Below are 72,089 nucleotides of genomic sequence, written 5' to 3'. Positions count from 1 at the left end.
TTGGGCATATGGTGGTATTAGAGGGGGCCTATAGTTCTAGTGGACCAGATGTTTCATTGGGATCCATGAAATTCCTAATTAATGGGGATGATGATCAATCAGCTGCTTCCCCTGAAGACAACAGGTGATAGAGGCTCCATAATTGAGGCGTATTTTATTTAAGTTTAGTTGGCAATATCGAACACCCCTATTAAAGTAAATGTCCCCCTTTCTTAATCTTGTACTGAACCTCAGTTTTAGGCTGGGGTCACACTTGCGAGAAACTCTCATAATACCCGACACTCGGGACCGGAGTGTGCGGCTGCATGTATTTCTATGCAGCTGCACACTCCGGTCCCGAGTGCCGGCGGCAGTGCTGGTTATTGATGCAAGCTTCTCACAATGTGACCCCAGCCATATCCTGACCCTCCAAATTTGCACTCACTATTTTGTAGACTTTAGAGCTGAAGCTGCTAACAGCCCTTCTTGTAATTTGTGTGCAGAAAACTTACACCGGCTATTTGGCCTCAACCAGTTTTTGGCTAAGTGACCATTACTGATGTGTAAATGACAAGGGCAGGAGGAACAGGCCAGTGTGTACTGAGTGAAAGCCAGAACAGGATCTGTGGAAATTGGTGAGAGTTGAGTATTGATTCTCATTAGTAACGAGCTGAAATAAGGTGTTTACTGAGCATGCTCTGGTATTGAGTGACTTTGGGTGCTCAAAAATATGTTTGCGTCCCCACGCCTCCATGTCTCGCGGCTGTACAGCAGCTGCAATACGTGCAGGTATTGCCTAACAAACAGGCAACTGTCGGACAGCCGCGGGGACTCGAACATATTTTTCGAGCACGACGAAGTCACTCATCAACCAAGCATACTTGGATAACACCTTATCCGAGCACATTTGCTCGTCTCTAATTCTTATACATCAATGAAATAAGTATTGAACATGTCACCAATTTCCTAAGTAAATATATTTCTAAAGATGCTACTGACATTCCCACCAGAACAATAATAGTAACAATAACCCATCCAATCCACACAGGCAAAGAAATCAAACCATAGATGTTCATTAATTAAATTATGTGTAAGAATGAGAAATGACACAGGGAAAAAGTTTTGGAATACTTGAAGACAGAGATGCAAAAAGCCATGGAAAGTCATGACACCAGCTGAAATTGATAATTAGAAAGCAATCCTGCCATTTAGTGAAAAATATCAGCTGGTTCAACTGATGGCCTATAAAAAGGTGTCCCATTACCAAAGTGCCACACAAGAAACATCTGATGATGGGAAAATCCAGTGAGCAGTCTCAAGACTTTTGCATCCTTATTGTTGCAAAACATACTGATGGCATTGGTTACAGAAGATTTTCTAAACTACTGAAGGTTCCAGTGAGCACTGTTGGGGTCATAGTCCAGAAGTGTAACAGGCATCATTTTACTATAAACCGGCTAAGACCAGGTGCCCCCTGCAAGATTTCAGACAGATGAGTGAATATAATTATCAGAAGAGTTTTCCAAGAGCCAAGGACCATCTATGGAGAGCTTCAGAAAAATGTGGAATAAGCAAGCAGGTACAATTGTTTGAAAGAAAATAAGTAATGCAGTCAACCTCCATGGCTTGCATGCACGCTAACCACACAACACTGCATTGCTGAACAAAAAGCATGTTCAAGTGTGTTTACAGTTTACGCAGCAACATTTAGACAAGCCTGTGAAACACTGGGAGAAGATAGGTCTGGTCAGATGAGACCAAAATTGAACTCTTTGAATGCCGTAATACGATGTTTGGAGGAAAAAAAGGCACTGCATATGACCCCGAACACCATACCAACAGTGAGGTTTGGAGGTGGGAACATCATGGAGTGGGGCTGTTTTTCGGTATACGACACTGGCAGGGGCGGATACTGACAGCCTGGACCCCTGAGTCCCCCTCCTTTTATGGCAACCAAGCTATAAATATATATACAGGTGCTTCTCACAAAATTAGAACACCATCAAAAAGTTAATTTCAGTTCTTCAATACAAAAAGTGAAACTCATATATAGAGTCATTACAGACAGAGTGATCTATTTCACGTGTTTATTTCTGTTAATGTTGATGATTATGGCTTACAGCCAATGAAAACCCAAAAGTCATTATCTCAGTAAATTAGAATACTTTATAACACCAGCTTGAAAAATGATTTTAAAATCTGAAATGTCCTACTGAAATGTATGTTCAGTAAATGCACTCAATACTTGGTCGGGGCCCCTTTTGCTTCAATTACTGCATCAATGTGGTGTGGCATGGAGGCGATCAGCCTGAGGCACTGCTGAGGTGTTATGGAAGCCCAGGTTGCTTTGATAGCAGCCTTCAGCTTGTCTGCATTGTTGGGTCTGGTGTCTCTCATCTTCCTCTTGACAATACCCCATAGATTCTCTAAGGCAGTGGTCCCCAACCTTTTTTGCACCAGGGACCGGTTTCAAGCAAGACCATCCTTCCATGGCCCGGCAGGGCGGGGATGGAGGTGTGGCAGGGGCGGGGCTTTGGTCATAAGGGGGCGGGGCTATGGACGCGGTTGTAGTGTAGCAGTGCATACTTATAATTAAATAACATTTATAATGTGACTCAACTCACCATAGGTTTTGAATGAGTGCTCCATCACCCCATTCTTGCCTGCTCCATCACCCCATCACTCCCTTCACCCCATCACTCCCTTCTCCCCATCACTGCCATCTCTCCATCATTGCCTTCACCCCATCACTCCCTTCTCCCCATCACTGCCATCTCTCCATCATTGCCTTCACCCCATCACTCCCTTCTCCCCATCACTGCCATCTCTCCATCATTGCCTTCACCCCATCACTCCCTTCTCCCCATCATTGCCTTCACCCCATCACTGCCGTCTCTCCATCATTGCCTTCACCCCATCACTGCCGTCTCTCCATCATTGCCTTCACCCCATCACTCCCTTCTCCCCATCATTGCCTTCACCCCATCACTGACATTTCTCCATCACCCCCATCATGGCCTTCTCCCATTACCCCCTCATGGCCTTCTCCCATCACCCCAGGCATCATGGTCTTCTCCCATTACCCCCATCATGGCCTCCCATCACCCCAGGCATCATGGCCTTCTTCCATTACCCCCTCATGGCCTTCTCTCCCCATCACGGTCTTCTCCTCATGTCCCCATCTCCTCCAGGGCCAGGCTCCACCTACACAAACACAGACACACACACAGACATACATGTACACACACAGACAGACATACATACACACACATTATACATACACACAGACACCACCTCTCTCCTCTCACCTGCCCGCCGCCCGCGCTTCCTCGCTCTCACACAGCAGCGGCGCGCTCCTCTCTGTCAGTCAGAGACAGGAAGCGCGGGCGGCGGGCAGGAAGCTGGACGGGTCCTTGCAGCTCCGCTCCTGCTATTCCCTCTTGCAGGCAGCGGAGCTGCTTGATCGCTCCCTGCCCGCCGCTACACGCAGTTTAAGAATTGCTGCGCGCCGCCCCAGCCCCCGCTACGCCACTGACCGCCCCTGGCTCCCCTTGTGTCCGCGGACCGGCAAGGGCACTGCAGCGGCCCGGTGCTGGGCCGCGGACCAGCAGTTGGGGACCCCTGCTCTAAGGGGTTAAGGTCAGGTGAGTTTGCTGGCCAATCAAGCACAGTGATACTGTTGTTTGTAAACCAGGTATTGGTACTTTTGGCAGTGTGGACAGGTGCCAAGTCCTGCTAGAGAATGAAATTTCCATCTCCAAAAAGCTTTGTCGGCAGAGGGAAGCATGAAGTGCTCTAAAATTTCCTGGTAGGCTACTTTCAGACATCTGGTGTGTGGGGTCCGGCGGCGTGCGGCGAAAAGCCGAGCCGTCGGATCCGGCCTGCAGCGGTGACACCGGATGTGTATGCGGCGTCTGATACGGCTCGGACAGGATTTAAAGGAGCTGCAGGTGGAAGATACATCGGGGACGAGAGAGACAGCCGCCGAAGGGTATGGCGTTTAGAGAGAGACACGTGGGGTTAACACTCAGTGTCCGGGCGACAGAGAGAGAGATCTCTCTCTCCCCCGGACACTGTGAGTGTTAACCCACAAGTGCCCGGCGAGAGAGATCTCTCAAGTGTCCGGGTGAGAGAGAGATCTCTCTCTTGCCGGGCACTTGTGGGGTTAACACTCACAGTGTCCGGGCGTGCGCTGTGTAAAAAGCCGTTCCGGCGCTGCAAAAAAAGTTGCAGGGAACATTTTTTGCTGACGCCGGACAGGCATTTTTTGCCGCATCCGGCAAAAGCCGGACACGCCATATGGCCATCAGGCGCAATGCGGCGATAGAATCATAGAGTTGGAAGGGACCTCCTGGGCCATCTGGTCCAACCCCCTTCTCAAAGCAGGATTCGCTAAATCATCCCAGTCAGATGTCTGTCCAGCCTCTGTTTGAAGACTTCCATTGAAGGAGAACTCACCACTTCTCATGACAGCCTGTTCCACTCATCGATCACTCTAACTGTCAAAAAGTTTTTTCTAATATCTAATCTGTGTCTCCTCCCATTCAGTTTCATCCCATTGCTTCTAGTCTTTCCTTGTGCAAATGAGAATAAAGATGATCCTTCTACAATGTGACAGCCCTTTAGATATTTGTAGACAGCTATTAAGTCTCCTCTCAGTCTTCCCTTTTGCAAACTAAACATTCCTAAATCCTGCAACCTTTCCTCATAAGGCAGGGTTTGCAGACCGGTCACCATTCTGGTCGCTGTTTTCTGAACTTGCTCCAGTTTGTTGATGTCTTTTTTAAAATGTGGTGCCCAAAACTGGACACAGTATTCCAGATGAGGTCTGACCAAACAGGAGTAGAGGGCAATAATGATTTCACGTGATCTAGACTGTATGCTTCTGTTAATACATCCTAGAATTGCATTTGCCTTTTTTGCTGCTGCAACACACTGTTGACTCATATTCAGTCTGTGATCTATTAGTATACCCAAGTCTTTTTCACATGTGCTGTTGCTTAGCCCTATTCCTCCCATTCTGTATATGCTTTTTTCATTTTTATTGTCCAGATGTAGTACTTTGTATTTTTCCCTGTTAAAAACCATTCTGTTAGTTGCTGCCCACTGCTCCAGTTTATTTATATCTTTTTGAATCCTCTCTCTCTCTCTCTTCTCTAGTATTAGCTATCCCTCCTAGCTTTGTGTCATCAGCAAATTTAATCAGTTTACCCTCAATTCCTTCATCTAAATCGTTGATAAAGATGTTGAACAATACAGGGCCCAGGGCAGAGCCCTGTGGTACCCGACTTGAGACATTCTTCCAACTGGATGTGCAGCCATTTACGACAACTCTTTGGGTCCGATCACTAAGCCAGTTATGAATCCACCTAACAATTGCCTTGTCCATTCCATACTTAGTCATTTTTTCAATAAGGATTGTATGAGATACTGTGCTGAAGTCAAGATATACTATATCTACAGCATTTCCTTGATGCACCCAATCAGTGATTCCGTCATAGAAGGAAATTAAGTTAGTCTGACATGACTTATTAGTTACAAACCCATGCTGACTCTGTTTAATCACTTCATTTTTATCCAGGTACTGACATACATGTTTAATAATTTGTTCAAAGATCTTTCCTGGTATAGAAGTCAGACCCACCGGCCTATAGTTGCATGGGTCCACCTTCTTCCCCTTTTTGAAGATAGGTACAACATTTGCTCTTCTCCAGTCTTCTGGGACTTCTCCTGTTCTCCAAGAATTTTCAAAGATTATGGAGAGGGGTTCAAAAATAATAATGCTAGTCTATGGGATAAAAGCTGGATCCGGTGGCAACCGGCACCGGATCCGGCTTTTACATTTTTCGGCACATCGCGCCTGATGCTAAAAAACTGATGTCTGAAAGTAGCCGTAGACGGCTGTGCTGACTTAGGTCTTGATAAAACACAGTGGACCTACACCAGCAGTCCTCATTGGTCGTCTCCCATGAAGTCCTCTTCGGCTCATACAATGACGGATGGTGCGATCTGACACTCATGTTCCTTGAGCTTGAAGTTCACCTTCAATCTGTTTAGAAGTTTTTCTGTGCTCTTTTGTTACCATTCGTATTATCCGTCTCTTTGATTTGTCCAGGGAGGTTGGCTACAGTCCCATGGAGCTTAAAGGGAATCTGTCACCCCTTTTTTCGAATATGAGCTGTCGGCACTGCCATCAGGGGCTTATCTACAGCGTTCTGTAATGCTGTAGATAAGTCCCTGATGTAACCTGAAAGATAAGAAAAAAAAGTTATATTGAACTCACCCAGGGACCGTCCGACACCTCCCATCTCCATACAATGCCGTCCTCTTCTTTCCTTCCTGTCGTGGCTCCTGAGCAGGTGCACTGCTTTGCCCTGTTGAGGGTAGAGCAAAGTCTGCAGTGTGCAGGCGCCAGGAGAGGAAGGAAAGCTGGCCTCTGATTGGCTGGCAGCATGTATTGCAGCCCAGGGAGCCGCCGGGTTCCCTGCTCCAAAATACAATTCAGCTCAATGTAAATCCTTGGACGCACATCTAGTTGAAATACTCACATAATCACTAGTGCAGGAGTGCCCCACCTTCACCACCTCCGTGCCCCAGTTCATCTGCAATATACTCACCCCTGGGCACTGTAAACATCATATAATAGAAGGGTGAATGGACAAATATACCGAGACATTCTTGATAATAATCTGCCATCTACACGGATGATGAAGATGAAATGAGGGGGGGCATTTCAGGAAGAAAATGAACCCAACCACACAGCCAAGGAAACTCTTAATTGGTTTTAGAGAAAGAAAATAAAGCTGCTAAAATGGCTAAGCCAATCACCTGACCTGAATCCAATAGAAAATGTATGGAAGCAACTAAAGCTTAGAGTTCATAAAATGAGCCCATGGAACCTTCAGGATAAGAAGAGTGTTTGTGTGGAATAATGGACCAAAATCACACCTGAGCAATGCATGCGACTAGTTTCTCCCATGCAGGAGGCTCTAAACGGTCATCACCAACAATGAAATAAATTTCAGCAAGCGTGATCAATACTTTTTACCTGTGTGATTTATCATTATTACACATAACTTAATTCATGAAAATGTATGGTTTGATTTTCTTTGCCAACATCTAGTGAGAATTTCATGTCAAGAGAAATATTGGTTACATTGTCAATGCTTATTTCACCTGCTGCATTCTCTTATTTTTTTGCAGACTGGGACGTTTCAGCATTTATATTCCTTGGAAAGCCCTTTTAAATCCTGTCATTTGATAAAGTGTTAATGCAACGTATGTACACAGTGACTCCACCAGCAGAATAGTGAGTGCAGCTCTGGAGTGTAATACAGGATGTAACTCAGGATCAGTACAGGATAAGTAATGTAATTTATATACATAGTGACTCCACCAGCAGAATAGTGAGTGCAGCTCTGGGGTATAATACAGGATGTAACTCAGGATCAGTACAGGATAAGTAATGTAATGTATGTACACAGTGTCTGCACCAGCAGAATAGTGAGTGCAGCTCTGGAGTATAATACAGGATGTAACTCAGGATCAGTACAGGATAAGTAATGTAATGTATGCACACAGTGACTCCACCAGCAGAATAGTGAGTGCAGCTCTGGAGTATAGTACAGGATGTAACTCCGGATCAGTACAGGATAAGTAATGTATGTACACAGTGACTGCACCAGCAGAATAGTGAGTGCAGCTCTGGGGTACAATACAGGAGGTAACTCAAGACAAGCAGACACAGGTTTGTTGCAGTTTATCAGTAGCTTTGGGGCTACAAGTATGGAATAGAAATAGACCCCGATAGGACTGTCAAAGACAAAAGACACATGCACACCTGATCATGTGGATTGCTGACAGAGTTTATTTGCAGACTGTTGGTGAACTAGTACATGGACAAACTGTGGTTAGCTGTTTACAGAGGGTTTGTGGTGGTTCGTATATGGTCTTATTTTTTCCAGTCGTTCTTTTCGTAGTCCCATTTGGAGGAAAAGCCTTCAATGGGCCCCACACGCATGTCCAGCATTCTGCGAATCTGCATTGCTATCCAGTCTTCATGCAGGGTGTGTGGGAGAGGGGGGAACACTACAGGGACAGAAAACATGGTGTCAGTGCCACTATAAACAGGTCCCACAAAGCCCTGCCTCCCATATTATCCTTACCGTGTACTCTCTGCCACCACACTATGAGTCCTGTTATCCCAAAGAAGAAAAAAATTGCACCAAATACTGTTTTCCACTCGTTGGACGGTTTGTTCAACTCCGCGTATGTCAGGTTAAACTTGATGCGGTAAACTAAGGGGAAATGAGAAAGAAAAGAGTTAAAGCAGCACCAAATATGGACCTCCTTTACCCTAATGGGGAACGTACCATAACCAGGGTCAAAACAGATCTTGGGGAGTTTACCATAATAAAAAGACTTATCAAACCAAGCACAGGCACTCGATGCACCTTTGGCGCAGCCAGAAAAAAAAAAAAAGTTCAGTGCATTGTCCCACCTACATGTTTCCCCATCCTTCTCTGATTCCTGTAAAGACAGAGCTATCAATCAAGGAAGAAATAAATGTAAAACAAGTAGGTGCGACAATGCACTGAGCTTCTCTGCCACCCCGAGGGTGCACCGAGCGCCTGTGCTTGGTTTGAACAGTCATTTTGTGTTCATAGATTCCCTTTAAATTCAACACTCTTGTGCCATTTCTGGCTTTAGTAATATAGATTGATTGATTTTTTCAACTGGAGCACCCTAATGGTGACCGTCAGGTATATTAAGGCAAGAGCATAAAGGGCAAATTCAACCAGTTCTCGCCTATATCAGAACAGTGTTTTTTGAGCTTGTACCTGTGCTTATTTTGAAAGCTACAGCTCATGTAAACCAAATCAACGACACCCACAGACTTCCATCACTGGACCAATACCAGTCAAATCAAGAGTCCCCGTAATGGAAACCAGTAGACAACTGATCACACTGTACATTACGTGATATCTTGTCTTCTGGACTCAGCTGCTTCCAAGGTCCTTTCTCCTTTTCCTTAAGAGCCTTCTCTTGTGAGCTGAGACTATCAATGAAGGGAATATCAGGTAACGGTAGAGTTCGGTGGTCAAAATATGCCGGCTTTGTGTAATATGGTACCGCATCTATTGATCGAAAAAAATAATGTCATTAGTCCAAGTACTGACACCATTGCATTCATATTTTTCTATTTATGGGGTCAGTATTATAATAGTTTTATTATTATACAAAGTGGGCAGCATGCCACAATATTGTAGTAATGATTTTACATAGGAGCAGTATTATAGCAATTATAATCTTTTACATACAAGGCAGTATTATAGTAGTTACATTCTTGTTCCTAGGGGCAGTGTTATAGTAGCTATATTCTTGTACATAGGAGCAGTATTATAGTAGCTATACTCTTGTACATAGGGGGCAGTATTATAGTAGTTATATTCTTGTACATAGGGGGCAGTATTATAGTAGTTATATTCTTGTACATGGGGCAGTATTATAGTAGTTACATTCTAGTACATAGGGGCAGTATTATAGTAGTTATATTCTTGTACATAGGAGCAGTATTACAGTAGTTACATTCTTGTACATGGGGCAGTATTATAGTAGCTGTATTCTTGTACATAGGGGCAGGATTATAGTAGTTATATTCTTGTATATAGGAGGCCGTGTTATAGTAGTTATATTCTTGTACATAAGATCAGTATTACAGTAGTTATATTCTTGTACATTGGGGCAGTATTATAGTAGTTATATTCTTGTACATAGGGGGCAGTATTATAGTAGTTATATTCTTGTACATAGGGAGCAGTATTACAGTAGTTATATTCTTGTACATTGGGGCAGTATTATAGTAGTCATCTTCTTGTATATAGGAGGCCGTGTTATAGTAGTTATATTCTTGTACATAGGAGCAGTATTATAGTAGATATATTCTTGTACATAGGGAGCAGTATTATAGTAGTTATATTCTTGTACATAAGATCAGTATTACATTAGTTATATTCTTGTACATTGGGGCAGTATTATAGTAGTTATATTCTTGTACGTGGGGGCAGTGTTATAGTAGTTATATTCTTGTACATAGGGAGCAGTATTATAGTAGTTATATTCTTGTACATAAGATCAGTATTACAGTAGTTATATTCTTGTACATTGGGGCAGTATTATAGTAGTTATATTCTTGTACGTGGGGGCAGTGTTATAGTAGTTATATTCTTGTACATAGGGAGCAGTATTATAGTAGTTATATTCTTGTACATAAGATCAGTATTACAGTAGTTATATTCTTGTACATAGGGAGCAGTATTATAGTAGTTATATTCTTGTACATAGGGGGTGGTATTATAGTAGCTATATTCGTGTGCATAGTGAGAGCAGTATTATAGTAGTTATACTCTTATATAGCGTGCAGTTTCATAGTGTAGTTTTGTTCTTGTAAATGTCTTGCCATTTCTGCTTACTATCTGGGAGGCTGTGGCCTTGTTTTGCTTTACCGATAAAGACATGATTGTGAGTTTTTTTTTTATAAAGGATTTCCCCAGGCATAGTCAACACATGATGCTTTGTGTCCGGTGTTTTTAGGGGGTTTTGATGGAGGAACTGTTGTCACTGATAGTAACCTATAACTACAGAAGCTCCTGACAAACCTTTACGCTCCTTAAGCTCTTGGTTTGGGAACTGAGGTTCACACACTCCTACATGTCGTTCTTTAGTGACTCTTCGTGCAGGAGCCTCGTTCTATGCTCTCACTTCTCTCATGGCTCGTTTTGGGCCCTTCACAATTTTTCTCTTCAGACAGACTACGATTCATGCCTTATGCTGGATGTACCTCATTGCTCATTCTGTATGAGAAGCTGTTCCTTATTACAGCCGCCTCATGTTTGTGTCCTTGTTATTTACAGCTGTCTCATTGACAGAATTTATTAAAGGTGCCGGATTCTATGGGATAACCACAGGAGCCTCCCGCCATTATTTCTGGTACCTCATGCATCATTCCAGAGCGGTTCTGGACTTCTATGTGGTTCATTCTGTTAATTGTCTGTCAGGTCTCCCTCACCCAGTGTGGTATGTTGTTATGACCAGCACTTACCGCTGTCCCCATGGCCGTGAGCCGCCCTTACACCGACAGCTCCTAGTACCCTCATTTTAGCCAAAAGCGGTGACCTCTGTGCCAGAAGCGACAACATCTGTAATGGAAATGATCATATGTCAAGATCTGCACCAACCCACGACGCTCCCCTGTATTGGGAATGAGGGTCATGTCCTATGAAGTACAGCCGTAGAGTGGCGTGGTGTGGATCGCCCTGGCACTACCACTTGTCACCTGTGTTGAGCATGCTTCTGACCTCTGGGAACTGGGAAAGGTCGAAACATCTCATCCAGTGTCCGTCTATGTGGATGCAATAAGATTGTCAGCTTTTTGGTACAAGCTACGACTTTGCAAGCTATGAGCGGGATTTGGGATCCTGCACAGAAGACGATATGAGGTTACTACATGCACTGGCATAGCCGGTAGATTACCAGGGCCTTCTTGTCCTCGCTGCCCTGGTATCAGCAGCCGGTCTTTAATCCATGGCACAGAAATCGCTTTATCCCCCACCCCCTATGTACCGAGCAGCACCCACATTTTGGGAGATGGCAGCACAGGCCTTTTGCAGTACTCACAGTGACGGGGAAGGGAGCCGAGCTGCAGACTCTGTAAAATGGAGAGAGACTGAGGGACAAGGTCTGGGATCACAGCCAAACAAAGATTTTGAGAAAAAGCCAGGAGCAATGCATTCTGGGACAGAGAGACAGCAAGGGACGCCTTAATCCACCCCCCTCCCCAGCATAATGTGGCAAGAAATCAGAAAAGGAGGGGTACACACTAGGTCACCACCTTGTTCCCATCTCCTCCTCTCAATTTGAGTCCTTCCTCCTTCCATTGTGCCACCAGCCATGAAAGACCCTAATGTTTACCACCTTCCCCCGTCTGTTTCCTCCTCCGGCCTTTAACGCTTCTTTTTAAAGGGGCCCAGTCACCAATTTATGCATCAACAAGATCGCCATAGAAGCTGACCCTATTATATATATATGGAAGGGGGACAGATCACATTCTCTCCCCTTAGCATCGCTTCTCTACAAAACCACCTTGATGTTAGTAGTAACCAAAACTGGACCACGAGACCAATAAAAAATAAAAAAAAAATTCTACTTCCAAGTTCAGAACACTAAAAGGAGTACGGAACACCCAGAATTCTACAATATCCCACAAATTACTGTTGGGCCAAAACAATTTAAACAAACTTTCAGTGTTTCAAACGACTAAGTTTGAAGGTTTATTAAATATAAAATATTCCACAAACAAGGTACAAAAATGTAAAAAAAAAAAAAAAAAAAATACAACCAGATAAAAATCCAATAAGGCAGTGTGGTCACATTATCACATTAGAGTATGTGCACACTGAGGGCCCAATTCATTCTTGCATTTCTGCCAGGTTTTCAGTGTAAATACCTCTCAAATACTGACTTTTTTTGTTTGCAAAAAATCACCTATTCAGTGGCATACATGGAAATCACAGGGCCCCATAGCATAACTAATGGTATTGCCCCATTTCCCCCTACCCCAGCTAAAAAAAAAAAATCAGTATGTGTATACAAAATTATACTATATATAGCAATATCATATCTCCCAGCTTTTATCAAATAAACCAGGAGAAAAACACGTATTGCGGCATGTACACACTGATTATGCCCCTAATGAAACCCCTTAGTGTTGTCACCAGCGATAAAAGGGGTATGGGCATTATAAGTTTGATATTAATGGCTGAGAACATGGTAACAAACTGCAAGCTTCCAAGATTACTCCGGTCTCTTCTTGAAAGCTTGTAATATATTACGGTCTTTTCAGTTAGCCATGAACAGGTATCATCAACCACTGAGGACTCTCAAATCTTAATATTTTTCTATCTACTGGCTAACACAGTACTAAGATATACATCTTTCCTGTAAGAAATACACAAAAATTAATCATAACCTTCACATCAGGGTTACAGAAAATTGCTATGCCCCTTCAGTGTAGACCCCGAGTCATCGAGACATTCGTACTCCAGTTTTTTTTTTAATCCCTTTATTAGGGATCATGTATGTAGTTACATACTCACCGTAGCCACCTTCACCTGTTTTCAGCCCCGCTCTGACACCACGTGACTGCAGTAGTGACCGGCCAAATCACACAGGTGAGTGAGGCGGCTGAGGTCCCTTTTTGAAAACTTCTCAATACAAGTCTATGGGAATCAAGAATGAGGTTCCGCAGCCTCGTTCTGAGCCCCATTGACTTGTATTGAAAAAAAAAAAGTGACTTCCACTATACACAGTGGTGATACGGCGGCTTACAAAAGCCGTTACTTCCTGCCGGAGCAGCACAAACACTCTGAGGGTCTGTGCGCACAGCATCTTTATCAGGCGGATTCCGCCTGTAATTCTTCGTAGTGTTTTCTTAGGGCTTTTTCAGGTGGGTAACTGTAACCCCCCTGAAAAAGCACTAAGAAAACACTACAAAGAATGAGCCTAATGCGCAGCAATGTAGAAGTGTTAGAAGAATTAACATGTTCATTCTTTGGGTGTTTTTTTCATGGAGGTCACTCGCTAGTTAACTTGCAAATTACAAAAAAATAATCTAGAAGCAGAGCTGACGCAAAAATGACAGAAAAACCGCCATGGAAGACGCTTCATGAATAACACCGTCATTTCTGCACTCATTATGTAAAATAGGTTACTTCCATTTTTTTAAAGAAAAGTACGCAGCAAAAAACTCACAAAAACTTATCATGGGAATGTAGCCTTAAAGTGGCTTCCCCAAAAAATGAAAGTGCTATTCCTTTTAACTAGATCAAGGTTTTCGAAAACTGAAGCAGTTAAAAGTAGCAAAAGCCTGAACGTGTGACCAGTAAGGCTATGTGCACACGCTGCGGATTTGTATCTGTGGATCCGCAGGTAAAATGGCCAGATTGGCCAGAGGTTTTCCCCTGCGGTTTGACACCTGGAAAATGGAATAGGTGGCAAACCGCAGCGGAATCCGCAGTGTAAAAACTGCAGCATGTGCACTGCGGATTGTAAATCCCATAGACTTACATGGTATTGTACACTGTCTGCAGAACTGCTGCAGATCCGCAGCGTGTGCACATAGCCTAATGTTGTTTTTACATCGCGGCACACCATGTTCACTTTTTGCTGCTGTTTTTTTTTTTAAGGCAGGTTGCAGACCAAATCCATCTGAGAAAGATGTCGTGAGCACATACCCTTAGGACATGCGCACTGTTTTTCTAAGGCACTTTAAAACGACAACTTTCTAGTTGAAACCATGTCTAGAAATGAATAAATGATCCTTCTTTAGGGAGGTTTTTTTTTTTTAGGACTTTATCATTTACTGAAGATGTTTTGAAGATTTTTTTTTTTCCCGAAGCGTGTTTTTTTTGTAGCCTTCTGATTGGACAGTATCTAGTTTGGACTTGATTCCATCAATAGCTCATTTTTATATAAGTGACAAGCACGTTCATTTTTCCCACCGGTTTTCACTACCTGAAGTAGAAAAACGACTTTTGTTAAACAGCTGCGTTTTTGCAAAATGTAGCACGTCACTTCTTTGAGTGTTTTCAGTGTTTTTGCGGTGTTTTTTCACCTGGGGCAAAAAAAAAAAATGCTGCAAAAATTGCAGGTATCAAGTTTTGGTGCTTTTTTGGTGCCATAACCTGATGAAGCTGAATCACGTTACTTTTTTATGCACTAAACTTTATCGGCGTGCACAAGAGACAAATGTGCCCTGACAAAAACGCAGCAAAACATGCAGCAAAACCTGCTTTTTTTTACATTGCTCTTTTACTGCCAAGAGAGCAGGTTTTGCCTGCTGGGAAAAAAAAAACTGCAGGAAAAAAAAAAACTGCAGCAAAAAGCAACGTGTGAACATAGCCTTAATCATCCTCATGTTCCTAAATTGTTATCAGCTGATTTCAAGAGAAATCCAGGTCCTGATTTAATACACTGCTCAAATTGAAATTACAACACCAAGAGGGAAAGAAGCGCACCGCTCCCCCTGGCTCACGTGCCCGTAGTGACGGCGTGCTCTGTCACTATAGGTGGGATGCCTCTGGCTCTAATTTCACGCTTATCCTAAAGGGTCACATACTTTTGCCACTCACAGACGTGATATTGGATATTTTTTTCCTCTTTTAAAAAAAAAAGTCTACATTTTTGTCTTGTTGGATTTGGTTCTTTTTCAGCTTTTAAACCTTGTGTGAAAATCTGATCAATTTAGATCAAATTTATGTTGAAATATGAAAAATTCTGGAGGGTTCACTAACTTTCTCTGGTAACAGGAGTGCAGGTGAGCGTGGCTATAGATGATATGAAGGGCGGCAGCAGATCCTACCCGGGCGAGGCTGCGGTTTATTGATGGTCACACACTGATAATCCTCACATGATTATGAGAAGTAAACAGAACATAAAAGAGGCGATTAGATCTGGTAATTTCCAGGCGGCTTTATTACAGCGAACGGTTTATCAATCAGGATTGTGGATTGTTTTTGGACTCTTCTCAACTTCCTGCTTCAGCTTTGATAAATTGCATTCTATTCCCATAAAACTTACTTGGGACTACAGGAACCGTGTTATAAATCTGGATGAAGAAATAAAAGAAGTTTCCAAAATTGTGCGGGATTCCTAAATCACTGATCCTGTCTGAGGATGAGACCTGTCATGTAGGTATATTTTGCTATCCAATGGGACATCAGAACGCGCTGATTATACATTCACAGACAAGTCAAAGGACAATAATTTCCACTTAATAGATTTATTACAGTGTTCAAAAATCTACATATCTACATTGATACAGGAAAGATGTATATCTTTGTACCGTGTTAGCCAGTAGATAGAAAAATATTCAGGATTGAGAGTCCTCAGTAGTTGATACCTTTTAATGGCTAACTGAAAAGATGGTAATACATTGCAAGCTTTCGAGACTACTCAGGTCTCTTCATCAGGCTAGACTAATACAAAATCTGAAGTCACATATTTATGCACAATACAGCCTAGAAAAAATGCAATAGATAAGACAAGTGACGTGAAGCAGAACTATCAATATGGGAGAGGGAGAAACATAAATATAAACATTGGACCAGTTCATAGATAAGGAGTCTGGATGTTTTATGGTCCTCTGATTGGGGTCTAGTTCTGTGTTGCCCTGCAAGGCTTTAAAAGGAAATTCCTTAATTGATGTAAAAAGACATAAATCCATGCGACACATTCATTCCAGCACTGAGAGTGTCAAAGTTCGTCATAAATTTGTACTCCCAAACTCGTCTCTCTATCTGAGATGTGAAGTTACCTTTCAATACCAGTAATTTCATATCCATGCTGCTGTGATCAGGGATACAGAAATGTTTTGCCACAGGTAGATCCATTCTTTTTTCTCTTATTGTGTGACGATGAGCATTCATCCTTGTTCTAAGCTTTTGCCCTGTCTCCCCCACATACAGACCCCCAGTTGGACATTTAGTACAAATAATTAAGTACACCACATTAGATGTAATGCAGGTGAAAGTACCTGGGATCTTGTACAAGATCCCAGGTACTTTCACCTGCATTACATCTAATGTGGTGTACTTAATTATTTGTACTAAATGTCCAACTGGGGGTCTGTATGTGGGGGAGACAGGGCAAAAGCTTAGAACAAGGATGAATGCTCATCGTCACACAATAAGAGAAAAAAGAATGGATCTACCTGTGGCAAAACATTTCTGTATCCCTGATCACAGCAGCATGGATATGAAATTACTGGTATTGAAAGGTAACTTCACATCTCAGATAGAGAGACGAGTTTGGGAGTACAAATTTATGACGAACTTTGACACTCTCAGTGCTGGAATGAATGTGTCGCATGGATTTATGTCTTTTTACATCAATTAAGGAATTTCCTTTTAAAACCTTGCAGGGCAACACAGAACTAGACCCCAATCAGAGGACCATAAAACATCCAGACTCCTTATCTATGAACTGGTCCAATGTTTATATTTATGTTTCTCCCTCTCCCATATTGATAGTTCTGCTTCACGTCACTTGTCTTATCTATTGCATTTTTTCTAGGCTGTATTGTGCATAAATATGTGACTTCAGATTTTGTATTAGTCTAGCCTGATGAAGAGACCTGAGTAGTCTCGAAAGCTTGCAATGTATTACCATCTTTTCAGTTAGCCATTAAAAGGTATCAACTACTGAGGACTCCCATATCTACATTGGGCATCATTGTTCTGTCACCACCTGGTGGCCATTTGGAGTACTGCATTTATGAGCTGCATTTCACTTTAAATACCACCACCAATAGATCTTCACCAGTTCATAAAGATTTTGAGATGGAATGGCTGTCTGGCCACAGAGACTAACATACTAGGGCTCACTAAAAAGTTTCATAGTTCTAGGTAGGTTGTGAATAATTGCTTGAGGTCCCAGCTTGACTGCCACAATTATGAGAACTCAGATCCAGTTTTCCCTGATCAAATGGTGGTCAAGCATGCGCGATGCTGATTCATCATTAATGGTCCATGGGGCTGATGGAGTTCTGTACTTGGCTATCTCCATCACTCCCGTAGTCTTTGAACGGAGTGGCATTTCGTATGGCGTGCTAGTCACACATGAGACAAGACCCCTGTTCATGTGATGGAGGGCAATTGTGTCAGTAGGACCCTGTGCAATCAGTCATCACCCATCCTAAATAAAGGATTATTTTTGTGGAAAATCCCTATAAAACTTGGGTCACTGACAGTAACTTGGTCGACTCTACGCCCAGAAATGGAGATCACCGGAGGTCTCCCGGCCTATGTCTGCTTCATCACAGACGATATGATGTGAGCATAGGCCCAGATTTTTTTTTGCACTGCAGTTTTGATGAAGGGTGCACTGGAGTAAGATGGGCCAAAAAGAAATTAAGGACAAATGCACCTCTTAGGGTGTGTGCACATGCTGCGGATTCTGCTGCGTATCCGCAGCGGTTTTGGCCCTGCGGATCTGCAGCAGTTTCTGCTGCGGTGTACAGTACCATTATATCCTATGGGAAATGGAAACCGCTGTGCAGACGGTGCAGATTTTTCCGCGCAGATTTGCTGCAGTTTCTAATCTGCAGAAAGAATTGACATGTCACTTCTTTTCTGCGGATTCCGCTGCGGTTTACCATCTCCTCCATTGTAGAGGTGATAAACCGCAGGGCAAAACCACAGGCTAATCCGCAGATACTGCGGATTTTGCAAAATCCGCGCGGATCAATCCGCAGCAGAATCCGCAGCGTGTGCACACAGCCTTAGTGAGGTTGGCGCATCTTTCAACCGTCGTGCGCCATTGCATAAAATGTCGCCAGTAAGCGACCAGCATCTATTTTTGTTGCAATTTACGCTACTTTTGTGCCATAAATTATGATGAATTGGTCAGGTGCGCTTGGCTAAGCCTCATTCGCGAGCTCCAGCCACATAGGAAAAGTTGGAGGGACAGAAATTAAAAATGGCAAAGCTCACAAACTTTTCGCAAAACTTCGAGTTGCACAAAAAAAATAATTACGACGTTTCAAACTGTTTTATGCCATAATGTTGGCAAAAACTGCCCTATAGTCTAGAAAGGCTTTATAGACCTAATGGTGCAGCACACTGCTAAACTGGCTGTATCAACAAAGGGGTTAATGCATTTCTGCCATCTAGTGGCAAAATGTGAAACTACATCACATTGCAGTTCTAACAGCAACACATTTTGGAAAACTAGGAAACTTTCTTTCCGACCCCTGTATGAAGAACCTATGTAATCCACACAGCTGAATGTTTTTTTGTCAATAGGTCAAGGAGCCATTACAGTGATGTGCCATTTTTCTAATCAATTGTTAGAAAAAAAAAAAACGAACCCAAAAACAAAAAATAATGGAGTAAATTCTCACTCTGGTCTGTATCCTGGATCAAACTCGTCAATGTAAATCAATGGCCCCATGAGAAGAGAAAAATGGATAGCGCACGGATGTCATCCGTATTTTATTATTTGACATTTTTTAATTTTATATGAGATTACTGGATTCAGCATAGATTGTAAAAGGACAGACACGCGGATCAAAAATGGATCCAGCATTTGGGAAAAAAAAGAACGGACCTTAGTTACACTGGATCTGTGACTGGCGATTCCTCGCTGTGTTACCGTCCAGGTAGGCGGCTGCGGAGCCGCGATATTCATCATTGTGGTTCTGGGTCATCAGTCATCTGCACCATTAGGCCGCTCGCCTTCTTGGCCTCACATTATAAAAAATGATTAACACTTCTTCCTTGCCCTAACTAGTGGAGCCCGTAGCCAAGGAGTCGGGTGTGGGACTGGACCGGAAGGACATTTGTTTTTATAAGGCCGGGATCACACATGCGAGGAATACGGCCGAGTCTCGCATGTTAATACCCGGCACTGCCGCCGGCACTCGGGAGCGGAGTGTGCAGCTGCATGTATTTCTATGTGGCCACACGGTCTGATCCTGAGTGCCGGCGGCAGTGCCGGGTATTAACATGCGAGACTTGGCCGTATTCTTCGCATGTGTGATCCCGGCCTTATGGAGATGGTTTTTACATAATAATATTAGATTGCAAACCTCAAAGTTATGTGGCACACCATGCTTTACACTGCAGCTCTGCTTGCTCATTTTGCAGATAGAGAGCGGATTTTCTTGACAACCACTGACTGATAACAGAGAACAATAGATACAATTACAGTAGACTTTTTCTGATGATCACATCGTTTGTACATGGATTCTGCGTTGATTTCACTTCTCCGTAGGTGAGGGCTGAGATCAGAGCACAACGAGCGGCTCCCTGTAGGGCGGATTCTCAGACGTCATAGTACGGTGAGAGGACGGAGTCACTTGGAGATCAGTCATGATAATTAAATATCCCTGTAGAGAGAGGAGAACCTGGTGATCATCCATGGGGAAGAGACAGGTATCTAAGCCCATCGTATATGATAAGACATCATCCTATCATTGTCAGTGTATCTAAGCCGCTCATGTGTATACTAAGGTGTACCTAAACCAATTATGTGTGATACTGTTTGCTGAGCTTCTGTATTCAAAACTATCGTAGTCAAGTCAATACAGACTGCTGAGATGGAATATGTTGTCCTTTCATGTGTGATACAGTTTGCTGTATCTATGCTTATTGTCTCATATTGTCCGCCGAGTTGGCGTACCTAAGCCTATTGGATAATATTGTCTTTGATGCTTCTGTATCTAAGCCTATAATGTGTGATACAGTCTACTGAAATGCAGTCTTTAAGCTATTTGTGTGATTTCGTCCGGTTAACTGCTGTATCTAAGTTTATTAGGTGTGATACTGTCTGCTGAGCTTGTGCATCTAAGCCTATCATATGCAATACTTTTTGCCCAGCTAGTGACTTAATGGAGGGGACTTCACCTGCAGCACACGAATGATGGGGTCTTGGAGCCGGACCAGAGGTGTTGGCAGTGGGAACATTTTCTTGAGTCGCTCTGTAGACAGATGATAGTGGTGAGAGACGCTGTAGTGTTCATCATAGGGGTTTATCACTAATAAATCCTCTGCCCCTGCGAGAAGCTATAGGGCTCCCTGGGCTACATCCTTTGTAGCTGGGTGGACACAAGATGACTGGTTAAACATAAGGTGGTCTGGGTAATGGCTGTCTGAGGACCCTCTATGACCCACCATAACATAACTCAAATTAAAAGACCCTTACCATTCAGGAATGGCGTCATTATTTTCAGGCCTAAGTTAACAGTTTTCTGCAGAGAGTCCATCTAATAGAAAAATACATGAAACATAGATCATAGAAGGTTCACATATTGTACATTCATACTGAAGCAGCGCTGCAATGTAAAGTATGAAGGTGGGAGAGCTCAACAGTCCGAGGCAGGAGATGGACTCCAAACTATGTAACTAAGGTGAAGTCACTGATTACAGCTGAGGTCTAAAGGAGCAGAAATAAAAAGCAGCCGCATCCGAGGAAAGGAAATATAAAAAGCAAATAGAAAGTATGTACTCCACACAGGCATTCAGTGCTAGGAATGTTTAGACTTTGTACTCCTAAACATTGAAGTTACACCAAGAAGGAAAAGTTGTGGAATTATGGAAATCACAGGATGGAGACGTTACTGATCTTAATTTAATAAGTAATAAATCCCAACACTTACAGCCTCGGCTGGTATCAGTGAGGTTATTGATGGTTGTCTGAGGAAAGCGCTGCTACGCTGAATGCACTAAAAAAAATCATCAAGATCCGCTGCTGACAGCTCCCTGTGCAATTGCCGAACAATGACATCTTATATATCAGAGGTAGGGAATCTTTTTTCTGCCAAGCGTCATTTGGACATTTATACCATTCTTCGGGGCCGTACCAAATAATTAACTTGGAATTATCATGCTATATTTGGTCAAACATTTAATTAACTACTTCCTAATATGATGGCTGGAACGGCTTCTCTTTGGTGCGCTGTGTGATGTTTGGTGGTATGGATGATGTTGCTACTCATAACTGCTTTTCCAGTCAGTCTGGAGTGCAGGTGAATCTTTGCGATGATAAGTTTGGTAAAGCACTCGCAGCAGTGAGTCATACTGAACATGGATGTATATTACACTGCAGGTCTCCTGACAGGGGGAAATTCATCACAGCTCACATTACATTTATAGAACTCAGGCAGAGGGAGGTCTGCTGTCTATACATCTCATAGGGGATACCGAGACTGCTGTCTATACATCACACAGGAGACACCAGGCCTGCTGTCTATACTTCACCTGCAAGGGCAGACACTGACAGCTTGGGGCCCTGTTCATGAAATGTGTCTGGGCCCCTGTCACGATCTCCACTCTGTTTCTGTCTTTTTGTTACTTTGTGTTGGGGTTGTCAGTCTATGCTGCAATCAACTGTGTTCATTTTCCTTAATCAGGCTTATACTTAAGCATGTTAGTTCCTCCCCCCAGTGTCAATTGTACACTTGCTGCTGCCTGTGTAACATTGATCCCTCTGCGCTCTGTGCCTGACCCAACTTGACTTGATTCTCTTCCCAGTCTCAGACCCTTTGCTTGTGACCTGACTTTGCTCGTGCCTGCTCTCTGTAAACTGTTTTGTCTCTCTGGCTTTCCTGACCTCGGCTCGTGTATTCGATTTCATCTCTGACTTCCCTTTTTCATACTGTGCCATTTCCTGGACCTAACCTCGTATTGTTTGACCTCCCTTTACTTACAGTAAGTAGTATATATATTTACTATACTGACTCGCATCACAGCCCCCCTCCTTTTATGGTGACAAAAGCTACAGACATATATAGCCACACACACGTGTATATATTACACAGTCTCCTTTATTACGTATATTGCCATCCCTTATTACACAGTGCCCTCTCTTGTTATGTACGGCACCATCCCTTACATATCGGATTATATAGAGCTCTGTCTTTATCACATACTGTCCTGTCTTATTAAATGTATAATGCAATGATGGCTGATGGAGCATGGGAAAGTTTCTTTTCTAATGGAGGAGTTGAGGGACTGGTCATCTGGTCACCGGCTCCTCCATCAGCAGTCATTTTATATCTAACAAGAGCGGGGACTATGTAATAAAAGAGGGAGCTGTGAATAACAAAAATAACAGGAATGCACTATGTAAGAGACAGCACTGTACATAACAGCAGAGGAAGCTATGCAATAAGGGACGGCACCATATATAGCGAGAAAGGATTATATGTAATAAGGGACTGTGTTTATACATAATAAAAGAGGAAACTATGTAAATAAGGACAGTGTTATACATAAGTGAGAACACTATATACTAAGGGACTGTGCTATACATAATAAGTGAGACACTATATACTAAGGGACTGTGCTATACATAATAAGGCTACATTCCTGTATCTGCGTGCAGTGTCGGTGTGCTGCCCCCTTTTACAGATGCATTGAGCATGTACTATTCTGATACTCAAAATCGGATTAGAAGAGAACATTCTCTGACCCTCACGGATCTCATTCTCAGATCCGTGATCTTTCATGTATGTGTGAATGGAACAATAAAAATCTGAGTCCGTGTGCCATCCAATAAAAAAACCTGGAAGCACATGGACATTTCACACAAGTGTGAGAATGTAGAATAAGGTATTTTACAGATAACATTATCACGCCACGTCACACAGTGCAGATACAGAATAATATCTACATCCAGGAATTAACCGCTGACGTCTCGTCTGAGTAGAGCCGCTTTCTCCTGTTTCTCCTCCATCTGGTCAGACCTTCACGTCAACATCTCCCAGCCACGACTCGTCTTGTCACGATGATCGTCGCAGCCCTGAAAATGACAAGGTCACATACATTGCATACATACATGTGTCTCCCCCTGAATACAGATATGTACCCCGCCATTAATATACTATTAGCCACACACCATTAAACATATAAAGTGATAAGCAGCAATGTGCCCCCCATTAACTATAATCTCTGCCGCCCAATAATATAAATTATTCAGTCTGTGACTCTCCTAAATTACCTGTTCGGCTATGTGCACACGGAATATATGCAAGGTTTTACAGTACAGGAAATGTGAATGAGATCCCTGAAGTCTCATGCACACGCTGCTTATTTTTTCCTTGCAGAGTTGCAGCAGATTAAAATCTGCATAATGTCAATTCTTGCAGCGTATTTCACCCATACTAATGAAGGAAAATATGTAACAAAAGCATGGCAAAAATGTGGAAAAAAAAAATAAATGTATTTTATTCAACTTTCTTCCTGCCAATACATTAGGATATGCAGCAGAATTTTCTCTTGCAAATCCTTAGTGTGCACATAGCCTTAGTCTCTGTCCTGTGTCCCCATCATTCATTATAAGTATTTGATAGCATCATAATGAATTTGGAAGTTGCAGAATACATTATCAGGAACTGAGCATCCTCTGCCTCCTCCCAATCCATTACAAGTCCCTGACAGCTTCTTCTCCCACCTTTCAATTCATTATAAAGGGTCCTATGCAGCTTACCGCCTTCTCTCTAAATCCCCAATAAATTTTAAGACCCCAATAGCATCACAATGAATTTTGAGATGGAGGAGGACACTATCAGGGGCTTAGCACCCTTCTCCACCAATTCATTTTACATCCATATCTAACGTCCTCCTCCCCCTGTTCGTAAGTCCATTGTAAGTCCCCCTTCCTCCCATCCCAATCTCACACACCCCTTATTGTCCTCCCCCCCCCCACATTCCATCACTGCCCTCTCCATCATTGCCTTCTCCACCACCTCCATGATTGCCACCTCCATCATTGCCCTCTCCATCATTGCCCTCTCCACCACCTCCATAATTGCCCTCTCCACCACCATCATTGCCTTCTCCCCCACCTCAATCATTGTCCCCTCTGCCACCTCTATCATTGCTTTCTCCCCACCACCCACATGATTTCCCTTTCCAGCACCTCTATCATTTCTTTCTCCACCACACACGCGTGCGCACGCACACACACATATACACTCACGCATACACACACACCATCACTCACCTCTCCGCTCATCACACACACACACACACACACACACACACAGCACCATCTTCATTGCCGGCAGCTTTCTGTCTGACACAGAAGTGCGCCGAATGCTAACATCATTCAGCTGAGTGACTGTGTCAGACAGGAAGCGCAGGCAGGAAGCAGGACAGGTCCCTGCAGCATCGCTCTGCTGCCATTCTCTCCTGTAGGCAGCGGAGCGGCAGGGATGGCTCCCTGCCTGCTGAACTTGAGGGCAATCTGGCCAGGGGCCCCTCAGGGCTGGATAAAAAGGCCAGATTGCCCTCAGTGTTAGCCGCCCTGCAGGGGCCCCCCTCCACCTCCGGGCCCTGGAGCAGTCGCTCCGGCTGCACATGAGGTATGTCCGCCCCTGATCACATGGGAGAAACTGAGACTGCTGTATATACATCACATTGGAGACTCCGAGCCTGCTGTCTATACATCACATAGGAGAAACTGAGACTGCTATCTACACATCACATAGAATACACTGAGACTGCTGTCTATACATCATATGGGAGACATCGATACTGTAGTACAGAATGGATCAATGATGGAACCAGTGGAGCGAAAATTTAACCAAAGTGTCCCAGGAGCCATTTTTTTTATCAAGACAACACCAGGCCCCATGTTGCTCGTGCTACTGTGAGCAGCCTGTGTGGCTTAAACGTGCTACCATGGCCTACAGCGTCTCCGGACTTGTCTCCCATAGAGCACATTGGAGACATCATTAGTCGGCAACTGCACATGGAGCTGTCATCAGCGGATCTTAATGATTTGCTCAAGTGTATTTTGCGCGATGCAGAACATTCCTCAGGCAACCATTAATAGCCTCACTGATAACAGCAGGGCTGTAAGTGCCAGGATTTCTGCATGTGGTGCTCATACATCATACTGAATAAATCGAGATGTTTATAAAATGTTGATTCCATTTTTTCACCTTTTGCCGATCAGTAACATGTCTATCATCCTGTGATTTCTGTAATTTCATGACTTTTCCTTGGGTAGGGTATGTGCTGATTCTGCTGCGTTGTACAGTACCTTTATTTCCTATGGAAATTAAAAAATGCAGTGCACATGCTGCGGTTTTTTCCACGCGGTTTTGCTGCGGTTTACAATCCGCAGCATGTCAATTGTTTGGTGCAGAAACGCTGCTGTTTTACACCTCATCCATTATGAGGTGTAAAACCGCAGGGCAAAACCACAGATAAACCGCAGGACTTTTGTCCTGCGGATTTATCTGCGATTTTCAATACAAAATCCGCAGAGGCAAAAAACTACGTGTGCACATAGCCGTAGGGAGACCTGTGGCCAATCCATGCATTAGCGGTCCATGCTCTGACTGATTTTGGCGGACATCTGATTGAGCACTAATGTTGCAATAAAAATGTTGATTGTAGGATACAAAGTAAATGACCAGAAATGACCAATAGGTGGCAGGCCTTCCATTGAAAGGAATCACAGGAGCTTCATTACTAAACAATAGATAGATCGATAACAGCACTCACCTTCACAGGACCAACATCAGAATGTACCAGTGTCAGCGAAAAACTATGAAGAAAAACTGGAGTCATCTGCCAGAGAATGACATAACTCACCTTCACTTTATTTCTGTAGAGCAGCAGTCTACAACCTATAACCACTTTGTACATAAATTACTCTTGTACTGATGGTTTGTGCTCAATCATACCCCCAGCAGAATAGTGAGTGCAGCTCTGGAGTATAATACAGGATGTAACTCAGGATCAGTACAGGATAAGTAATGTAATGTACAGTGACTCCACCAGCAGAATAGTGAGTGCAGCTCTGGAGTATAATACAGGATATAATGGATTTAAAAATAAAATTACCTTTTTAAAGGTGTTTAAATATAGGCTTTCCCTTTGAGGAAGTTGGTAAAGGAAATTTGCAATGTCAGAATTTGGTTATTGACTAATATTGATTTTTGGCGACATACTTCTTTATGGATATAGTTGCTCCCACTGTCTCTTCAGATAAGATCACATTTACTGCAGTCTCTGAGTCCTGTGCAGAGAATGCTGGGATCATTACATGGATCATTAGTAAGACACAGGTCATCTCTCCAAACAGCAACTTACGGCCTGCATCAGGAAAACCGGGAACCGCGTCTGGTTCGGATAAACGGTAAAGGCCTGGATCTCTGCAGACACCTGCACTGTTAGAGAGTCCGGCTGGCAGCTAACGGTCGGGGCTGATCGGGCAGAGACCTGGAGGATAAGTGGCGGGGAGTCCGGGAAACGTTTGGGGAGCTGTGAATGGAAGGGAAGACACTGTAGCTTAAGAGATTTTTGGGATCTCATTCACTTTGCTGGTACTGTCAACACAGCGTTTATGCTGTAGAGAACCCCCAGAAATAAAATAAAAAACAACACTATGTGTGTATGTCCACTTACACAATGCCATTGGGTTAGTAAGTCACAATCAATGCTTGTCAGGGAATTGCCACATCCAATACTGAGCAGATTCACAAGAGAATCTTACCTCCGGCACAAACATGGCGAGACTCTTCACGGTCAGGCGCAGAGGAGATTGCTTCGGGATCTAAAAACAGAGCAACAATAATCCTCTTCACGTCAGAAACAATTCCCTCCCGAAATAAAAAAAAAATCCCAGTAAATATCCATTCTCGTTAGCCAAGTTTTTACAGAACTCATCACCCATCTTGTTAGATTGATATTCTTCATGAGTTGGAGTCCACATTTGTTAAAGGGGTCTGGCCTGGAGTCTGATTCATTTATGGGATCTAGTCTGGGTCTGAATTTGTTTACGCAGTCTGTTCTGGGTTTTAAATAATTTTAGGGGTTTCATCTGTGTCTAAATTTGTTTTTAGGAGAGAATTTATTCAGGGGTCTGGTCTAGGGTCTGTATATGGTTAGGACCTTAGGTTGAGGGAGTGTATTTATTTAGGTGGTCTGGTTTGGGCTTTGCATTTGCTTAGTAGTCCTCCACTGTGGTCTGTATTTCCTTCAGGGTAACGGGTGGGGTCTATATTTGGTTAGGACATCTTGCTTGGGGTCTTCATTTGCTTAGGAAGTCTCCTCTGAGGTCTGTATTTGTTTATGTGGCCTAGTTTGGGTTATGGATCTTGTCTAGGGTCTGTATTTGTTTAGGAGCTCTGATTTAGGGTCTGTATTCACTTAAGTGGTCTAGCAGGAGGGCTATATTTATTTTGGGTTCTGGTTTAAGATCGGTATTTATTTATATGATTTTGTCTGGGAGCTGAATTTATTTAGAGGTCCTGGATTGAGGTTTATATTTGCTTAGAAGTTCTCAACTGGGGTCTGTATTTGCTTTGGGATCTGGTGTGGGGTCTGTATTTATTTTGTGGTCCGGTCGACAGTCTATATTTGCTTAAGAGCTTGGATCTGGGCTCAGTATTTTGTTAGGGAGCTTGGTTTGGGGTTTGTATTTGCCTAGAAGGTCTCATCTGGAGCCTATATTTATTAAGTGTGCCTGCCTAAAGTTTGATTTGGTCAGGGGTCTGGTCTGGGGGGGGTCTGTATTTGCTTAGGGGTTTGGTCTTTCAGGAATTTGGACATCTGTTTCATAGTACGAGGCACCTCTGCTTACCATGTCATCAGTGACATTAATCCCTAGTACCCCCGCTTTATAGTGCACAAATCCGGCAGAGTTTGCTGTGACCTCGGACAACGCCAGGAGCAGCATGCGGGAGTCAACATCTGGCAGGATAAGCTTCACTGGAGGAAACGGTAGATCCCAGTGCTGATACCGACCCTCAAATTCGCCCTAGTGGGAAAGAAAAGTAGTGATGTGGCCGTATGTTTGCTGGCCACTGACCCATCCAACATATCACTTACTTTCACCAGGAGATCGAAGCTCTTTTCTGTGATGAGTGGAGGACCTAGCAATGAGACCTCAAATATGGAAACCTGGTCCACTGGTAAGGAAACTGCAGATGTAAACAAGGTGACATTATATTGTATTACTTTATTATATACTGTAAGATCTGTGTCGGTCTTCCCTTTAGTTCTACCCATATAGGGGCATAAATACATGGAAATATAGGAGGACTCAAGAGGACATCCTTTCCTGACAGGGCATATAAGTTGGGACAGTGGACTGTATAGGTGGGTATCGTTGCAGACTGATTACCTGGTAATTTGCTCAGAATATTCTCCATATACTGAACCGCTTTTGAAAATTCTGGACAAATCTAAAGGGAAAAAAGCAGTCATGAAGAATTCCTCACTTACCTTGACCCTGGTGTGAGCAACCATATTCTTACCTGTGTGTGTAGAGCATCATGAATGGGTCCCAATATTGAGTTTTTAAACATGTTAAGTAGCCACCTATTGATAAGTAGAGTTTCAAGAAACTAAGTGAACCCCATTGAAACTACCCATATTCATGCATTGATCACTACAAAAAAAAATGATCTGATTTGTATCCAAGTCACAATTCAAAACAAACACAATCTAAGTCACATCCACAGTTCACGGAGAAAAAGTAAGTGAACCTGTCTGTTAATAATTTCATCTATAGTTAAATGGCAAATTGTATTTCAATTAAGAAGGTGAAAGTACAAGCATGGAATGGATTTTACAGATTCTTTGACCATTAAATAAAGACACACAAATGCTGGTTACTGCTAAAATCTGTTCTTTCAAGAAAGATTAGAATGAACAATACCTCTAGGCAGACAATTGTAAAAGCTCATTTATACGAGCAGACCATCACAATAAATCTGTAGGGTAAATTTGTCGAGCGACCAATCGATGTGTGCAAAAACACATTTTTTGTGCATGAAATCGAAAAGGTGAACAAAAAAAAAAAATAATCGCTGCTCATTTGGTGATTGTGCAATGTAAGTGGAATTTGTTCCACTGAAAAAAATGAATGTGCATATACCCTTATAGGGGAAAATGCTATAGAGCAATGCTGAAGACCTGGCTGTACATCAATTTATGATTAGATTGATGGTCTACAAATGGAGAAAAGTCAGGACCAGTGTTTCACCCTGTAGGAGTAGCTGTCCTGTTAAAATTACTGCAGGAGCACAATCGGCAATCCTGAAAGAGGCAGGAAAGAACCTGAAGCCCTGGGTATCAGCAAAAGGCCAACAAACGGTAAAACACTCTGTTCATGTATCATAGATAGATAGATATGAGATAGATAGAAATGAGATACATACTGTATGGGAGAGATAGATAGATAGATAGATAGATAGATAGATAGATAGATAGATCTTTTACTGACCCAGCCCCTCCATGAAACCACAGGTTGACATCTCTGGCACCGGAGGAGCACCCGGCGTTCCATACGGCTCCATGTCCATTATCGTCACATGTGATCCCCAGAACTCCACTGACAGTCAGACCTTGGACGCGGAGCTCCAGCTGGGTGGATGCAGAGCTGTGGAGAAGAATATCCAGTTGTTCTGTCATTCTTAGTTCTGTCTTTGGGAAAGCTGTCATGGCGGCCGGGTACATTATTTTTTATTTATTTATTTTACTATTATAGCGCCATTAATTCCACAGCGCTTTACAGACATTTTCATCGCTGTCCCCATTTGGACACACAATCTAAATTCTCTATCAGTATGTCTTTGAAATGTGGGAGGAAACCAGAGACCCCAGAGGAAACCCACTCAAACACGGGGAGAACATACAAACTCTTTGCAGATGTTTTCCTTGGTGGAATTTGAACCCAGTACCTCAGCGCGCTACCCAGCTAAAAAAGAAGCCACTGACTTCTATATTTTCCCCACCCCACAGACATTACAGTTCTCCCTTCCTCTAAATACTTACAAGAGGACCGTTTTGATGTACAGGTATCCGGTCACGTGGAGCTGTCCATCATTAATGGAGGCTTTGACTCCGGTGTCGGGAGAGAATGAAATATTTGAAGAGGAGAGATCCACGTCCTGTATCTTTAATCTGCAGAGGAAGCAATGACATACAGAATGTGAATCGTCACGTCTGGTCGGCTGCATTACTTGCTCTTCTCCAGTAGCATCCAGAATTCTGTTTTCTCTTCATTCTCAAACTGCTGTTATTGTTAGGTTCTGTTCACACCTGGCAGACTAATGTAGAGAAGAGACTACATCACTGACTTAGCACCTTCATTGTATCACATGGGGTCATGTCACAGAATTAAAGACCCATGGCCTATGGCTACCTACAGTCCTGTATGACTGTTCACTATAGGAGCAGAAAAACAGAATTCATAGCTGTAATTGATGTGTCCCATGATGAAGACCAACAGCACCCAATGACCCCACTGTCTATAATGAGGCCAGTCCAATAAAAAAAAATAAAGCTAATGCTGTGCAGTTGCATACAATCTTTTTCTCCCTGTAATCAACCACCAAAAATCCCTGTGATACAGACCCAGGCAAAGTGTGGCCCGGGGTCACATGCGGCCCTTTGGGAGTTTCAGTGTGGCCCGAGGACAAGGACAGCCAGTGGTTTATATACAGATACATCCTGCACTACATGGCCACCCTCCGTCCAGTGTATCACTTTTTATGATACTAGTGAATATAATGATGGAACAGGAAGCTCTCACCTCCTTGTTCCATCATTGCGGCTGTGCATTTGTGTAGGAGGGTGGACTGACATGTGGACCTATCTGGTGAAGAAGGAAAATATAAAATATGTTGTGTACAATGTTTTACGGGAATTTGTATATATGTGTAAGGAAACAGCTAGAATTAGTGAGAGACGGTGTAGTACTGGGTTTTGGCCCTAGATGGAGACATAGGATAGTGAGCAAAGAACTTAACAGCAGCTAAAGCTAGGAAACGCAGAGTCATGGTGGGTGGAGTTATGGGACTGAGGAGGGGAATTCCCAGGAAAGGGGATAGAAGGAAAGAGAGTCCCGGGGTTAGGCAGAACCCAGGAGGAGACAGAGGAGAGAAGAGCTCAGGAGAAGACAGAGGAAGGAAGAGCTCAGGAAGAGACAGAGGAGAGATATGGATAGTCGGGGGGTGGCCCTGACAGGACAGCTGCAGACCAAAGGACGCTGACTAAAGGAAGCCTGGGGTACTGGACGGCTGGACACCGAAAGGGTAGTAAGTGTCACAGCGGGCGGACTCGACCGGGGGAAGCGCTGTGGCTGTGGGCCTAACGGCAGCCATGGTGAAAGAATCCAGAGGGTCATCGCCAACAGGAGTAGGAGGAGGTGATAGGTACCCGGGCCAAGGTGCAGAAGCTGTCATATTGTTGTGGATGTCAAGGAAGACACCCAATAAAGTTGTCACGTGGACCCGTCCTGTGTGACGCGACCAGCAGGCCGGTAACTGAAACAAGACATGGCACGTGAAAGTGTCCTGTGTGACACGGCCTGCAGGCCAGTAACTAAAACAACAAGACACGGGGGAAGGGGAAACAGTTACAATGGTGGGCCCTGCGATAGGGAACGGGGACGTAGAGACCTCTTGCACTCCCCTGAGTGAGTGTCTCTCACCCTCCTAACGTTCCCTAGGCCGGTTCCGCACCGGGCGCCGATCAGGATACCTGTCACCCTAGCACACCCTACACCTATCCCTTGCTAGGGAGCTGGGTGATGCAGGCACTGGCCCCACCGCTGTACTAATACACACCAGGGAAAAATACAAAGAGGGAAACACCACTTAGCTTTGCTCTGTTGCTCTTGCTCCCAGCAACAGAGTCCACCACCAGAATGCAGCTTTCCTCCAGAATAGCTGCCACCAAGCTCTGTCAGAGCTGCAAGGAAATCCCCTCTGACTCCTTCCACAACAGGGCTCTGACTGAGCTGCCAGGACCTCTCTCTAGATCCTTCCTCCACCAATGATGGTTGAAATGAACACTATCACCAACAGTGATTGCAACACCTGACACTCTTTTATAGGTAAGCGCCAGCAATCACACCTGCTTTATAATCATGTGCAATAACGCTCACCACCACCGGGGGCAAACTAGAACAAAAGACACCACTGTGTAATAATCCTAATGGCCACCGGGGCAAAACCAAACTCAAGCACACAGCTTAAGGAAAAAAAAGGTTACATGTGCTTTTATCTGTCATGATCCAGCATGGATCGTGACAGTACCCTCCCCTTAATGAGGGGCCTCTGGACCCTCAAGACCGCTCCTCATCAGGGAACCACCTACAGCGGGGACGCCCAGGTCCAGAGTTCACCCCAGCAATTACCTGCACGTCAGGTTCATGATAAACGAGCACCGCTGGTATTGGCAACATATGTTCCGGAGGCACCACCCATCTCCAAAGCGCCGATCTGGGGAACAAATGGTGTATAGGCAAGTATGTGGGTAACTCCAGCTGGTAAGTCTCCAGGCCCTGGATAGCCGACACCAGATATGGCCCGATCACCTGAGAATTCCAGACCCCCGCAACACACTTCCACTGGATGTTTTTGGTGGCCACCCATACATGCTCGTTCACACACAGGTCCGGACCTGAACATTTATTGCCACACATTCGTTTGTCAAAATAGGGTGAACTCTTTCTGGAACTGACAACAGAGGCGTCCCCCTGTGTCACCACACTCACACCCCCGCAATTCACCAAGGGAAACACCACCCTCCAACCCCTCATACTACGAGGTCTGTGCCTCTCAGGGTTGGCTAATGGCAAGGGTTGATCCTAGCCCCTACTCTCCTGCAGCACCTCCGCTGCTCCCACTGGAGAGGAAGGGGACGCATGTAGAGAGACGGCAGGGACAGTAGCCCCTAGGCAGCAGCCCTCACACGACTGCTCCCAGCTGACTACTTCCTTAGTCCGCCAATCTAAAACCGGGTTGTGTTTTTTAGACCAAGGGGGGCCCACAACGATAGGTGCTGGATTTCCCTCCAAGAAGTACTATGACTGGGACTCATCAGGATGTTCACTATACAGCACAATGTCTTCTACGAATTGGTTTAACCCCCCCTGGCTCAGTGGGACAGAGTTAATGGCCTGGATGCTCATGGGTTTGTCCGGCGTCTCACACCTCAGACCATGAGTCTGGACAAACTGAGCATCCACCAGACTGACTTCAGCTCCACTGTTCACAAGCACCGGTATGCCCTCAGGTACTTCCCAACCATCACCTCTGCTGACATGGTACCTTCTGAGGGCGAGGAGGAAATATACACTCCCAGGTCATCTTCCTCCACACGACCAGGGGGGCATGGCTTCTCTGACAGTACAGAATTTTCGGCGTCAGTGCCAAGGACTAAATCATTAGTCTGCTCACTACAGGGACGTACCCCTTCACCTTGGGGAACACCAGGCCGCACCATGGGGACACCGACTCCACCCACCTGCCTGGGTACGTCCGCCTGTATAAGCAAGTCCTGCTTCCCAACAGGGATCCACGGCACATCCTCGCCAAAGCCGAATATGGACCCTCTAATTGAGGCAGAGGATAGGCCTCAGACCCATAATTCCGCTGCAGGTGCTGTTGAACCGCATTATTCAACTCCTCACTAATCTCAGTGAGGGCCAGCAACAACTGCTCACTGGTTTGAACTTGGCCCATGGCTCACCAGAGAGAAAAAAAGTGTTGAGGTTGGTGATAATGTCACGTGGACCCGTCCTGTGTGATGCGACCAGCAGGTCGGTAACTGAAGCAACAAGACACGGCACGTGAAACTGTCCTGAGTGACACAGCCCGCAGGCCAGTAACTAAAACAACAAGAAACGGGGGAAGGGGAAACAGTTACAACGGTGGGTCCTGCGATAAGGGACGGGGACGTGGAAACCTCATGCACTCCCCTGAGTCAGTGTCCCTCACACTCCTAACATTCCCTAGGCCGGTTCCGCACCAGGCGCCGATCAGGAAACCTGTCACCCTAGCACACCCTACACCTATCCCTTGCTAGGGAGCTGGGTGATGCAGGCACTGGCCCCACCGCTGTACTAATACACACCAGGGAAAAATACAAAGAGGGAAACACCACTTAGCTTTGCTCTGTTGCTCTTGCTCCCAGCAACAGAGTCCACCACCAGAATGCAGCTTTCCTCCAGAATAGCTGCCACCAAGCTCTGTCAGAGCTGCAAGGAAATCCCCTCTGACTCCTTCCACAACAGGGCTCTGACTGAGCTGCCAGGACCTCTCTCTAGATCCTTCCTCCACCAATGATGGTTGAAATGAACACTATCACCAACAGTGATTGCAACACCTGACACTCTTTTATAGGTAAGCGCCAGCAATCACACCTGCTTTATAATCATGTGCAATAACGCTCACCACCACCGGGGGCAAACTAGAACAAAAGACACCACTGTGTAATAATCCTAATGGCCACCGGGGGCAAAACCAAACTCAAGTACACAAGCTTAAGGAAAAAAAAAAGGTTACATGTGCTTTTATCTGTCATGATCCAGCATGGATCATGACAAAAGTGGACCTGATTGAACGTGTTTCTGCATCTGTCGTCAGTCTGTCTCGCAGCCGAAAGGGACCACTCCCCCAGTCGGCACACGTACTACATCTGAGAGAACCACAGGTGTGATGTCGTCACTAAATCACACCAGCAGTGCCTCAGTACACAGCACAGGCCAGAGGGGTTAGGGGAGTAGTCTTTTTTTTATATCACTCTGCATGGTGGTAGGTGGCTGTATGGGGGTATAATATTGTGTAAGAAGGCTGTATGGGGACTTGTATGGAGACATAATACTGTGTAAGGAGGCTGCATGGGACTGACCCAGTGTCACATGACCCAACGGTTGGTCGCTCACCAGACGGCACAACACACCAGGGAACACCAGGCAAACTATAACAACGGCGGGCCCTGTCGATAGGGAACAGGGGAATGGACACCTCCTATATCACCTGAGGATGTGCCCTGCTCTCACTATCGTCCCTATATGGGTTTTTTCACCCCGTCGCCAAGCAGGATACATAATCCATCACTTGCCCTACTCCTATCAATAAGTAGGGAACTGGTAGATGAGAGCACTGGTCCCACCGCTGCACTAATACAACAAAAGGTAAGGTAATTTTTTATTCACAAATTTGCCCATACATGTATATTTAACCAGTCTGATATATACCATAACTATATAGACATTATTCACACAAATGGATACTCCAAAAAATTATTTTTGACTCCAAAATATGGTATTAAAATTGTTTTATTATTTATTAAACAACATATTAAAAATATATATTAATACATTAATGAAAAAGGGAAAGTACATCTAAAATGAGGAACTAACAGAAGCCATAGGTTTATCCACAAAAACCACCATAATTCAATATTAATGATATTAACATATGCTCCTAGATTAATGTTGTGCAATGCAAGCAATCATATAGATTTGTAACAGCATAAGGCTAAAGCGGCTGTAATTACTATGGACTTCAGTGCAATACTCAGAAAGCTACCAGTTAAACCCTCTTGACCGCCACTTAGTGCACTAAAAAGAGGACTAGACGCTGACCTTATAAATACATATATAAGGCTGCCAAACCGACATGCCACAATTAGTACTAATATAACGGCGTACTATCCTCCCCAATCGAGCACCAACCTTAAGCACAGTGTCCTTAAATAAGCATACCTAATGGTGTGTGGAATCCCCCGGGTGTTCCTCTGCCTCGACGCGCGTTTCGCTTCCGCTTCTTCGGGAGCGAAACACGCGTCGGGGGAGAGGAACGCCCGGGGGATTCCACACACCATTAGGTATGCTTATTTAAGGACACTGTGCTTAAGGTTGGTGCTCGATTGGGGAGGATAGTACGCTGTTATATTAGTACTAATTGTGGCATGTCGGTTTGGCAGCCTTATATATGTATTTATAAGGTCAGCGTCTAGTCCTCTTTTTAGTGCACTAAGTGGCGGTCAAGAGGGTTTAACTGGTAGCTTTCTGAGTATTGCACTGAAGTCCATAGTAATTACAGCCGCTTTAGCCTTATGCTGTTACAAATCTATATGATTGCTTGCATTGCACAACATTGATCTAGGAGCATATGTTAATATCATTAATATTGAATTATGGTGGTTTTTGTGGATAAACCTATGGCTTCTGTTAGTTCCTCATTTTAGATGTACTTTCCCTTTTTCATTAATGTATTAATATATATTTTTAATATGTTGTTTAATAAATAATAAAACAATTTTAATACCATATTTTGGAGTCAAAAATAATTTTTTGGAGTATCCATTTGTGTGAAAAAGGTAAGGTAAGACAGACACCAAAAGGGGCAACATAAAAAAAATGAAACACAGCTTTCTGCTGCAAAGCACCGCACAGCAGAATAAACACAACAGATCAAAGTATTCAGCTGAAGCACCACTGTACCCAGCCAGCTCCTTCCTCCACTTTGGTCACAGTAGAAAACTCTAACACCAACAGTCAACTGATGCATCAGGTGACCTCTTGAAGGATGGTGGGAGTTGTCACCACACACATCAGCAGACCCAACAGCAATACCATTACAAAAGCAGGCCAGCGGGGAGGGCTGACATTAACCCCCAATGGCCTGAAAGGAAAAAAGTTTTAATCTGAGAAGCCAGATCTGCCACAGATCCAAAATGGATTATGACAATAATACTGTGTAAGGGAGCTGTATGGTGACATAATACTGTTTAAGGATGGTGTTTGGGGACATTGTTCTGAATGGGGGTGCTGTATGGGAACATAATACTGTGTAAAGGGGCTGTTTGGGAACATCATTCTTAGTGGGGGACTGTGTAGGGACATAATACTTTGTGGGGATATCATATTGTATGTTGTGCAATGTGGGAATAGTGGGAATACCACATTGTGTGTGTATGTGGGCTTTGTGGAGACATCATACTGTCTGAGGGGATATCATACTGTGTGGGGACCGCGGAGGCCTCATATTGTACAGCAAGCTGTTGACCAAGATACAAAGGCTGAGTAACAGGAGTAATATGATTTACTGCTTTTTATATACTTTATGAAAAACAATAAATTATATAGTTTTTATTAGCTGCTACAATGCAAGCTGCAATAAGCCCTATCCTAATATGTATTAACAGTAGCAGCTAGTCAACATCCTTAAGTCTGCTCAAGATTAAGTGATAGAATTTAATATAAAACAATAGTAATAAGCAGAATTAAGGTCAACATGTTGGTTCAACGCTCCACTACAGTCACGTATCTCATGTGGCCCCTTGGGAAAATTATTTACCCACCTCTGCTCTAATAGTTACATGATAAAGTTATGACTACCTGCAGCCACCACTAGGGGGAGCTTACTATGTACAATTATACAAAGAACTCAATAATAAGACACGGAGTGAGCTCCCTCTAGTGGTGGCTGCAAGGAGACAGGAATTTGTCATGTAAAACTGTGGGTTTTTGAGATCTGTACCAGAAAAAAATAGCTACAACCATCTTTACGATTTTAAACACCAGAGGAAGCAGAGCATGGGATTCTCTATTCATGTCCCAAGCTCTGCCAGTACCAGGCACAGTATGTTAGTGTGGCTGGAGTGTCATCGCACTAGAACTTACTCTGAGACAGAATAGTAAATCCGACCAAGAACGGCAACAGAGATGGAACCGCTGACGTCAGGGATTTTAACGGTTTCGAGTCTCTTGTGCATCTCCTCTAACCCCACCTGCCAACCTGAGGAGCAAAAATAAGTACAAGAACTGCCATGAAACTCATTAATATTGCCACATTTTGTACTGGAAACATAGAGCTGCCTGATAGAACAACACCCTTTTATTTTATGGGTGGGTGGGTGACAATTCTACATTTCCAAGTATTGTCCATCATGTTGAGTTAAAAGGGTTGGTGGCGCAAATACCTATTCCGAATCCTGACGGCAAAAGAAATGCATAAGGGCCAGGATTGCCTAGACTGATACATTGTAACTCAGCCGTTTCTTCTATATAATTATTGCACAAGAAATACTGAGGGCACAACAAAATAATGCACAGGATCACTAGCCCCACACTTACAAATAGGCCACAAAAAATTTAAGGAAGCCACGTTTAGTTCCTGCCTCCACATATGCTGTGACCGGGCGTTATCTTTGCATCCATCCACAGGTCTTATGCAGTCCTTCCCTTTACCCTGGGTTGTTTTTACCATATGCCATATCCTTTATTTTTAGGATATTGCTTTATTGATCCCTCATCATCCCTTTCCAGGATTACCCATTTTCTTTTTCTGGGGGTTTTGTGCACAATGTATTTATACAAAATGCATAATGTATCTTTCTTAGACTATTTAGCTATCTAGTTTGCTATTACATATTGAATTTGCCTGTAGCTTTTTCTTGGACTTAGGCCTTTGTATCTGTGCATAACTTATGTGTGTAACACATGCTCTTTGTCCATTTCTGGTGCACATAGTGGAGGAGTCTGGATGGTCCTTACTAGTTTCTCCAGGTGGTGTTTGAGCCTTAATGGTTTTTTTAATTGTTTTTAAAGGGAATCTGTCACCCCTTTTTTCGAATATGAGATGCCAGCACCAACATTAGGGGCTTACCTACAGCATTCTGTAATGCTGTAGATAAGCCCCCGATGTAACCCGAAAGATAAGAAAAAAGAGTTAGATTATACTCACCGGGGGGAGCAGTCCGGTCCAAAGGGTGTCACGGTCCGGTCTGGCGCCTCCCATCTTCATACGATGCCGTCCTCTTCTTTCCTTCCTGTCGTGGCTCCGGCGCAGGCGCACTGCTCTGCCCTGTTGAGGGCAGAGCAGAGTCCTGCAGTGCGCAGATGCCAGGAATGGTCCGACCCCTGCACACTGCAGTATTCTGCTCTGCCCTCAACAGGGCAGAGCAGTGCGCCTGCGCCACGACAGGAAGGAAAGAAGAGGACGGCATCGTATGAAGATGGGAGGCGCCGGACCGGACAGCGACACCCACTGGACCGAACGCCGGGGTGAGTATAATATAACTCTTTTTTCTTATCTTTCAGGTTACATCGGGGGCTTATCTACAGCATTACAGAATGCTGTAGATAAGCCCTGATGTTGGTGCCGGCAGCTCATATTCGAAAAAAGGGGTGACAGATTCCCTTTAAATGTATGTTTTGTATTTTGCTTGTGTAATTGTACTATAATAAATTTTGATTTCTTATTCTCATATTTCAACGGTGATCCTGGCCATCTTTGTACACACTTCTTTTCTTAAAGGGAATCTGTCACCAGTTTTTTGGCCTATCAACTAAAAATATCATCTAATAGAGTGTGAGGTATACATTCACCAACTACTTGTGAAACCCCCTTGTCATGGTTAGGACATGGTTAATGTCCTGTTCTCACAGGGTTAACTTTTGCCGGCCTCTCTTTGGATCTGGGAGGGGTATTTATACTCACTCCAGACTAGCATTCTCTGTCAGCTATACTGTTATTCTGGCTGTGTGTCTGACCGACCCCCTGGTGTGCGTGTACTGCATTGCTTGTTTGATTCCCGTATATGACCCAGCCTGTCCCCTCACTCCGTCTCACGTTTTAGGTACTATTGTCTTCTCTGGCTCTGACCTCCTGGCTTGGCTATTGTTACTCCGCTACCGTTTGCCCGTATTGTACCGTCTATTGCCCGTTCTGGTTTTCTGATCTATTGCTACGTTCTGACTATCCGCTCTGTCTAACCCTTTGGTACTGTCCTGCTATCTCGTGCATTGACCCCGGCTTGATCTGGTTTCCGCCCCTGTCTATGCCCCTTGGTAACTTGTCCCGTAGTTACCTTTCTAGGAGTTTCCCTGCAGCTCCTAGCTCTGTGGAGCTTAGGCCACGCCCCCAGCAGTCACATAGTTCAGGTCCTGATAGTTTGAAGCACGCATTGTCACCGCTGCTGCCCTGCTCCACAGGTATCTTTGAGCACTGTTTTTGTACTCAGGACACACGCACTGGCTCAGTGAGCGAGTGTAGTGCGGTGTTCCTGCACACCTAACTCCCCATGAATCCCCCATAAAAACTTTTACATTGCGGTATGGTAATATCCTCGGTCCGGTCCGATGGGCGTTGGTTCTGGTCCATCTCTCCACCCCAAATCGGCTTGCTGTACGCATTCCGTTCTGTGAATAACGTTGTCCGTGTACAGGTCCCACGCGTGTGCATTCAAATTGTCTCCCGCGCATGCGCAGTATGTTTTGCTTAACTGCGGGCAAATCCAAAAAGCATTAGTGCGCATGCGCCGGATTTACTATGTCCTGGAAGTATTTCGCTGTGTTCCGGGACATAGTTCACCGGCGCATGCGCACTAATGCTTTTCAGCTTTGCCCACAGTTGGGCAAAGAAAACTACGCACTTGCGCGAGGCAAACAACGCTATTCACAGAACGGAATACAGCAAGCTGGTATGGTTATTATGAATCAGAATGCACATTTACGCCTTTCACCACTGGATATTTTGACTTTTTTGCACTTTTGTTTTTAGAGCTATAACTTTTTATTTTTCAGCCAAGACAGCCGCATGGGCTCATTCAGACGAGCGTTTTACATATACTTGTGCCTCCATGTGTTGAAATCGGCCAGCGCACCAGACAGCACACGGACCTAGGGCTGCCAAATGATGGGGTTTTATTATACTGAGCAAAGGTCAGAGTGAAAAAAATTGCAAGATGCAGTACTTACTTCCGTAATCCTGGAGGAGACTCGCCCATTCAAGTCTATAGGTGCGCAAAAATAAAAATCGGATCCCATCCAAATCATCTGTTTTGCATCTGATTTTTACTGTACTTTGTGATTCTTAACATATTAAACTGTATTTGTTTTTGTACATTTTATTTATTGCCGATGTATAAAACGGGATATCAGACGGATGTAAAAATCGTACATATGGATAACAATATGGGTGAATCTCTGACAACAGCATTTAGCATGATTGCGTCGGAAGCTTGTCACTAACTCCACCCATTGGCGCCCCTGTCACATGACCGTGGGGCGCTGAAGAGTTGGCATGACAACCTGGGGTCTGCAGGCAACCCCTGTGGTTGTCATTGCCAATCTATGAGCGCCACCCAGTGGTCAGCGTTCATAGCAGATGATCATTTCTGCTACACATAGCAGGGCTTTGTAGCACAAGTGATCAGATGATCGCAGCTTCAAGTCTCACGTAGCAGTGTAAGAAAAATCTTTTAAAAAAATTAAAAAAATATAAACGTTCAAATCACCCCCCTTTTGCCCATTCAAAATAAAACACTAATAAAAAATTCACATTTCGTATTGTTCAGAAACGCCCAATCAAAATCTAAAAAGAATTAATCCGACCGGTAAACAGCGTAACGAACAAAAATCAAAACGCCAGAATTTAATTTTTTCATGGTCGTCTCGACATTGCAATGAAATGCATTAACAGGTGATCAAAACATTGTATCTACCTAAAAATGGCATCAATAAAAACGTCAGCCCAGCTCACAAAAAATAAGCCATCATCCAGCCCCAGATTTGAAGAATGGAGAAACTGCGGGTCTTGGAAAATGGCGCCATTTATTTATGTTTTAAACAAACTTTGGATTTTATTTTTCACCACTTAAAAAAGAACCTAGACATGTTTGGTATCTGCGAACTCGTAATGACCAGGAATTTAACCACACTTGGAATTTTTTTCCCGTGTTCCAGTACATTACATGGTAACATCAATGGTGTAGTTCAAAAGTACAACTTTTCGTGCGAAAAAACGCTCAAATGGCCGTATTGATGGAAAAATAAAAAAGTTAAAGCTCTGGGAAGAAAGGGAGTGAAAAACGAAAGTGAAGGGGTTAAAGAGTTACTACCAGTGATGAGTGCAAGTGCTCGTTATTTGAGTTTTTCTAGGGTGCTCAGGTACGCACCGAGTATCGCAAGTGCTCCAGTGACATGTTCGGGTCCCCGCGCCCGCTGTTAGCCACAAAACTGGCGGGGTTGGCCGTGTACGCATGTTTTGTGAGTGTCTAACAGCCGTGAGACATGCAGGAGCAGAGACTCAAACATGTCACTGGAGCACCCGCGATACTCTGTGTGTACCCGAGCACCCTAGGAAAACTCGAATAACGAGCACTCGCGCTCATCACTGGTGGTTACTACCATGTTACTGCCATTCACTCACCATACTGCAGTCCTTTTAGGGTCAGCCGGCCCTTTATTCCAGGATCATCGGCTTTGGTATCAGAAACAATGAAACCAAAAGTGAGAAGGATCAGCCTGAGCTCCATTATCTGAGGGAGAGAAATATACAGATATGCAGCAAACATTGTACCATGGAGGTGACTTGATGTTCCATTTTCTCCTTTCTTGCTGTCATCCAGAAGCTGAACCATTCACAGCTGAGAGTTTGTTACTTCTGTGTCCAGTCTAGTAAATCCTCTGTGAGCTACACATATCAGCCATACAAATCTCTCCAACCCTAATAGTTGCTACAATGTATCAGTACAAGCAAAATATATAAGACTGAGGCTCACAGAGGATTGTCCAGACTGGATACAACTGGAAAAGCCCACAGCTGTGAGATGTACCAGGTCTGTTGGGGCTACGGACATCCATCTGGAAAAACAGGTTGGCGATAAAGCTATTGCATCTTATTGTATCGTCCTGAGCCGTGCTGTATGTATCTGATGCTGCCATCTATTCCATATTTTATTCTATTATTTGGATAGCTCCAACACATTCTGTAGTGCTGTACACAGGTTGTGTTCACTTAGTCTCTGTCCCATGGGTGGTTCACAATCTAATATTCCTGCCTCGGCACACATAAATCAGTGAACTGGGGGAAGGAAATGAGAAAACCCAGGTTCTTGGCACAAAAAAAACATAAAAACTTGTAGCGGCAGAAACAGTTAGAGGATATTAAGCTGCTCCTGCTTTACATCCAATGATTGTGCCCCTAATACATCTCTTTACAACCCGCAGCAAATGTGTGACCCTTGCATTCTATAGCTATCATTCTTCCCATTTATATGTTCAAGACTTCTCTTGTGCTGCAGCTGTCTTCTTGAATACTCTCCCATTGGCAGTCACATACTGGTCATACACAATCAATCTGCTCCTGATCCAGCCATCTTTTTAGTATTTTTTTTCTTGTTGTTAAATTGCAAAACACAGCAAGATATCTGCAACGATTTAAATGTTTTACCGTATGCATTGTAGTTCGTGCATTTCCGTGTACAATACATTGACTTGGCAGCAACAACCAGGAAAAACCTCAAGCAAGTCCTTCATAGCTGACTCGCTCCCTAATAATATTCAAGAGAGGGGTTAATTCTACAAGGTCAATTCAGTGTATTGTCAGGGTGTCAGTAGAAAGAAAAAGGCATCCATAAGTTGTCAGAGATTGTCAAAAAGTTGTCAGGAGTAGTCAGGGAACACTAACCTGGTGACAGCGCCCTCAGTGATCTCAGCCTGCAGCTGGCAGACACTTGTCTAATGGAACAAAATACACTAAAAATGAAAGAAGGAACTGCACAAGGGAGGAGCCGCTACACAAAAGTATTGAAAAAAAAATTCCCAAACTTGATCACAATCTGCTCTGACACACATGAAGAACACAGAACAGGTGACCTATCACAATAAATCAGTTTATTCCATTTTTTCACGGCGAACATATATACTGTATCTAAAGGAAGCAACATAAAATGGGGGTTCTGATGCCGACCTTTCCAAAATTATCACTTAAGTGTCCAGGAGTCATTCAAATGAGAAGAAATATCTTGCTGGAGACTTGTGGGGTATCAAAATCTTGCTGTATCTAAGCCTATTATATAGATTATTGTGTATCTAAGCTTGACAAGTGTGATACCGTGTGCGGAGCTGCAGTATCCAAGCCTACGCTCTGTAACCCTTTTAAAGTGGAGTATCTAAGCCCATCACATGTGGTACAGACTTTTTAGCTACAGTATCTAAGCCTATTCTTTCTGATACTGTTGTAAGTGAGGGACAGGACTGTAGTCGTGACCTCTATTCCGGAGGCAGCTGTGTCCAGTCCTTCCCCTACATGAAACAATACTATGCCCCTCGGCATACCTGCATCTCCAGATTCAGCATCACCTGGGCACTTCCCAGGCCATAGCTGTCCCTCTTCTAAGTGACCCCCATCAATGGAGACACAGTCCGAGAAAACTTTAACACTTTCCTTACTTAGGATTTTGAACACATCCACAATTGATACATCATCACATTTGCTTGCTTCATGATCTTTTCCTTGCTTGTTGTCGCTTCTGTGCAGTACACGCCCGAAACAGACTGTACTAGACTGCTTCCAGGCCTGACCTCACTATAATGACATTTCCTTCAACCTGTTTCGCCCCAGACACGAATTCTGGGACCACTGGTGAAGCATCCCGCCCATCTGTACCTATCTCGTCGAAGCTCCAACTCCTTTCATCTCTTTAGTCCAGCCAACTTCTGCCCTAAAAGCATTGGCCCAGGCAATAAGATGCCATATCTTCCTTTTACTGTTCTGACCCACTGCTAAAACATGCAGTGGCCGTGGCTAACATGGGCAATAACGACTTAACATTACGTGACTGTCAAGCTGTCTGGGAATATAGCCCATGTGGACACTTGGGCGCCCTGGCCCCATCTGACCAAACCACTCTTCATCACTTACCTTAACTTCCAGCAGCCCCTCCTACAATGAACCCTCTATGAACATCCTATCAGGCCCCAATAGTATACCCCCATCTAGTGGCCCGCAACATAATTACAACTACACGGTCTATAGCGGAAACTATATACAAAGAGTGCCCTCCTCTAAAATCCCAAGGAGGATACACTACTTTTCTCTGACTGTACATATACAAAGAACACAAAATATGTAGGCCATATTATAAAAGAGGAATGCAAGGCAATATATACAGTTTAGTGCCAATACCATAAGCAATGAGAGGTAATACATAATTATACATGTAGCAGTACCGCAGGCAATTATCATAAAACACATCTGTAAACATTTAGAACTGGAAGACAATCAGAGGGAAGGGGAGCATGAAAAACATCAGATCTTACCCCCTTACACTGTCAGCTAAGCTGGTGCATCTGAGGTTATTGTGTGTGATACTGTCCACTGAGATGTTGTAGCTAAACTTATCATGTGTGATACTGTCCAATGAGCCCAGACTGGGACTGAACCACAGGAGAACAGTAGAATCCTCCGGGGGGCCCCTGTGCATGAGTGGGCCATCACTCTCTTATATTAGCAGTACTTGGCACTATATACTTGAATCACTATGTACAGATAAAGGCGGAATCTTATTCATTAACAATCTACCCAGCTCATTGTTATATAAATTTGTGATTACGGATAGTGTCACATTTGTATGAAGATAAAAAGTGAGGCCCAGGAGTTGGTTACTGGTGGGCCCTTGGGACCCTAGTCCGATACTGAATTAGCCTCTCTATCTAAGCATGTCTACCTTCTGTGATACTGTCTGCTAAGCAGGTGTATCTAAGCTTGTCCTGTGTGATACTATTAAACTGTTGTATCTATGCCTACAATGTGTGATGCTGTCTGCTGAGCAGATGTATCTAAGCCTATACTATATGATACTGTCAGCTGAACTACTCTATGTATATTGGGTCCTAGGTGGTTTTAGCAGATTAAAGGCAAATAACCGTCAGAAAAAGAAAGACCTGATGCAGTTTTTGTGTTAAATGCTTTTTTTAAAAGTTGGCAATATTTTTTTTTCAGACCACAATCTGTATTAAAAATTAAAAAAGTAGAAATCCTGCAGTTATCAGTATCATACTCCAGTTGTTTCAGGAAACAACACATGTACATAGCCATAATGAACGGAGACTCTGACGAGAGTTGGAGCAAAGAGTGTGCAAGATCCAGTTCAGTGGCCATATCAGTAGTGTGCGGCTGCTGGATGGTAGCACTGAAAATTGCCTCTTACTTGATGGCATCTGTGGCTTTTCTTTTGATTAGCCAGCATGGCGTGGTATCAAACGTGCGTTCCGCTGCAAAAATGGTGTCGTGCCAGTCTGGCTAATCCAAATAGGATCCGGTGATGGAGTAAAATAGGTAGGGGTGCTCAGGTCTACCTTTCAGCAGCCACAAATTGCAAGATTACTAATATTGTTTTATAATAATGTAATAAACATTCTGGCACTCATAAGAATTTATTCGAGAGGGTCCCAATTTCTCGTAACGTTTCGGTCTGTAACCCAGACCTTCCTCAGACTAGAGGTATGGGAGAATAGGAGACAATAGATCTAAGTTGGCTAATCTCTTGGAGTGTGGCAAAACACACTTAACCAAAAGGTGTTGAGAGTGGGTGACCTGTTCCTTTTTAAGAGCGGTTTCACATATCCACGAGTACGGAGCACAATTTCTGGCTCAGTAGTGGTTGTCCTGACCTCATCTCAACACTATTACAGGATCAGGGTGGTATCAGGGAGCTCTATAACACCATTGATTCTGTCACATGTTAGTAAAGTTAGATGGCATGGCGAGAGGCCGGATATTATACACCAGGGATGAAGGGCCAAATTATACACTTGTGACAATGGGACTAAATTAAAAAATTGAATTCAGTGAGTAAGATATGTGCCCCAATACTTTTCTCCATACAGCGAAGGAGGCTTTTGCGTTCTGGATGGGAGACTCATGGCTGATCTGGACATCAATACATGTAAGACACGTAAAACCGACCTTAGTTTCTTTTCACGTGATGACTCATGTAATGTAGCATTGGTGCAGATCATTCCTTTTTACCCCCACCAAGATCAACAAAGCAGAAACTTCCCAGCTGTAGCACTTTAAGCGGAAGCCTCATTGTTCACAGAACAGGGAACAGAAACTCAAAAGCATAAATAGCAGAAATATAAGAAATGCAGTCTACATATGCGATGACTTCTGGGACTAAAACAAAAATACTCAGAATAGGACTCAAAGTCATACCACTACATTTGGTACATATGTTTAAGAAATTTGTATGGTTGATCTGTGGAGGATATGGCATGTGAGGGAGTGAGGGTATTCTTGCTATTCACGGGCACATGACACCATATCTAGAATAGACATGGCTCTCGGGAATGGGATGTTGGATGCGATGGTAGGGGATGTGAAATACTTGCCTCGGGCTATTTCGGATCATAGTCCGATGGAGGTGGAATTGCTGTCGGCGGGGACACAAGCCTGGCGCACGGGAGAGTGGAAAATTCACCCTAATTGGTTGCATAGCGTGGACCTATAGAGCATACAAAGGGAGGTAGAGGAGTATTTTGCTATTAAAGATGGGAGTGCTGATATATCCACTATTTGGGATGCTATGAAAGCATATTTAAGAGGATTGCTGTTCAGAGATATTAGCAGGTGTAAGTTGAGAACAAAGCAGTTAGAGAAAGCAGCGGTGGAGAAATTAAGGAAAGCGGAGAATGAGATGGTTACACTTAATACCCCAGAAGCTAGGAGAAGAAGCTCAGGCGAACATGGATAAAATTATTTTGGAGAGGAGAAGGGAGTTTCAGCAACTGGCTTATTACCAAGATGGAGAGAAGGTGGGTCACATGTTGTCGCTGGTGGCTTCTGCCCAGAGGAGCACCTCATATGTGCATTCGTTGAATTCGAAGGATGGCACAAGGGTGTCGGAAAATCTTAAATGCCTTTACGGATTTCTATACAGATTTATACTCCTCTCTGGTTGGAGCATCAGTGGATGATACGGTGATGTTCCTACAGGGGCTTAGGTTACCCAGAATGGGGGATGACGATAGGGAAAGTTTGGAGGCACCTATCACGGACAGGGCTGGCGTTAGGGGCAGGCAGACCAGGCAGCTGCCTAGGGCCCCCGCTCCCCCAGGGGCCCCCAGCTAGCGGCACATCATGCCGCCGCTATGGGGCCCCTGTGAGACGGGGGCACGCCTGCCCCCGGCGCCTACTCCCCCGGCGCCGCCAGCCCCCACCGCCGACTCCCCCCGCCGCCGCAATGATGGAGGAAAAAGCGTCAGCTGACACTCCCTCTCCCATCATTCCCCGCTCTGCGTCTGACACAGCGGGTGCGCGATGATGTCATCGCGCTCTCACTGTTTGCAAGGCAGTGCAGGAGACAGGAGCCAGGAGCAGCGCAGGCACGAGGAGAAGGTGAGGAGAGTGGGGTTTTTTTTGTTTGTTTTTATTTAATATATCGATGTGTGTGCTGGACTGTGCGGCCACTCTCGGGGGGGGTATGCTATGTGTGACTGGGCTATATATACCATGTGCGGCTGGGCAGGGGCACACCTATAATGAGGCGAGTTGAGCCAGCTGCCTCAGGCGGCAGGCAGATGCTTTGCACAGGGGGCGGCATTATGCGCTCTGCTACCCGCAGCACCTACAATTTAGCCTCTGCACGCTGGTGCTGCGGTAGTGTGCAGAAGCTTGTAATTGATGAGGTCACATGAGGGAAGGAGTCAGGGCCCCCTGATCATGTGACCCCGACTCCCCCCCTCCTGTGACCTCATCACAGGTTCTGTGGCACAGCCCTCAGTGTGTGCAGGACTCTGCTGTGCTGGTTGCCATGGTGCTGGATGAGTAAGTTTATGTGTGGGGTCAGGGGGGGTTTACAGGGTGGATGTAGCAGAGCCGCACGTGTGCGAGGTGTACAGAGCAGAGCCATGTGTGTACGAGGTGTACAGACCGGAGCCGCACGTGTGCGAGGTGTACGGAGCAGAGCCATGTGTGTACAGAGTGGAGCCGCGTGTATGCGAGATGTACGGAGCAGAGCCACGCTTGTGCGAGGTGTACGGAGCAGAGCCATGTGTGTACAAGGTGTACAGAGCGGAGCCGCGCGTGTACAAGGTGTACGGAGGAGAGCCGCACGTGTACGAGGTGTACGGAGTGGAGACGCGTGTGTGAGGTGTACGGAGCGGAGTGTGTACAAGGTGTACGGAGCAGAGCCATGTGTGTACGAGGTGTACGGAGCGGAGCCGCGCATGTGCGAGGTGTACGGAGCAGAGCCATGTGTGTACAAGGTGTACGGAGCAGAGCTGCCCATGTACAGAGTGTACGGAGCGGAGCCGCGCGTGTACAGGGTGTACGGAGCGGAGCTGCGCGTGTGCGAGGTGTACGGAGCAGAGCCATGTGTGTACAAGGTGTACAGAGCGGAGCCGCTTGTGTGAGGTGTACGGCGCAAAGCCATGTGTGTTATGAATGAGTCACCGGAGGAGGAAAAAACAAAAACACAAGCTAAGTCCAGAAAACCGGAGAGGTGGGTAGCTAGCGGATTGCAGACCCCTGATCCTATTCACCACAACTAACAGTAGCCGTGGGGGGTTCCTACGGTGCCCTAGACCCCTCGTCACAGCCGGAGAGCTACATAAGCCTAAAGAAAGAAAGGGGAAATCTAAACTGCCCCAGAGCAGACCCCAAAGCAATAGACAGCCCCCAACATGTATTGTCATTGAAAAACAGATGAAAACACAAACGCAGACAGAAAGACAGGCTGAGCAAATGATGGGGCCCAACTAACTAGATAGGAAAGGACAGAAAAGATGCTGGCTGCAATCACGCAAAAAACCCTGCCAAATATAATGTCCAACACATCTGATAGAAAAGGCCCTGAAGTCACTAGACTTCAAAATCTCTATATCATCACTCAGGTATATTCTGAAGACAGAGCAAAGAGATCAACTGATCAGAGACAAAAATGGAGTTCAGCCCGTCCCAACCAGGGCAGGCTGAACACAAACACTAAGTAAACAGACAAAATCTCATGGAAAAATATCAGAGCAAAAACTTAGCTTTTAGTAGACAGGAACTAAACTGGATGCCAGAGCTCAGAGCAGAAAGGATAACCAGCAACCCAGCAGGGTGTCGGCTGCCTTATATCCACTCAGAAATTCCGGATGTCCAATCACACTCCACTTGTTCAGATGACAGATTCTTCCCATCCAGATCAATTTCACTACCTCCCTTCACCAGCAGAGGGAGTTCATCAGACATCAGAGGTGAAGGAGAAAATGAACTTATAACAGTACCTCCCCCTTGAGGAGGGGTCACCGAACCCTCACCCACGCCACCAGGGCGATCAGGATGGCCCCGATGAAAAGCACGATCCAATCTTTCGGCATGAATATCGGATGCAGAGACCCAAGAATTATCCTCCTGGCCATAACCCTTCCATTTAACCAAATACTGGAGTCTCCGTCTAGCCAGACGGGAATCCAGTATCTTCTCTACCTCATATTCCATGTTACCTTCAACCAATACAGGGTCCGGAGGTGCCACCCCAGGAACTACTGGTTCAACAAACCTCTTCAACAAGGACTTATGAAACACATTATGGATTTTAAATGTGACAGGAAGAGCCAACCGAAAAGAGACCGGATTAATAATCTCCAAAATCTTGTAAGGTCCAATAAATCTAGGCTTAAACTTAGGAGAAGCCACCTTCATAGCGATATTTTTTGATGATAACCAAACCATATCACCCACCTTAAACTGGGGACCAATGGTCCTATGTCGGTTGGAAAACCGCTGGGCCTTTTCCTGGGAGAGAGATAACTTATCCACCACTTGGTCCCAGATCTGGTGCATTCTCTCCACCACAGTGTCAACACCTGGGCAGGCAGAAGGCTCCACCTGCCCTGAAGAAAATCGGGGATGAAACCCAAAGTTACAAAAAAAAGGTGACATCAAAGTAACAGAACTAGCTCTATTATTTAAAGAAAATTCGGCCAAGGGCAAAAATGAAACCCAATCATCCTGATCAGCGGAAATAAAACATCTCAAATACGACTCCAAGGTCTGGTTTGTTCTCTCCGTCTGCCCATTGGTCTGAGGGTGAAAAGCAGAGGAGAAGGACAACTGAATTCCCAGCTTGGAACAGAAAGTCCTCCAAAATCTAGACACAAACTGAACTCCTCTGTCAGATACAATGTTCTCAGGAATCCCGTGCAAGCGAACCACCTGCTGCAAAAACAGGGGCACCAACTCAGAGGAAGATGGCAACTTAGGGAGTGGTACAAGATGAACCATCTTAGAGAACCTATCACAAATCACCCAAATAACAGTCATTCTCTGAGAGACAGGCATATCAGAGATGAAATCCATTGAAATATGGTCCATGGCCTCCTGGGGACCGGCAAAGGCATCAACAACCCACTAGAGCGAGAACAAGGTTTAGACCGGGAGCAAGTCTCACAGGACTGCACAAAATTCCTGACATCATGAGACAAGGCGGGCCACCAAAAAGACCGACTCACCAGATCTCTAGTACCAAAAATACCTGGATGACCAGCCAATGCAGAGCAATGAACTTCAGACATCACTCTCTTCTTCCACTGGTCAGGAACATACAACTTTCCACTGGGACAACGCTCAGGTTTGTCCTCCTGGAACTCTTCCAGAGCACGTCTCAAATCGGGCGAGATGGCAGAAAGAACTACCCCTTCGCCTAAGATGGTAGCAGGCTTGGTCACCACAGGAGAATCAGCAAAGAAGCTCCTAGAGAGAGCATCAGCCTTGACATTCTTAGTGCCAGGAAGAAAAGAGACCACAAAATCAAAACGTGTAAAAAACAAGGCCCACCTAGCCTGTCTAGGGTTCAAGCGTTTGGCCGACTCCAGGTAAATCAAATTCTTGTGGTCAGTGAGGACCACGACTTGATGTTTAGCTCCCTCCAACCAATGTCTTCACTCCTCAAATGCCCATTTCATGGCTAACAGTTCCCGATTCCCCACATCATAGTTACGTTCAGATGGGGAGAACTTTTGGGAAAAGAAAGCACAGGGATTCATTTTAGATGTTACAGGATCCTTTTGGGACAAAACAGCTCCTGCACCAATCTCAGAAGCGTCCACCTCTACCTGGAACGGGAGTGAGACATCAGGTTGCCGCAAAACCAGGGCAGAAGTGAATCTTCGCTTCAGCTCCTGAAAGGAAGAAACAGCCTCCGGAGACCAATTCAACACATCAGCACCCTTCTTAGTCAGATCAGTCAATGGCTTGGCAATACTAGAAAATTTTGCTATAAATTTCCGATAAAAATTAGCAAAACCCAAAAACTTCTGGAGGGCCTTCAAAGAAGTGGGCTGAACCCAATCATAAATGGCCTGTACCTTGGCCAGGTCCATTTCAATAGTTGACGAAGACAAAATAAATCCCAAAAATGAAATCCTCTGTACCCAAAAAGGCATTTCGATCCTTTGACATACAGAGAATTCTCCCTCAAGATCCGGAACACAGTCCGAACATGTTCCACATGAGAATCCCAATCCTTGGAGAAGATCAAAATATCATCCAGATAGATAATCAAAAATTTATCCACAAAGTCTCAGAAAATGTCGTTCATGAAGCACTGGAAGACAGAAGGGGCATTAGTGAGCCCAAAAGGCATCACCAGGTACTCAAAATGTCCCTCCGGAGTATTAAACGCCGTCTTCCATTCATCCCCATGCTTAATGCGGATAAGATTACACGCCCCCCTGAGGTCAAGCTTGGTAAACCAGCAAGCACCTTTAACTCTGGAGAATAGATCCAAAATCAGGGGTAACGGATACTGATATTTAATAGTAATTTTGTTGAGGGCACGATAATCAATACAAGGCCTTAATGAACCATCCTTTTTGGCCACGAAAAAAAACCCGACACCTAAGGGTGAAGAGGATGGTCTAATATGACCCTTCTCCAACGCCTCCTTAATATATGATCGCATAGCCTCGTGCTCGGGTACAGATAAATTGAAGAGCCAACCCTTAGGAAATTTACACCCCGGGCTCAGTTCAATTGCACAGTCATAACTCCTATGAGGAGGCAAAGACGCAGACTCATTCTCACTAAATACATCATAAAAGTCCACCAAATAGTCAGGAACATCATGCGACTGAGGAGAGGTGGAAAAAACCGGAGCCTCACTAAGGGCACACCGACAACCCCAACTCACCACAGACACAGATTTACAATCCAAAATTCGATTATGAATTTGCAACCAGGGAAACCCCAGAACAATGGTATCATGCAAATTATGCAACACCAAAAATCTGCAATTTTCTTGATGGTCTGGGGCGACCCGCATTACCACCTGGGTCCAAAACTGAGGTTTATTTTTTGCCAAAGGAGTAGCATCAATCCCCCTCAAAGGGCTAGGCGTCCACAGAGGTGTCATACGAAATCCACAACGTTTAGCAAAATCCAAGTCCATTAGGTTCAGGGCTGCTCCTGAATCCACAAAAGCCTTGGCGGAAAATGTGGACAGGGAGCAGATCAGAGTAATTGCCAGAAGAAACTTAAGTTGAACACCACCCACAGAAAACGTGTGTGAAAAAACGTTTCTCTCATTTAGGACAGACAGAAATAATATGTGAGGCATCTCCACAAAAAAAAACACAGCCTATTACGCCTTCTGAACTCCTGACGTTGCTCCCTGGACAAAACTCACATTGCATAGGTTCAGACATTTGTTCAACAGGTGGCAACACCTCTCGTGCAGTCCTGTGTTCACGTAAACGCCGATCAACCTGAATAGCTAATGACATAGAATCGTCAAGACCAGAAGGAACAGGAAATCCCACCATAGTATCTTTAACGGCTTCTGACAAACCCTTCCGAAAGAGAGCTGTGAAGGCATTATGATTCCAGGTAATAAGGACCGCCCACTTTCGGAATTTTTGACAGTACAATTCTGCAGAATCTCGACCCTGGCTCAATGCCAACAGGGTCTTTTCAGCCTGATCAACAGCATTAGGTTCATCATAAAACAACCCCAAGGCTTGAAAAAATGCATTCACATTAGTCAGAATAGGATCATCTGGTTTCAAAGAAAACGCCCAATCCTGGGGATCGCCACGCAGCAAAGAGATGACAATTTTAACCTGCTGCGCGGAGCTCCCTGACGAGTTAGGCTTCAAGGCAAAAAATAATTTACAATTATTTTTGAAATTCAAAAATTTAGACCGATCCCCAAAAAACACATCAGGAGTAGGGATCTTTGGTTCAGCAGCATGTGAATGAGCAAGGTAGGCGGAAATTCCCCGCACTTCCGCAGCGAGCTGCTCCACATGATCAGACAATTGCTTTATCTCCATTGAGAGAAAAAAAAATGCCCCTACGGCCTCAGAGATATAGAGGAAAAAATATACACACTTTTTTTTTTTTTTATCAATTCTTTCCTGCTATTGAGTACCCTAGGATCTGCGGTATGGCTGGTGATTCTGTTATGAATGAGTCACCGTAGGAGGCAAAAACAGAAATACTAGCTAAGTCCAGAAAACCAGAGAAGTTGGCAGCTATCGGATTGCAGACCCCTGAACCTATCAATAGCAACTAGCAGTAGCCGTGGGGGGTTCCTACGGTGCCCTAGACCCCTCGATCACAGCCGGAGAACTACATAGCCTAAAGACAGAAAGGGAAATCTAAACTGCCCCAGAGCAGACCCCAAAGCAATAGGCAGCCCCCAACATATAATGACGGTGAAGCAAGATGAAAAAACACTAACACAGATAGAAAGATAGGCTGAGCAAATGATGGGGCCCAAGCTAACTAAATAGGACAGGACAGAAAAGCTGCTGTCTGCAATCCGCCAAAAGCCTATCAAAACAGGAGCCAACAGACTGATAGGGAAAAGAGCCCTGAAGACGCTAGGCTTCAAAAAGACTATATCAGTACTCAGGTATTTTCTGAAGACAGAGCAAAAAGGCAAAAAGGAATTCAGCTCACCCCAGCAGGGAATGGCAGAAATCCAGAGGAACAAGGCAAAACAAAACCAAAACACAAATGCAAAAAGCAGAGCAGAAAACTTAGCTTTTGAGGAGCAGGAATCAGACTGGTCTCCTAGAATCCCTCAGAGAAAAAACCAGCAAGGCAGAAGGGCGTCGGCTGCCTTATATCCAGTCAGCAATTCCCGTCACCCAGTCATCATCATTCTGCTCAGGTGCTTGGTAATCAGCCTCACTACCTTCCTTCACCAGAAGAGGGAGTTCATCAGACCTCAATGGTGAAGGGGAAAATTAACTCACAACAACCCCTGCTCCATAAGGTGCGAAGACTGTGCTCGCACAACCGCCGGACTCCCGTACACTCCAGTCGTATGCAGAAGCTGCAGCGATTGCTCCACCTTCCCAAGCACCGCCTAATTATCGACGTTGCAACAAGGTGGAACTCCACCCTGTCCATGGTTCAGAGGCTGTGCGAACAGAGGCAGGCTGTAATGCATTTGTGGGAGGATACACGGGCAGGCAGTTTGAGGGCAGACATGGAGTTGTCTGGTGTGCAGTGGTCGAAGCTGAAAGACCTCTGTAAAGTCCTTTAGTGTTTTGAGGAACGCACACAGCTGGAAAGCGCAGACGACGCCATCATAAGCATGAGCATCCCACTTATGTGTCTGCTCATGCAAACTTTGACGCACATTAAGGAGCAGGCGTCTGCAGCCAAGGAGGACGAGGAGGAGGGAAGCCTTGATGACAGTCAGCCATTGTCTGCTCAGGGAACTCTCCTGGATGAGGTGGAGGAAGAAAAAGAGGAGGAGGAGGATGATGGGGATGATTATTTAGGGGAGGATGCTTCTCAGGGGGCAAGAGAAAATGTTGGCGTGGCAAGGTCAGGTACAGGGTTTGTGCGTGACTGGAGGGATGTTGATTTGCCAGAAAGTTCTCCTCCACCCAGCACTCGCAGTGCATCATTGACACCTGGAACATTGGCCCACATGTGTGATTATGCCTTGCAGATCCTAAAAAGGGACCCCCTCATTGCCAAAATGATGAACGATGACGACTACTGGTTGGCCAGCATCCTGGGTCCACGCTATAAAGGCAAATTCCAAAACATCATGCCACAGGAGAACCTAGAGCTAATATTGGCTAACAAACAAGCAACTCTGGTAAACCGTTTGTTTGAGGCATTCCCAGCACACAGTGGCGGTTATGGTTCTCCCACGAGCCGTAGGGGGCAATATGGAAGAGGTGATTGTGGTGCACACAGCCGAAGTGGCGTTGGACATAGGGGGTTTCACGACCATGTTGTGGACTGATTTTTCAAGTACCGCGCACACAACTGGTATTACTGCATCGATTGAAAGTGACAGGAGACAGCAGTTGTCAACTATGGTTACAAACTATTTCTCCTCCCATATCGATGTTCTCCCTCACAGGTCATTCCCCTTTGACTATTGGGCCTGTAAACTGGACACCTGGCCTGAATTGGCACAATATGCCTTACAGAAGCTCGCTTGCCCTGCTGCTAGTGTGCTATCCGAAAAAGTCTTCAGTGCTGCTGGATCAATCCTGACAGAAAAAAGGACCCGTCTGTCGACCCAAAATGTTGATGATCTAACCTTCATTAAAATGAACCATGCATGGGTTTCAAAGGATTTTGTCCCACCTTCCCCTGCTGACACGTAGGTTGCCAGAAAAAATGGCTCGCTTTTGTCCTCCTCTTCCTCGGACTTTTCCAATTCCTCCATTTTCAGCTGCTGAATGTGCAACATCAACATATGCCATTTTTTCAACCTCACTAACTGGGCTGCCTCCCCCACCAGGGCCAGGGTCACCACCTGGCGCACACACCCATGCGAGTGCCGTTGACCTGGACAGGTGGGTGGGCCCACTCTTGGGCGACGGCACTGGCACAGGGTCCCTCATAGTACAATCAAGTGTCTCTGACGGTGGGGGTGCACACCCACCGTCAGACACACCGGCGTACTATGAGGGGCCCTGTGCCAGTACCGCCGCCCACGAGTGGGCCCCCCCTGCTTGCTCAGGGCCCCAGCACTTGCAATACTTACCTCTCCCTGCTCCACCGCTGTGTAGTCTGGGTTGTTAAATCCTTCACTGGGACTCCCAATACAAATTTGGTGAACTGATAGATGATGGTTAAGACGTAGCTATGCCCTGTCCTGCTGGGCTCTATCTTCAGATGATCAATGGCTTCCATTTGTTATGGACGTCGACTCACAATGAGATGCAGTGGTGGTTTATCATCAGCTTTCACGGTTTTCCTATTCACAGACGTGTGACATTCCTGCCCACATTTTTAAATGTGTCCTCTCATGCCAATCCAATAGAATCGCCTACGGCCTATGGATTCTGTCTTTTGCACTCCAAAGTTACCTGACAGATCATGATAGGCAGTGAGGACAATGTCTACATCTCTCCCTGTGATCACAATTTGATGGAGATGAGTAACGGTGATGGGATCCACGGTACTGCGATACAGTAAACCTTTCTTCACAAGAACTGTTTTCGCTGTCTCCACAGACAAAGTAATTGAGGGTCAGCATCGCCTCTGAGAATTCTCCCGGGAGTTTTTCCCATGATTAGTAATTCCAAAATTTCTGCAATCACTCGACTTTCCGTCTGTACTTGTATCCATCTCGTTTCCTCTTGCAGAGAGTCTGGACTGTCTTACTGACATTGAAATATATATGAAGATTGAAAAATACCCCAACAGTGTATACTGGTGTAAGCTTCGAATACATTACCCTTTTTCAACTTTTTAGATTCTTGTCTAATCCATACTGAGGCTGTGAGTGTCTTAGTCGGACTACGGAAATATACACAGAGATTTTTAATGTTTAAACTATGCTATATATACCTGGTATCCAGTGATACTGTACCCTTTCTCAACTTTCTACAATCTTGTCGAATCCATACTGGGCCTGAGACCGTCTGAGTCTGCCTCCTGATATATAGACATCGATTTTTAATGTGTAAACTATGCTACATATATACCTGTTAAAAGGTGATACTGTACCCTTTCTCAATTTTCTACAATCTTGTTGAATCCATACTGGGCCTGAGACCGTCTGAATCTGCCTCCTGATTAGAGATGAGCGGTGTTTGAGTCGACCTGTTCGTCAAGTTCAAATTCGAGCTGTTTTGGGCGGTGTTCGAGCCGTTCGTCGACCTCGAACACTTTGCTTAAAATTCGACTGTTCGAGGTTCCGTTCGAGAACGGTTCGTTCACCAAAAGCGTAACTTTATTTTCACATTAATAATGGTTTTAAATGTTAATAGACAGTTTCATGGCATAGTAGCAGTGTCTGGTAGCCAGCGGTGTAGTACACCTGTCAAGGAGCTACACCGTGTGTGTTTCTAATAATTTTTTACCGCATCTTGTCCAGAAAATCCTTTTGGGCCTTGTAGCACTGTCTGCTGCTCAGCAGAGGAGCCCACCCGTGAACCTAGCTATGCCGCCTGTTTATGAAAGAACCAGTTTTTGACTGAATTTAGCCCAGTTAATACTTTTGGCCTAGTAACTGTGTCTGCTACTCAGCAGAGGAGCCCATCCGTGAACCAAGCTGTGCCGTCTGTTTATGAAAGAACCATTTTTTAACTCCATTTAGCCCAGTCAATACTTTGGGCCTAGTACCTGTGTCTACTGCTCAGCAGAGGAGCCCACCCGTGAACCTAGCTATGCCGCCTGTTTATGTAAGCACTGTCTGCTACTCAGCAGAGTTGCCCACCCGTGAACCAAGCTATGCCACCTGTTTATGTAAGAACTGCGTGCTACTCAGCAGAGGAGCCCAGCTGTTTAGCAAGCTACAGCACCTGTGGTTTGGACAAGTAATTTTTTCACATTCTTTCTGGAATGCCGGTTAGGCCTAATTCCGGAATTCTGGTTGACCTGCACTTACTGGGAAATCCTCGTTCGCTGGGAAGAATTGGAATCCCAGATCCCCATCACTAACGGGGTTCAGCGGGTTATCCGCACCTGTAAGCGACACACGCTGGTCCTTTCAGTCTAGCGCGCATGCAGCCCCGGACATGTAAGGGCATGACAGACCTGTTATTGCTCGATTTCGTGTGCCAGAGCCTCGCATGTCCCTCTAGTAAGCTGGACGTGGACCGCGGGGTCATGCCGGAGTCTCGTTCGTTAACGGAATTAAGCTGACAAATCGCTAGCACAACTAAAAACGGCCATGCACCACCACCCACAGAATCGACAAAGCTTGCAATCTGTCCATCTTTTCCGTGGCTGGCATGGTTGAGGTTGCCCGTGTGGAGTCCAATTAAGCCGCAGGCTCCACTCCTGGTGGTGCCCTTCTGGATATTCCTTTAAGGTTCAGCTTTGCAACCATACTGCCCCCGGAAACCAAACACTTTGCCTTCATGGACGCTGTTCGGAGGGTCGTAGGAATAACGCCGCCCGATTGGCAGTTGGCATAATTTATGGTGGGAAGTCCAATGGTATATGATCGTTTTCGATTTTAGAATTTTAGATTTTTTTTATTTTAGATTTTTAGTCCAGCCTTTTTTGACTTCATAAGGGCATGACATGCCTATATCTGTCTCCTCCTCCTCCTTTTACTCCTCCACCTCTTTTCTATATGTAGTTGCCGTTTTCCATATGTTATTTTTGTCTTCTGAGTAGAGTTGAGCGATACCAGCCGATACTTGAAAATATCGGATCGGAATGGATCGGCCGATCTTAAAAAAAAGTATCGGTATCGCCGATTCCGATACCGGGAACCAATGCAAGTCAATGGGGCCAAAATATCGGAATTAAAAAAAAACCTTTCTTTCCTTGTAGGTTAATTCTACATGAAGAAAAACAACTAAGAATAATGTAGAATGTATTGTGGGAGGTGGAGGAGACATTAAAGCCATAGAGGTTTAGCCCAATCAAATGGAATAGCAGGAATTAAACTTTTTTTTTTAAAGATGTTAGGAGTTACAAAGATATTGACTATGTTAGCCTCATTTATATTTTGCCAGACATGTATGTCTTCTTCTTCTACTTCCTTTTTTTACATTCTTCTTCTTCTTCTTCTACTTCCTTTTTTTACATTCTTCTTCTTCTTCTTCTACTTCCTTTTTTTACATTCTTCTTCTTATTCCTTTTTTTACATTCTTCTTCTTCTACTTCCTTTTTTTACATTCTTCTTCTTCTTCTTCTTCTTCTTCTTCTTCTTCTTCTTCTTCTTCTTCTTCTTCTTCTTCTTCTTCTTCTTCTTCCTTTTCTTACATTCTTCATATTCTTCTTATTCAACAATTATTATTCTACATATTCAGCTTCTTCATCTTCTTCCTATTCTTCTTCATCATATTCTTGTTTGTGTCAGGCATTCCTGTAGTTGTTATCTAGAAAAGTTAGAAGTTTACACCTTCCGTTCTGCCTGTCACAAAAGATTTACAACAGGATTTGTCCGCGTTCAGTTTGGCCTGCAGAAGCAGGCCTTTTCCAGGGGCACCACGAGGAGGAACGGACTCACCCCCATACACTGCTTAGTCTTCTTCTGCTTATAAATAAGATAATATCATTTGCTCAGAGTATTAGTCTTATGCTTAATGTTCTTCTGCTTTGTTTTTTTTATGCTTCTTTGTCTTCTCTCTCTTGTTGTTCTGCATCTTGGTGGTTGTCTTCCTGTTCTTTGTCCTCTTGAACCAGCTGACGGTACTGGCACCCGGAGGGGCAGCAGAAGGAACAAGAGCCAATGGCACTACCGAGGACCAGCTGACGGTGCTGGAACCCGGTTACTAAGCAGGAGGTACCTGTGCTACAAAGCACTACCAAGGACCAGCAGACGTTGCCGGAACTCGGATACCGAGATGGAGGCACCTAGGCCAAACGCTCTGACGAGAACCAGCTGACGGTGCTGGAACCCGGAGGGGTAGCATAAGCTGCAAGAGCAAATGGAAATAGCGAGGACCAGCTGACAGTGCTGGCACCCGGAGGGGCAGCAGAAGGAATAAGAGCCAATGGCACAACCGAGGACCAGCTGACGGTGCTGGAACCCGGTTACTAAGCAGGAGGTACCTGTGCTACAAAGCACTACCAAGGACCAGCAGACGTTGCCGGAACTCGGATACCGAGATGGAGGCACCTAGGCCAAAGGCTCTGACGAGAACCAGCTGACGGTGCTGGAACCCGGAGGGGTAGCATAAGCTGCAAGAGCAAATGGAAATAGCGAGGACCAGCTGACAGTGCTGGCACCCGGAGGGGCAGCAGAAGGAATAAGAGCCAATGGCACAACCGAGGACCAGCTGACGGTGCTGGAACCCGGTTACTAAGCAGGAGGTACCTGTGCTACAAAGCACTACCAAGGACCAGCAGACGTTGCTGGAACTCGGATACCGAGATGGAGGCACCTAGGCCAAAGGCTCTGATGAGAACCAGCTGACGGTGCTGGAACCCGGAGGGGTATCAGAAGTTACCCCTGAAAAGCAAAGTTGGCATGCCGCAAGCTGGCCGCAGTTACCGAATCACACAGTCCTACAGGGGGTGCTTGTCCTACTGGCACTATGGAACAAACCTTTCTTACCAGAACCCGCAGTCCACATAGGAAGCACCTAAACTGCTGGCACCCTAGCCTCGGCTAACCCAACCGCAACACGACATGGCAACTTGGGGTGGCAAACTGACATTGACACTTCCCGGAAACAGCAGGCAGGGCTGGAACCAAGCTGGGCAGGAGGGAGTACCCGTGCCAAAGTCAGTTATGAGCAGCAACTGGCGATGTTGGAGCCCAGGACAAGCACTTAGCAGGCTGAGGCCTGATGTGCTGTCAATTGGGAGGCAGCAGGACAGATTGCCATCAAAACAGCAGGGGAACAGCTGACGTTACTGAACCCCACAAACACAGGAGCTAGTGTTTTACTCTGTGAAGACGGCACTTCCGAGCAACAACTGGCTGTGTTGAAGCCCAGGGACAAGCACGGAGCAGGCTTAGGCTGCATTGAAGAAATTTTAAGATCGGTTGTAGACTACTAATTTGAACCAAGCTCCACTTAGGCCTGTGGATTCACTGATTTTCGTATTTCCCCTGTCCTCCAACCCCGCCAGTTACAGCTCCGAAGTGGCGTCTGCACAATCCACACTTGTTCCTGTGTTACAGGTGTTCAGTCCGGTCAGTTAATCCCCTGATGTGTGTCCGGCAATGTCGCCTGCTCTGTCCACATTCCGATAATGGGAATGTGGACAGAGCAGGCGACATTGCCGGACACACATCAGGGGATTAACTGATCGGACTGAACACCTGTAACACAGGAACAAGTGTGGATTGTGCAGACGCCACTTCGGAGCTGTAACTGGCAGGGTTGGAGGACAGGGGAAATACGAGAGACAGTGGAGCCACAGGCCTAATTGGAGCACGGTTAAAAATCAGTAGTGGTACGACTGTGTAGGCAGCAGGAGACTTTGCCATCCACACAGCAGGGGATCAGCTGACATTACTGAACCCCACTGAGACACGGGAGCAAGTATCTCTTTCCGTGTGGACGGCACTTCCGAACTACAACTGGCTGTGTTGAAGCCCAGGAAATAGGAGGGTGTAGGCAGAGGCCTACTGTATTTTGAATGAGTTTACAGCAGGAGAGACTGCCATCCACAAAGCAGGGGATCAGCTGACGTTACTGAACCCCACTGAGACACGGGAGCAAGTATCTCTTTCCGTGTGGACGGCACTTCCGAACTACAACTGGCTGTGTTGAAGCCCAGGAAATAGGAGGGTGTAGGCAGAGGCCTACTGTATTTTGAATGAGTTTACAGCAGGAGAGACTGCCATCCACACAGCAGGGGATCAGCTGACGTTACTGAACCCCACTGAGACACGGGAGCAAGTATCTCTTTCCGTGTGGACGGCACTTCCGAACTACAACTGGCTGTGTTGAAGCCCAGGAAATAGGAGGGTGTAGGCAGAGGCCTACTGAATTTTGAATGAGGTGACAGCAGGAGAGACTGCCATCCACACAGCAGGGGATCAGCTGACGTTACTGAACCCCACTGAGACACGGGAGCAAGTATCTCTTTCCGTGTGGACGGCACTTCCGAACTACAACTGGCTGTGTTGAAGCCCAGGAAATAGGAGGGTGTAGGCAGAGGCCTACTGAATTTTGAATGAGGTGACAGCAGGAGAGACTGCCATCCACACAGCAGGGGATCAGCTGACGTTACTGAACCCCACTGAGACACGGGAGCAAGTATCTCTTTCCGTGTGGACGGCACTTCCGAACTACAACTGGCTGTGTTGAAGCCCAGGAAATAGGAGGGTGTAGGCAGAGGCCTACTGTATTTTGAATGAGTTTACAGCAGGAGAGACTGCCATCCACACAGCAGGGGATCAGCTGACGTTACTGAACCCCACTGAGACACGGGAGCAAGTGTCTCTTTCCGTGTGGACGGCACTTCCGAACTACAACTGGCTGTGTTGAAGCCCAGGAAATAGGAGGGTGTAGGCAGAGGCCTACTGAATTTTGAATGAGGTGACAGCAGGAGAGACTGCCATCCACACAGCAGGGGATCAGCTGACGTTACTGAACCCCACTGAGACACGGGAGCAAGTATCTCTTTCCGTGTGGACGGCACTTCCGAACTACAACTGGCTGTGTTGAAGCCCAGGAAATAGGAGGGTGTAGGCAGAGGCCTACTGTATTTTGAATGAGTTTACAGCAGGAGAGACTGCCATCCACACAGCAGGGGATCAGCTGACGTTACTGAACCCCACTGAGACACGGGAGCAAGTGTCTCTTTCCGTGTGGACGGCACTTCCGAACTACAACTGGCTGTGTTGAAGCCCAGGAAATAGGAGGGTGTAGGCAGAGGCCTACTGTATTTTGAATGAGTTTACAGCAGGAGAGACTGCCATCCACACAGCAGGGGATCAGCTGACGTTACTGAACCCCACTGAGACACGGGAGCAAGTATCTCTTTCCGTGTGGACGGCACTTCCGAACTACAACTGGCTGTGTTGAAGCCCAGGAAATAGGAGGGTGTAGGCAGAGGCCTACTGAATTTTGAATGAGGTGACAGCAGGAGAGACTGCCATCCACACAGCAGGGGATCAGCTGACGTTACTGAACCCCACTGAGACACGGGAGCAAGTATCTCTTTCCGTGTGGACGGCACTTCCGAACTACAACTGGCTGTGTTGAAGCCCAGGAAATAGGAGGGTGTAGGCAGAGGCCTACTGAATTTTGAATGAGGTGACAGCAGGAGAGACTGCCATCCACACAGCAGGGGATCAGCTGACGTTACTGAACCCCACTGAGACACGGGAGCAAGTATCTCTTTCCGTGTGGACGGCACTTCCGAACTACAACTGGCTGTGTTGAAGCCCAGGAAATAGGAGGGTGTAGGCAGAGGCCTACTGTATTTTGAATGAGTTTACAGCAGGAGAGACTGCCATCCACACAGCAGGGGATCAGCTGACGTTACTGAACCCCACTGAGACACGGGAGCAAGTGTCTCTTTCCGTGTGGACGGCACTTCCGAACTACAACTGGCTGTGTTGAAGCCCAGGAAATAGGAGGGTGTAGGCAGAGGCCTACTGTATTTTGAATGAGTTTACAGCAGGAGAGACTGCCATCCACACAGCAGGGGATCAGCTGACGTTACTGAACCCCACTGAGACACGGGAGCAAGTATCTCTTTCCGTGTGGACGGCACTTCCGAACTACAACTGGCTGTGTTGAAGCCCAGGAAATAGGAGGGTGTAGGCAGAGGCCTACTGTCTTTGTAATGCGGAGACAGCAGGAGAGACTGCCATCTCCACAGCAGGGGAACAGCTGGCAGTGCTGAACCCCACTAACACTTGAACGAATGTGTTTGGCTCTGTGGAGACGACACTTCTGAACACCAACTGACGCTGTTGGAGCCCAGGATTAGGCGAGGAGCAGGCTGGGGCCTACTGGATTTTGGCAGGTGAAGGCAGCAGGAGACTTGCCATCTCCACAGCAGGGGAACAGCTGGCAGTGCTGAACCCCACTAACACTTGAACGAATGTGTTTGGCTCTGTGGAGACGACACTTCTGAACACCAACTGACGCTGTTGGAGCCCAGGATTAGGCGAGGAGCAGGCTGGGGCCTACTGGATTTTGGCAGGTGAAGGCAGCAGGAGACTTGCCATCTCCACAGCAGGGGAACAGCTGGCAGTGCTGAACCCCACTAACACTTGAACGAATGTGTTTGGCTCTGTGGAGACGACACTTCTGAACACCAACTGACGCTGTTGGAGCCCAGGATTAGGCGAGGAGCAGGCTGGGGCCTACTGGATTTTGGCAGGTGAAGGCAGCAGGAGACTTGCCATCTCCACAGCAGGGGAACAGCTGGCAGTGCTGAACCCCACTAACACTTGAACGAATGTGTTTGGTTCTGTGGAGACGACACTTCTGAACACCAACTGACGCTGTTGGAGCCCAGGATTAGGCGAGGAGCAGGCTGGGGCCTACTGGATTTGGGCAGGTGAAGGCAGCAGGAGACTTGCCATCTCCACAGCAGGGGAACAGCTGGCAGTGCTGAACCCCACTAACACTTGAACGAATGTGTTTGGCTCTGTGGAGACGACACTTCTGAACACCAACTGACGCTGTTGGTGCCCAGGATTACGCATGCCGCATGCAGAGGCCAATGGGCAGCGGTTTTTATGGAGGTTGTGGACTACTACTGATTCTAACCATGCTCCACTTAGGCCTCTGGCTCCACTGTCTCTACTATTTACCCTGGCCTCCAACCCCGCCAGCTACATCTCTGAAGTGGCGTCAGCACAATCTACACTTGTTCCTGTGTTACTGGTGCTCAGTCCCATCAGTTGATCCCCTGATGTTTGTCCGGCAAGTTCGCCAGCTCTGTCCTCATTCCCACTACTGGTTATGGGAATGTGGACAGAGCAGGAGACCTTGCCGGACACACATCAGGGGATAAACTGATGGGACTGAGCCACAGGAACACAGGAACAAGTGTAGATTGTGCTGACGCCACTTCAGAGATGTAGATGGCGGGGTTGGAGGTCAGGGGAAATAGTAGAGACAGTGGAGCCAGAGACCTAAGTTGGGCACGGTTAAAAATCAGTAGTGGTTTGAATGTTGATGGAGCTGGTGACTCTGCCGTCCACACAGCAGGGGATCAGCTGGCATTACTGAACCCCAGTAACACAGGAGCTAGTGTGTTTCTCTGTGCAGACGACACATCTGAGCGACAACTGGCTGTGTTGAAGCACAGGGATTATAGTTCAGGTGGTAGAAAAATGAACACACCAGCAGACCTGGATACAGTTGCCAACCACTAATTTAGTCTGTAAGAGGAATGGCAAAGTCTTTGGAGATCCAGGCCTTGTTCATTTTCAGAAAAGTCAGCCGGTCAACATTATCGGAAGATAGTCGCGTGCGACGGTCTGTTAGTACACCACCTGCGGCACTAAAGACACGTTCCGATAATACACTGGCAGCAGGGCAAGCCAGCACCTCCAATGCATACTGGCTAAGCTCTGGCCATGTATCCAGCTTAGAGACCCAAAACTTGAAGGGGGAAGAGCCATCTGGGAGTACAGCGACAGGGCAAGACATGTAGTCTGACACCATCTGACGGAAGCGTTGCCTCCTGCTGACTCGAGGCGTCGCTGATGGTGTAGACAATTGTGGTGGACACACAAAACTTTGCCACATTTGGGCCATAGTGGTCTTGCCTTGTGCTGCGGCACTGCCTCTGCTCCCTCTTTGTGCAGAGTTTCCTCCACTGCCTCGACGCACAGAGCTGCTTTGTAAAGCACTTGCAACAATGCTGTCGGGTGGAATGGAAAACATTATGGACTGCACCAGTGACTCTTCGTACTCCCGCATTTTACGCTCCCGGTTCAACGTTGGTATGAGCCTTTGTACGCTGTCCCGGTAGCGAGGATCTAGGAGGGTGTACACCCAATAATCAGCCGAGACGAGAATGTGGGCGATGCGGCGGTCGTTTCTCAGGCACTGCAGCATGAAATCAACCATGTGCTGCAGACTCCCAACTGCCAAAGAACCGCTGTCCCCTGTTTGAGGCGTGACCTCGACCTGCTCTGCATCACCCCACCCTCGCTGTACATACTGAGTAGAGGTTTGTGTACCTCCCTCCTCTGGAGAGATGTCTTCCTCCTCCATCGACTCCTCCTCATCCTCCTCACAAAGTGTCCCCTGCCTAGGCCTTTGTGAGGAAACACGTAGCGCAGACTGTCCAGAAGCAGATGGCATTTGGGACTCCTCATCCTCCACCTCTTCTGAAACCTCATCCCTTAGTGCTTGCAGTGTTTGTTGAAGCAGGCAGATGAGGGGGACAGTCATGCTGACTAGTGCATCATCTGCACTCGCCATCCGCGTGGATTCATCGAAGGCACGCAAAACGAGGCAGATGTCCTTCATAGAGGCCCACTCAATGGTGCTGAAGTGTGAACGGCGCACAGTGCGACTTGTTTGCGCCTGATGCAGCTGGTACTCCATGACTGCTGCCTGCTGCTCACACAACCGCTCCAACATATGTAACGTTGAATTCCACCGGGTGGGTAGGTCACATATGATGCGATGTTCTGGAAGGCCAAATCGTCGCTGCAGAGCAGCGAGGCGCGATCTTGCCGTGCTGGAACGTCGCAAGTGAGCGCACTCTATGCGGACCTTGTGCAACAGTGCATCAAGATCCGGATAGTCCCTCAGAAAGCTCTGCACGACCAAGTTAAGAACATGTGCCAGACATGGGATGTGTGTGAGGTTGCCTAGGCCAAGAGCTGCCACCAGATTTCGGCCATTGTCACACACTACCAAGCCCGGCTGGAGATTCGCTGGCCCAAACCACACATCGCTCTCCAGCTTGATAGCATTCCAGAGCTCCTGCGCTGTGTGGCTTCGATTCCCCAAAGAAATTAATTTGAGTACAGCCTGTTGACGTTTGGCCACGGCTGTGCTCATATCGGTCGTAACAGGCTCCTGCTCTGCTGTTTCTGAGGAACTTGAGTAGGAGGAGGAGTCTATGTGTACAGACTGGAGTCCTGCAATCCGTGGCGTTGGAAGAACACGTACAGCGCCACTCTCCAGATCCGTACCCGGCTCCACAACATTGACCCAGTGGGCAGTGAGGGAAAGGTATCGTCCCTGTCCATGGTTACTGGTCCACGCATCGGTGGTCAGGTGGACCTTGCTACTAACGGCGTTTAGTAGCGCATGTTTTATTTTGCCCTCAACATGTTTCTGCAGGGCAGGGACGGCTCGCCTGCTGAAATAAAAGCGGCTGGGCACGTTGTATTGGGGGACTGCCAATGCCATTAAGTCCCGGAAGGTGTCAGTGTCCACCAGCCTGAATGACAGCATTTCAACTGCCAGAAGTTTGGCAATGCCAGCATTCAGAGACTGTGCTCGGGGATGGTTTGCCGAGTAAGGGCGCCTTTTATCCCATGCCTGTGCTACCGATGGCTGTGATGGATGGGAACGTGCTGTTATGGGTGGAATCTGACAGGGTCTCCGGACAACAGTGGCAGAGGTTCTTCCTTGGCGATCCTGTGAGGAAGCCGAACCAGCAGTGTGTGAGCTGGAGGAAGAGGGCCCAACACGAACTGAAGAGGTGGTAGGTGGTGCTGTACGTTGGCCTACGTCTTGAGGGTGTCTATGCAACTCCAACTCGTGCTTGGTGCGCACATGTTTCCACATATTTGTGGTATTGAGGTTGCTGACATTTCTCCCTCTTTTGACTCTCTGATGACACAGCTTGCATTTGACAAAGCAAATGTCATCTGCAACTGTGTCAAAAAAGGACCACGCACTGCAACTCTTGTGAGCGCCCGGTTTGCCTTTGGAAGGAGGAATGCTCCTAACGGGTGCCGAAGTGGAGGGTACAGGCAACCAAGTCTTCCCCCTCCCTCTGCCTCCTGTTTTGGCCGGTAGGGGAATCTCTTCCTCCGAGCTGCTCCCACCACCTTCCTGTTGCTCACGCCATGATGGGTCAAGGACCTCATCATCTTCCCTCCCCTCTTCAAACAGCTGCTTCTCCGGGGTTGTCTCGCCAGCACCGTACGCACCAGAAAGTGGCAACTGAGTCTCGTCATCATCTGATGCGTACTGAGGTGTGCTGACCATAGGCACTGGCCCACTCGCCTCTTCAGATTCAGAGGGACAAAGAAGTTGCGCATCACTGCATACTCCCTCTTCTTCACATTCAGGAATGCTGCTTGGCTGGCCCCCTCTTTCCAAGCCAACAGATTCCGAGAACAGAAGTAGAGATTGTGATGGCTCCTGTCCATGTCTCTCTGACTGCCTGGGCACTTTGGCAGGTGGTGAAGAGACAGATGGTTGCTCTTCGGTGCTCTGACCCTGAGAGGATGCGGAAGTAATTGAAGTCGATGCGTTAGCTGCCATCCATCCGACAACGGCTTCAATTTGTTCCTCCCGCAGCAGTGGGGTACGTTGAGGTCCTACAAAGCTGCGCATAAAGGACTGTTGCCTGCTAAAACTGGGGGATGCTGATCCACTGGTGCCCGCAGCAGGCCCAGAATCCCCACGTCCTCTACCTGTAGAATCCCCACGTCCTCTCCCTGCAGAATCCCCACGTCCTCTCCCTGCTGAAACTCCACGCCCACGCCCACGCCCCCGCGCCTTACTCCCTGCCTTCTTCATCTTGCAAGACTGCTTAAGATAGGCAAAAAAGGACAAAGGGGGGCCTTAGTGTGCTTATTCCTGAACAGCTGGTTACAGGTACAAGAAACACTAATTTTATGAAGTGTGTGTGTGTGGACTAGACTTTAATAGGAGCTGATGTGGCCTACACAAGTTCAAAATGTAGTGTTTGGTGAACTTTTTATGTGGTTTCTTTGTTTGAAACAAACTCAAAGTATGAGAACAAAGAATTGAAACTGATAGTATCACCAACTTTTTGGAGCTATTACAATGCAGGCAGGTAACCTACAATGCAAAAGATGAGGCTCCAAAAAAATTGGGTAATACTAATCTGGCTGCGCCGGCAGGGCACAAGCCAGAAAAAAAGGCTCCTCTATCTACTCCTATATAGTGTTTGCAACCAACCAATGTTGATGGATACGGATGGATGCACACTAATAGGAGAAGAAAAAATGAGCTGCACTCAGAGACAAATATGTGTGAGGCAGTGACGCACGTTGAGCGTCCTACAACCAGACGTAGCTGCAGGACACTCTACTCAGCGTGAGCTGCACTCACACACAGTCAGAGACCTCTCAGACAGCCGTCAACAGTGCAGCTAAGTGGGCACTGGCACTGACAGGCTGCAGAAAGGCTCCGCTGTGTACTCCTATATAGTGTTTGCAACCACCGTAGATGGAGACGGATGGATGCACACTAATAGAAGAAAAAATGAGCTGCACTCAAATAAAAATATGTGTGAGGCAGTGACGCACGCTGAGCGTCCTACAGCCAGACGTAGCTGCAGGACACACTACTCAGCATGAGCTGCACTCACACACAGTCAGAGACCTCTCAGACAGCCGTGAACAGTGCAGCAAAGTGGACACTAGCACTGAAAGGCTGCAGAAAGGCTCCGCTGTCTACTACTAGTGTTTGCAACCAACGTATATGGATACGGATGGAAGCACACTAGATTGAAATTATTTAAAAAATGCAGCTCAAAAAATAAAAGATGTATGAGGCAGCAGTGATCACACTGGGTGGCCTACAGCCTGACGTGGCTGCAGGACCCACTCCACAGCGTGAGCTGCACTCACACAGCCCTTGCAGACAGCTGTGAAAACAGCGCTGCTAGGGAAAAGCAAGCTACAGTGGTGGTTTATGTAGCCTGGATAAAGCACAATATTGTTTTTAGAATCGCTATTTCTAACTGTCCCTCACAGTCTTCTACAGCAGCCTGTCCCTAACTGAATTCACAGCAGAGTGACCAGAAATGGCGGCTGCGGTGGCTTTTATAGTGCATCATGACATCATTTCGGCAGCCAATCACAGCCATGCCAATAGTTAACATGCCTACATGCCTAACAGGATGTGCCCACACTTCGGAGGATTCCCATTGGCTTAATCAAAGCAAGCAGGCTCATAGCATGATGGGAACTTCCTATTCCGATTCCGATCCCGGAATCCGATATGAAAAAAGTATCGGAATTAAGTATCGGAATTCCGATACCGCTGATATCGGCCGATACCCGATACTTGCGGTATCGGAATGCTCAACACTACTTCTGAGCATTTTGTCTGCTTTGGGACACCTTTTAAGGTGTTTTGTAATTGTTTTCTATGTGTTTGTATGTGTTTGTGTTTGCCTGCCACTGTTTTCAATGGGGCTCGACGGTGTTCGTCGAACGTTCGACGAACATTCGACGAACTTGCCTCCTGTTCGACGAACCAAACCGAACTCGAACACTAGCGGGGTGGCTCAACACTACTCCTGATATATAGACGTACATTTTTAATGTTTAAACTATACAATATATACAATTAGAACAGACTCCATAATGTAAACATATTCCCAATCCCAGAATCAAATATACTGGGACGAAACAGGACCAAAACTAACATTCGGGACACCCATAGATATTAGAAGACAAAGAAAAACAAGGTGTAGATCCCATATATGTAAAATTACAATACTTTATTAGGAAAGATAATACAATATCACAAAAATGACTAATTACATAATGTAGGGGATGGGAAAGCAAAGAAGTATATGTCACACCAGGTCTGAATGAATATGTAAAGAGGTGGGGGAGCGGCAACTCCTACACATAGATTACAAAAAAGTCACATATAAAATGAGACCAGAATTTGTATTAAGAAAACAAATGAGGAGTACAATAACAAAAGGCAAGTGCCCAAGGCTTAATATAGAAAACCTTATGGCTAAAACAGCCAGATAGAAACAAATAATCTCCCCATAAATCTTAGAATATAAGTAGTGCCACTCTTACCCATAGTGCCTCTATTCAGAAACCCAGGACACGTAGCCCCAACGCGCGTTTCGCGTTGGCTTCCTCGGGGGGCTGTGTCCAATGTGTGTCCATACTGCTTTATATACATATCAAATAATAGGGTGTCCCCATGTGACTCAATTAGCGGCGCATGTC

General features: G+C 45.7%; 2 protein-coding genes across 4 annotated transcripts; both read right to left on the bottom strand.

The window, feature by feature from the left end:
• Positions 1–7,823: 7,823 nt before the first annotated feature.
• COX4I2 (cytochrome c oxidase subunit 4I2) lies at positions 7,824–13,284 on the bottom strand. 2 transcript variants are annotated; one of them, XM_073580746.1, is made up of 5 exons: positions 13,134–13,284; positions 11,081–11,177; positions 8,958–9,116; positions 8,145–8,276; positions 7,824–8,067 (listed from the first exon to the last, which is right to left on the bottom strand). In XM_073580746.1, exons 2-5 carry the CDS (start codon positions 11,175–11,177, stop codon positions 7,931–7,933), a joined length of 525 nt encoding a protein of 174 aa, XP_073436847.1. In that variant the 5' UTR covers positions 13,134–13,284; the 3' UTR covers positions 7,824–7,930. The 2 variants fall into 2 exon arrangements, with proteins under 2 accessions (XP_073436847.1, XP_073436846.1); XM_073580745.1 differs by lacking the exon at positions 13,134–13,284 and adding an exon at positions 11,656–11,813.
• Positions 13,285–19,558: 6,274 nt separating this feature from the next.
• On the bottom strand, positions 19,559–43,835 carry LOC141094788 (bactericidal permeability-increasing protein-like). 2 transcript variants are annotated; one of them, XM_073580744.1, is made up of 16 exons: positions 43,772–43,835; positions 42,512–42,620; positions 37,981–38,095; positions 30,333–30,461; positions 29,782–29,937; positions 28,811–28,874; positions 28,678–28,738; positions 28,383–28,474; positions 28,135–28,311; positions 27,046–27,105; positions 26,643–26,813; positions 26,501–26,568; positions 26,052–26,094; positions 20,740–20,800; positions 20,442–20,515; positions 19,559–19,924 (listed from the first exon to the last, which is right to left on the bottom strand). In XM_073580744.1, exons 2-16 carry the CDS (start codon positions 42,615–42,617, stop codon positions 19,823–19,825), a joined length of 1,479 nt encoding a protein of 492 aa, XP_073436845.1. In that variant the 5' UTR covers positions 42,618–42,620; positions 43,772–43,835; the 3' UTR covers positions 19,559–19,822. The 2 variants fall into 2 exon arrangements, with proteins under 2 accessions (XP_073436845.1, XP_073436844.1); XM_073580743.1 differs by lacking the exon at positions 43,772–43,835 and adding an exon at positions 43,535–43,722.
• Between the last annotated feature and the right edge of the window lie 28,254 nt (positions 43,836–72,089).

Source organism: Dendrobates tinctorius, unplaced genomic scaffold (genome assembly GCF_039654945.1).
Source record: "Dendrobates tinctorius isolate UK_male_01 unplaced genomic scaffold, ASM3965494v1 ptg000065l, whole genome shotgun sequence".
In the NCBI taxonomy this organism is placed as follows: Eukaryota; Metazoa; Chordata; class Amphibia; order Anura; family Dendrobatidae; genus Dendrobates; species Dendrobates tinctorius.
The sequence above is the reverse complement of the archived record's forward strand: the minus strand, read 5'-3'. Positions and strand labels throughout refer to the sequence as shown.

Excerpts from the sequence above, each read along its gene's own strand:
- COX4I2 (XM_073580746.1), bottom strand. The coding sequence starts at position 11,177 with ATGTTGTCGCTTCTGGCACAGAGGTCACCGCTTTTGGCTAAAATGAGG. Across the intron at positions 9,117-11,080 it reads TCACGGCCATGGGGACAGCG|ATGCGGTACCATATTACACA; the intron begins GTAAGTGCTGGT and ends TTCGATCAATAG. Across the intron at positions 8,277-8,957 it reads TCCAGAAGACAAGATATCAC|TTTACCGCATCAAGTTTAAC; the intron begins GTAATGTACAGT and ends ATTTCCCCTTAG.
- LOC141094788 (XM_073580743.1), bottom strand. Across the intron at positions 38,096-42,511 it reads CCTAAAAGGACTGCAGTATG|GTTGGCAGGTGGGGTTAGAG; the intron begins GTGAGTGAATGG and ends TTTGCTCCTCAG. Across the intron at positions 20,801-26,051 it reads CTGATGTTGGTCCTGTGAAG|ATGGACTCTCTGCAGAAAAC; the intron begins GTGAGTGCTGTT and ends TTTTTCTATTAG.